The 72,089-nt window shown below is 43.5% G+C and overlaps 2 non-coding genes across 2 annotated transcripts; one reads left to right on the forward strand and one right to left on the reverse strand.

Annotated features, from left to right (window-relative positions):
- The first annotated feature begins 26,515 nt into the window (after nucleotides 1-26,515).
- trnas-cga (transfer RNA serine (anticodon CGA)) lies at nucleotides 26,516-26,597 on the forward strand. The gene has a single exon. It is a non-coding gene; the product is annotated as a tRNA-Ser (tRNA).
- A 21,580-nt stretch (nucleotides 26,598-48,177) lies between these two features.
- trnaf-aaa (transfer RNA phenylalanine (anticodon AAA)) lies at nucleotides 48,178-48,259 on the reverse strand. Its single transcript has one exon. It is a non-coding gene; the product is annotated as a tRNA-Phe (tRNA).
- Nucleotides 48,260-72,089: the final 23,830 nt, after the last annotated feature.

A 72,089-nucleotide genomic window follows, 5' to 3' on the forward strand; every position in this document is an offset into this window, starting at 1 on the left:
CCCATGTGAATAGGGTGATGTTAAATAAAGACCATTAAATTTTAGATCTTTACAGATCTTAAAGATTTTTTCCCCACAGTCAGGGGAAAGCCCTCTTGTCAGTGTAAAGCCACTGGTGTGACATGAATTTGGATGACAAAATAAATCTGTTCACACAGAAAGTCTGTGTCAGTGAGTCTCCAGTAGGTCTGTGAATTTTCAATCCTTCTCACGATCCAGATATTTCCATGGTGCTGATCTCCTCGCACATCTCCAAGTTGGAAGATCTGGCGTATCCTTTCCCATAAACACAACATATTTATGGCTTCTCTGTCTGTGAATGTTTTTAGATTGTTAACTGGATAATGTTAAATAATTTCTCCAGTCAGTTCACTGGAACACTCACATTCTTAGATGTGTGTGTGTGTGTGTGTGTGTGTGTGTGTGTGTGTGTGTGTGTGTGTGTGTGTGTGTGTGTGTGTGTGTGTGTGTGTGTGTCTGTCTGTCTGTCTGTCTGTGTTGGGGCTTGACCACACACAATGTTGTTTGAAACTTTTGCTCACTGACAAACAAGATAATCACGTTCCCTTTATGTCCAAATGAATTTGGTGACTCTGTTGGATCTTTATATCATGTTTGATTTGTCTCACTTCTTGCGAGAGGTGCAAGTGGAGTTCAATGCAGCTAAATGTGAGATGAGGCACTTTGGGAACAATAACAGAATATTGGGTTTTGGTGGTCGAGTGGATGTCCAGAGGGATCTTGGAGTCCATGTACATAATCCCTGAAAGTTGTCACCCAGATGGATAGTCCTGTTAAGGCGGCATCCGGTGTGTTAGGTTTCATTGGTAGAGAGATGGAGTTCTGGAAGCGCAATATCATGCTGTAACCATACAAAATGCTGGTGTGGTCACAATTGGAATATTGTGTTCAGTTCTGGTCGCCCCATTACAAAAAGGATGTGGAAGCATTGGAAAAGGTGCCAAGGAGATTTATCAGCATGGTGCCTGGTCTGGAGGGAAGGTCTTATGAGGAAAGGCTGAGAGAGTTGGATCTGTTATCATTGGAAAGAAGGCGGCTAAGGGGGGATTTGATAGAGACATATAAGATAAGCAGAGGATTAGATAGGGTCGACAGTGAAAGTCTTTTTCCTAGGATGATGACGTCAGCATGTACGAGAGGGCACAACTACAAATTGAGGGGTGATAGATTTAAGACAGATATCAGAGGCAAATGCTTTACACAGAGAGAGTGGTAAGTGTGTGGAATGCCCTCCCTGCTAAGGTAGTCAACTCAGCCACATTCGGGAGATTTAAATAATCCTTAGATAAGCTCATGGATGATTTTGGGATAGCGTAGGGGGACGAGTTGAGAAAATTCCACAGGTCAGCGCAACATTGAGGGCCGAAGGGCCTCTTCTCCACTTTATTGTTCTACGTTCTATGTTCTATCATCTGAATCTTTTTCCAAGGTAGAAATGACAAATTCTAGAGGCCACGGATTTCAGTGGACAGGGGGAAATTTAAAGAAAATAAAAACCGAAATAACAGAAGATGTGGTAAATCAGAAACAAAAACAGAAGTTTCTGGAAATGCTCAACAAGTCTGGAAGCATCTGTGAAGAGAAATCAGAGTTCATGTTTCTGAGGAAGGACCCGAAACATGAAGGGATTTTTACTTTCTCAGATGCTGCAAGACCTGCTGAGCATTTCCAACAATATGTGAAAGTTTAAAGGTAGTTATGTCAGGCAAGTTTCTAATGCAAAAGGTGGTAGATGACTAGAATGTACTCTCCTGGGAGGTGGTAAAAGCAGAAACAATCATGATGCTTAAGAGGCATTTGGGCAGACTCATGAGCCGACAGGGGTTGGCAGGGATATGGATCATGTCCAGACAGGTGGAATTAGTTTGGAATGGCATGATGGTCTGCACAGACATGGTGGACCGATTATTCCGGTGCTGTACTGTTCTGTTTTCCCGGGGGTACAGTGTGTAGCGCGAGAGATAATATTTTTTGGAACACACAGTAGTTGATACATTTTGAGACAGGAAATATATATTTGCATGGCACAGACACAAAGAGTAGAGAGTGAGGGAAGTGCGGGGGGGTGGGACAATGTGTACAATTCTTTAAAGGAGATAGGACATAATCAAAGTGTTTTGATCAAAACATATGGGAGCCTGGGTTTCATTAAACAATTTCATTGACGGGTTCGGTCACAGTCAATCATTGTATCCAATTCAGGTCAACAGATTCCTGCTCAGGAAGGATCTGAGTGATCTTCAGGGTGTGGAGTACAGACTTACTGGAGTGGTGTACTGATGAAGAAAATGCAGTCACTGGATGGATTTGGAAAAAAATGCTATTTTCTTTGAAGAAATCAAGTTGAATATATCTTGATAGAATAAAATGGATAAGATTATAACACATCCAGATAGACCAGACAATAAAATAAATCGCACTTGATAGGTGATGGTTCAAAATTTAAGCTAAGATATAACTTTTCAGAAAGTGGGAGATGAGCAAATGTTCCCGTTGACTGTACTGACTGGAAATATGCAGAACATGCTGCCTATTATGGTGGTGCAAGTAGAGATGGTCAATGATTAACAAATACGATTATATCAGATCTGAGAGAAATAAACGTTCTGGGTTTTGGGGGCAGTTGGAGAATGAGAATAAGGGATTCTGCTACAGAGAGCCAGCTTGGCTTTGATGAGCCCCGTTCTATGCCATAACACATTTTTTTGTACTTGCTTAAGTTGTTCTGGTTATTTGTCTTCAGGGGTTGTATTATCATTAAGGTGAATCTACTCTGTGTTCATGCTCAGACCAACACAGGTTGTCCTTCCACAGCAGGAGATAATGTTCATTGCTTTATACATGGATGTGGGGGAGTCCCAGGTAGAATACACAGAACTGAAAATCTGCTCTAGGGTGTTTTCACCAGGATTGTGAATATCTTGGAACATCTAGTGCCCCACCAATACTTGAAATGCTTTCCGACTGACTGACTAAATGAAAAATGTTCCTTCCACAGCATGCTGCTGGCTGGAGTTCTGTGTTCAGTGTTGTTTCACAAGGATCCGAAATGCAATAGCTATTGTCTGTAACATATATCAATGATTAGCATGGAAATGTAAACGATTTAATTAGCAAGTTTCTAGATGGTACAAATTGATGAAGTTGTGAATGTTGTCAAAGGATACAGCAAGAAAGAGATCAGTTGGAAAACCCATACAAAAACAGATTTTAATCTGGACAAGTGTGAGGTGATGTATTTTGGGAGACTCATTGCAAGAGGAATGTATTCACTAAACCGAAGGGCTCTCAGCAGCATGGATATACAGAGGGATCTTCAAGGGCAAGTTCACAGCTCCCTGAAAGTGGTGAAGGAGGTGGATGGCAGGCATGCCTTCTTCTGTCAGGGGAGTGAATATAAAACTGTCATTAGGCCACCTTTGGAGAATTGTGTGGTTTTGATCAATACATAAAAAGGAGGATGTGCAGGCTTTGGATAGCGTGAGAAAAGGTTTACCAGGATGTTGCCTGGATTGGGAGAGGTTGGAAAGACTTGGATTTTTGTCTTGGGGAAGTCAGTGGCTGCGGGTGATCCGAAAGGCTCAGACAAAGTGAAAAATCTCAATCTTTTTCCAAGTTGAAATGGCAAATTCTACAGGTCATAGATTTAAGGGGAGTGGGGGCAAGTTTAAAGGAAACGAAAACTGAAACAACTGCAGATGCTGTAAAACACAAGCAGAAACATTTTCGGGAAAAGTTCAGCAGGTCTAGCAGCTTCTATGAAGATAAATTAAAGTTAACGTTTCTGAGGAAAGGTGACCAGACCCGAAACATGAACTGATTTTTCTTCACAGATGCTGCATGATCTGCTGAGCATTTCCAACAACATGTGCAAGTTTAAAGGCAGTTGTGTCAGACAAGTTTCTTATGCAGAAGGCGGTAAGTGACAAGAATTACTTTCCTGAGAGATAGGAAAAGCAGGAAAAAAATCACAACTTTTAAGAGGCATTTGGGTGGGCACATAATCAGGCATGGGCTGGCAGTGATATGGACCATGTACAGGCAGGGGGAATTAGTTTGGAATGGCCTCATGATCCGCACACTCATGTTGGGCCAATTATTCCGGTGCTGTACTGTTCTGTTTTCCAGCAGATAGAATGTGTGGAGCGAGAGATAATATTTTGAGTGGAATATGGCTCTTCTTTAGAACACACAGTAAGTTGATGCATTTTGAGAGAAGCAATGTCAAAAGGGAATATATATTTGAATGACACAGAAACAGAGAGCACGACAGCAGCAATGGGAGACAATGTGTACCAATCATTAAAGGAGAGAAAACATAAACTGGTTTGAGTAAAACAAATGGATGCTTGGCTTCATTAATGGGGGAATGATAATAAACTCACAGAAAAGATGCTGACCCTTGACAAGACTCTAGTTTGGTCGCAGTCAGTCATTACATTCAATTCTGGTCAACAGATTCCTGATCAGAATGAGGAAGTTAAAATACCACAGAGGGGCCAGTTCCATAACTTTTGCTTCTCTTTCCGGACACTTTGCGGTTCCAATGGTTAAACATTCCTTGCCAAAGGCCTTATTTCATCAACTGAAGGCCTATACTCTTAGAATACAGACAGAACACCTCAGAAAGGGGGAGGCTGACTGTATCTCAAAATAGAACCTCTTGCAGCCACACATGTGGATTGCCTGACAGCATTTCCTGCCCATCCCTGATTGCCCAGAGGGCAGGTAAGAGGGTCTGCAGTCACAATGCAGGCCAGAACAAGTAAGGATGGCAACTTCCTTCCTGAAAGGGTAGATGGGTTTTTCCCTGACAATCTATTAATGGTCACCATGAGACTGTAAATTCACAAGTTTTTTTTTATTGAATTGAAATATCCCCAAACGGCTGCAGCAGGCTTTGAACCCAGGTCTCCAGAACACACTCTTGCGTTTTAGATTAACTGTCTCACGACAATACCACTCGGCCAATCCTTCCCCACATCGCTGTCCATCTGCACAGAGTGAACAGTGATTTTCTGGTTCATCAGAACTGGTTCATCACATGTAAGTTTGCACAATGATTGCAGGAGTTGGATGTTGATTGGCAATTGACATCCATCTCCGCACCATGTATTCTGGGGTTTGTTTCTGGTGATGATTGGAAGCACCATCAGTCTTCTTATCTTTTGGTGATAAAAAGAGTTTCAATTAGCTTTCTGTTAAATGCATGACAATCAATTCATTTTCACAACGCTCAGGAAGATTACTTTCTTTTGAAGGGCTCTCCATCTCCCCAACCTCGTCCATCCTTACCCCCAAGAGTGCAATAATCTCATAGAGTCTCTTTATGACAATGAATGAGACAATCTGATCAGCTGCTTCTTTCCCTACTCCTATGTCGGGTTGGATCTTAAACTCCCCTTGCTGCAGTTGTGATCCTGCATCATTGTACAGTGTTGCTCGTATTTCATGTCTTGGCCTATCAGTGTTCATGATACTGCATGTAGTATATGGGACCAACAGTGTAAGAGTTTAGCTCTTTCCTTCCAACAACAGCAGTAGAATTGTACTCCAACAAAACTTACAGAATCATGGCCCAGCATATACCCCAATTTACCTCTTACCATCGAATCAGAGGATCAATTCTCGTTCAAATGAGAGAATTCAGGAGGGCATGCCAGTAACAGCAGCATGAATACCTAAAAATGAGGTATTAACCTGATGAGGTTACCAAAGAGGACTACTTGTGTTCCAAACAGCATAAGTGGCAAGTGATAGATAGAGCGAAGCAATCCGGGAAACAACAGATCTAAGATCTGCAGTCCAACCACATCCAGCTGTGAATGAAATCAGAGCACAGCTGGAGTTCTGAGGACAGTTCTCTTCAAGATATTAACCAAAAGGAACATCAGACTGGATTAATTATCTTAAAACTCAAGTCCGTTTGATATTCATATATTTACAATCAATGTTCAATTCACCAATGTAGCTGAAGGTAAAGACAATCTTCAAGTGATTGTAACAGTGGAGACATCTGAAAGCTTGATCAGCAAATTAAAGCCTGTTGTGTTTAGATAATAAAAATTTTAAGGAAATTTTAAAAAAGTAAGGTGACTTGAGTATAATGGAAGAAATTGATTGGTGGGTAGCTGATAATCTTGTCTTAATCTGAAATTAATTTAGGATTATTCAACAAATAAACACTTTGTGGGAATCCCAGCCCCATGGAGTGCACATCCAGTTCCATGTGGGAAAACCAGGACACTTCTTGTCTGAGCGTCAACCACAAGAACACGGAGGTGACACTGGAAATGTCAGGAACACTCGTTAAAGTACTGAACACAATTCTGATCCCCAAATTCCAGGGTTGGTGTGATCACGCCAGACAGGGTACAGAGGAGACTGATCAGAATGTTTCTACAACTGGAAAATTTGTGCTATGAGGAAAAGTTGGATAGGCTGGGGATGATTTCCGAGGAGGATGAGCTGTGATTTAATTGAAGTGATAAAATGCTGAGGAATCCAGATCGAGTGGATAGGAAGGAGCTATTCATTAACAGAGAGGTCAGAAACTGGAGGATTTAGATTGAAACTAATTCTGAGAAAGAAGGGGAGGGGAGAATTCATTTCACTCGGAGATCGTTGGGAACAGGAACTCACTGATGGGGTGGCAGAGGCAGTAACCAGCATCACATTAGAATAAAAGGACATGGATGTAACTGAGATGCTGGAGCACACAGGGCTGTGGACTAAAGTTTGCAGAATGGGATCATTGTGATTTATTTAACATTTCTCCAGAATATTAAACTCGAGTCCAATTTGAGAATTTATGAACATCATCCGACCTGAATTCCAAATGTCAGAATAAATTTATCAGGAAGTTACAGCACAGATCGAGGCCACTTGGCCTATCCTGCATGTCATGGCTGTAATAGAATGACCCAGGCTTTACAGCGTTCTGTACTCACCAATGAGAGCAACAATTTCAGATTGCGGACTCTGCCCTCTATGTTGTTATAATCTGTTTTTTCAATGTATTTCCTTGACAGCTGCTCACTTTATTTCCTTTCTTTCCCCGCCCTAACTCCATTCCTCATGACCTTGAGGGACGACCATTTCTGCTGTTTAATCTCTCCTGCCTTCCCCCCGTGTGACAGACTCTCTTTTTGTCCTTGTCTCACTCCCACCATGCTCACAACTTGTTAAATTTCTGATGGTTCTCTGACCTCCGTGACTTCACTGTGCCCCTGGGTCAATGGCACGAGTTTTGAATTCTCTTCCTCATGAGATAATCGGAAATCTTTCCGGTTGCAGTTTCCCCCAGATTTTATTTTGAAAACAAAGAGGATTTGTGTCAGAGTTAAGTATTTGTGAGCCTTCATTCACAATCCTGAGCACTTAGACATCATCTGTCACCCTCCCACAGATGTGCAGGTTTGCTGGATTGGCCGTGCTAACATGGCCTGTAGTGTAAAGGTTAGGTGGGTTGGGTTAGCCATGGTACATGTTGGGTTATGGAGGTAGGGTGGGACAGCAGGTCATTGCAGACTCGATGGAGCGAATAGTCTCTTTGTGTGGCTCAGGGATTCTGTGATTCTAACTAGTTGTGATTGTTGTCACATTTTCCTAAGGCCAGGTTCATTCAGCTCAAGTACACATGCTGCCTTCTGTGTTTCTGTGGGTGCTCACTCAATCCTTTACTTCTGTTTTACATCAATTTCGCACTGTCTGTGAGGGTGGGAATGAACGTGTAAATATAAATACTCCAACTGAAACCACTCACAAGTTAGGAACTGTTTCTGGTACTAGCATCACTTACAAGGAACAGAAAAACAAAGGTTCAGTCACAAATCTGACAGAAACAGAGGTTATAATCACCAGGAAAGGCTTAACAGCTTAAAACTCTTTTCTTAAGAAAAGAGGAGGCTCAGAGACAACCTGGTACAAGTAGGAAGTGTTGTGCCTATATTTTCAGAGATTTGAAGTTGAAATATTTGGGTTGGAAGCATGCTTCATTGCCCCAGATCAACAAAGGTGCTATCTAAATGTCCATGTTTCTTTCTATCTGTCTGAGTCGAAAATCAGATGGATATGTCATTGTCCGAGTGTTTTACCGAATTCCTGATTGAATCTGCCTCCCCCCACAATCTCAGGTGCCAGCTGCCTCGAGTCCACCCACATGGGCATGTTGAAGAGCATGACGGGGGAATGGATTGAAACCGAGAGTTCAATAGCCAAAATGAAATAGGAAGAAGGAAATAAACACGATTTTTCTATCCCAGGGGATGCAGACTCCAGAATGAATCCTTTGTGGGCATTCCCGCAGTTAAGCGTGACAGCATTACATGATGAGAGTTAAACCCGGATGGCAGGAGAGAGAGCCACTGAACATTAGCAGGTTTACTTCAAACCCGGGAGGTTTGTTCAGTCAGAAACAGTGTGTTAGACATGGATGTGAAGTGAGCAGTGAGGGGAAATGTTACCACAAGCTGCAGATGAATAACTTTCATTGGAACAGGAGGTGACCATTCAGCCCTTCAATCCTACTCTGCCATTCAATAGATCATGGCTGATTTGTGGCCTGAGTTGCAATGTTCAAAACTCTCAAAACTCATCAGTAAACTCCTCTCCAACAGACAAGATCAATATTCAAAAACAAAACATCTGCAAATGCTGGGAAATCAGGATCAAAAACAGTAATTGCTGGAAAAGTCACAGATCTGGCAGCATCTGTGGAGAGTGAACCGTTGGGTCCAGTGACCGGTCAGGTGACCAGCTGCAGCTGACCATTCTGCTGTTTCTGTAACACTCTCTGGAACAGGTTCTGGTGCAGGGGATTGAGGCTGTCAATAGCAACTGAGAGAAACTGGAGGACGTACTGAATCAGAATAAAACGCATTTTTGTCTTGCACGTTTAATCAAAGACAAACATTATTCATTATCATTTCAGAAATAAGTTAGTAGACCAGAAGTCAACTCTTCATGTCATTGGGACTGGGAAACTGTGTTAATTCTGACCTGATCCAGCCGACATGTGAATCCAGACCCTGAATAATGGGTGTTGACTCTGAACCATCTCCTGGGCAGTTAGAATGGATGACAACTGCTGCCCTAGCAAGTAATGCCGTGATCCCAGGAACAAACAAAATAAATCCGATCGCTGTGGTTAGTTGTGAACTCGCCTGTGTTATTGGAAGAGGACGAATGGGAAGGTTTATGGGGTAAAGGGAGAAGAATGGCATTCAGTGAGGTGATCCTTTGGAGAGCTGATCAGCCAATCAGCCTCCTTTTGTGCAGTAACAATTCTGTGAATAATTAATTCTGAGCCCATTAAGGAAATATCAGAGCAGGGTTTGCAAAGAGGTCAGATTGAATGAGCATCTCGGTGAACGCAAGTGAGACACAGGCACAGAGAGGTTTTGGGATGGATTAAATTAAATCTTATACATTTGCAGTCATAAACATTACAGCAGTGAAAAATGGGAGTGATCGAGAGAGTGGAATTACAGCAGCAAATAAATCTTCAACATTGATGCAGCTAAAGGGGATGCTGGGTAAAGATACCATAGTTACTGTTTATTTTATTCCAGGCACACCAGCCTAGGAGCACATCCATCCTTACTGGATCTGTCCTATCGAGCTCTTGAAGATTTTTGTTCATTGTCCTAGCCTATTCCACCTCGCCCAACGGTCCAAGCATTAACGACATCCTTGTCATTATTTTGTCATCAATTTCTCGTGTCTTTTTTTAAAGTTTTCAAAATGTCAATTACGCTGGACAACAACGAGCTGTTGGAAACTGAACGATAAAACGAAGAATGGCTTCAACTTTCAGTGCTGGACACCACTGAGCCGCTGGACGGGCGGCCGCGGCTTGTTTCTGTGGTGTCGTGATCATCACGTTCGCCTCACCCACGAAAGGTCCCCAGTTCGAAACTGGGCAGAGACTGCTTTACTCTTCATTTGTAGCCTTTTACACGGACAAGAACGGAGCTTTCTTTCTTGCTTTCCCATCTGCAAACCTGCCTTCGAAAATGCTCGAACAAATCTGCTCTCTTTGTGAAATGTGATGCAATTCCATTAAATCAGTTTGCAAAGCATTGTAAAGTTTTTCTCCAACCCGGGTCTGATCATATGACATTCTGATTCAGAGTGTAGTTACCGCGTTCTGAATCTTCCACCAAAAGCAGTACCGCGTTTGCATTCCTTGCGCAGGCGGGCCGGTTCAAAGACAGGGAACAAGCTGACGCGCTGGTGTCACAGTACACCACGGATTCCTGAACTAGTCTGTCTGTCAAATGTAGCCCAAAGTCGTATCTGAAAGACCTCATTTGGAAGCTGTCTGTCGTTATTCAAAGTGCGAGAATTGGCAGCAGAGGTGCTGAATCATGGTTTGGATCAGTTCGCTCGTTAGTTTCTCATTCAATCAGCACCAGCAATGAAAGAAATTACACTCTCAGAGGAACATTTGGACTTGTGTTTTCATAACGTCGCTAGTATTAAGGTGCGTCCCGAGATCTAAGCCGTGTTGGAACTGAAACGGAGGAATCGACAGAGAGGCTACAGAATGACATCGCATCCTTTTGGTTTTCTTTAAATCACTGACGAGCAGGAAAATGTAAACGGGGAGAGCGAGTGGGAAAGTGAGGCAGTTGCAGCTCTGGTGAAATTCCTTCTTTGTGAGTCACTCAGCAACAAGAGACGTGAAGGTGATTCATGCGTGAGAGCTCTTCACATCGAGAACAAAAAGCACTCAAGGGCAGTTAGCACGTCTGTCGGAGTTGGGGTGGGGTGAGCAGTAACTTCTATTACTATGTTCAGAAACTGCCTTTTCGAGTGACTTGGACAGAAACTGCATTTCTAATAAGCACCATGGAGTTTAGCAAAATTTATTGATTCGCTTCTTGTCGATTCCCACACAGGTTTCCAACTCAGTTGATATCCATGTGGCTCATGTCCAGGTGTGAACATCTCTGCAGTAAATTGCACGGTTAAGGTAAAAGGCAAGGAAAGTGGCATCTCGAACAGACACAGTGACTGAAACGATGCTGCACGGTATGATGTGGAACACGGCCTGCTCAGCTTTGTGCATTTTCCCTGTAGTCCGGTGTGTTTGGTGTTCCGTGTAAACGTGAACGTTGTCCTGTTTCGAGCAATGGGTGAAATCATTCATCAAAGCAAGAATCGAAATTGAAGTAATGTCAAGCAGCTCATGGTGATTTGACCAAATCATAACCGAACATATATTCTCACGCAGTCACAGATATATTTGTCGCTGACAAGAGTCTGAGAAGATAGTCTCAGTTTACTATTGTTTTTTTTCCGTATTGATGGGCTTTCATTATCTGCTGCGAAATTAACATTGTAGCCGGGCACATCCCAGCAGCTGTGCGAGTCGGAGAGGGACCATGGATGATCCTCAACTGAGGATCTGGGAAAATTTGACGAAGTATGATCAGTCGGATCAAAAGTAAGGAAGTCGTTCGTTTCTGCAGTGTTTCACAATACTACCTTTCCCGTGAGCAGTCGAACAGACTAAATGATTGTGCCACAGACTGCGACGGCAAGCTCCACTGAAAAGTAATCCTTTAAAACCGGTGTAAGCAACACAAGGTTATTGGGATACACCGCGTGAAAACAGATACTTCGGTGTATCTCATCCATGCTCACCACATAACCAAAATTAAACAAGTCCCGTTCTACAGCATTTGGCCTCAATCCCTCTAAACCCATCATATCCAGAAACTCATCCGATTACCATTGCAATTTTGTGAGTGCAATAGCCTCCTCCACTCCCTCTGCTAGCTCATTCCATACACCCATAACCTTGTGTGTGGGAAATGTGCCTCGGGGTCCTTCGTCAATTTCAGACCTCTCAACTTAAACCCATGCTCTCGAGTTTACAACTCACCCTAGCTTGGGTAAAACACGTAAATACTCAGTTGAAATCCATTCCATAAAATCATGTCGCAGCTGTTATGCTGCCGGGAAAGTTGTCCCAGCCTAATCCACTTCACTCTACAGTCCAAACATTGACGACATCCTTGTCTATATTTTGTCACTGATTTCACTTCTATTTTTTTTACTTACTCAAGATGTCAATTACCCTGGATAAAAACGAGCTATTGGAAAAAGAAAGGTGAAACGTAGAATGGCTTCAACTTTCAGTGCTGGATGCCACAGAGCCGCAAAGGGCCCGGCTGGGGCCAGTTTCTGTAGTGTAGTGGTCATCACGTTCGCCTCACGCGCGAAAAGTCCGCAGTTCGAAACTGGGCAAAAACTGCTTTACTCTTCATTTGTAGCCTTTTACACGGACAAGAACGGAGCTTTCTTGCTCACTCTCCCATCTGCAAACCTGCCTTCGAAAATGCTCGAACAAATCTGCTCTCTTTGTGAAATGTGATGCAATTCCATTAAATTAGTTTGCAAAGCATTGTAAAGTTTTTCTCCAGCCCGGGTCTGATCATATGGCATTCTGCTTCAGAGTGTAGTTACCGTGTTCTGAATCTTTCACCAAAAGCAGTACCACGTTTGCATTCCTTGTGCAGGCGGGCCGGTTCAAAGACAAGGAAGAAGCTGACGCGCTGGTGTCACAGTACACCACAGATTCCTGAACTAGTCTGTCTGTCAAATGTAGCCCAAAGTCGTATCTGAAAGACCTCATTTGGAAGCTGTCTGTCGTTATTGAACGTGCGAGAATTGGCAGCAGAGGTGCTGAATTATGGTTAAGTTCAGTTCGCTCGTTAGTGACTCATTCAGTCAGGAACAGCAATGAAAGAAATTGCACTCTCAGAGGAACATTTGGACTTGTGCTTTCATAACGTCGCTAGTATTAAGGTGAGCCCCGAGATGTAAGCCGTGTTGGTACTGAAACGGAGGAATCGGCAGAGAGGCTACAGAATGACATCCCATCCTTTTGGTTTTCATTAAATCACTGACGAGCAGGAAAATGTTAACGGGGAGAGCGAGTGGGAAAGTGAGGCAGTTGCAGCTCTGGTGAAACTCCTTCTTTGTGAGTCACTCAGCGACAAGAGACGTGAAGGTGACTCAGGCGTGAGAGCTCATCACATCGAGAACAAAAAGCACTCAAGGGCAGTTATCACCTCTTCCGGAGTGGGGGTGGGGTGAGCAGTAACTTCTGTTACGATCTTCAGAAACTGCCTTTTCGATTGACTTGGACAGAAACTGCATTTCTGATAAGCACCATGGAGTTTAGCAAGATTTATTGAGTCGCTCCTTGTCGATTCCCACACAGGTTTCCAACTCAGTTGATATCCATGTGGCACATGTCCAGGTGTGAACATCTCTGCAGCAAATTGCACGGTTAAGGTAAAAGGCAAGGAAAGTGGCATCTCGAACAGACACAGTGACTGAAACGATGCTGCACGGTATGATGTGGAACACGGCCTGCTCAGCTTTGTGCATTTTCCCTGTAGTCCGGTGTGTTTCGTGTTCCGTGTCAACGTGAAAGTTGTCCTGTTTCGAGCAATGGGTGAAATCATTTAGCAAAGCAAGAATCGAAATTGAAGTAATGTCAAGCAGCTCATGGTGATTTGACCAAATCATAACCGAACATATGTTCTCACGCAGTCACAGATACATTTGTGGGTGTAAAGAGTCTGAGAAGATAGACTCAGCACACTATTGATTTTTGTCCTGATTGATTGGCTTTCATTACCTACTGCGAAATTGACATTGCAGCCGTGCACATCCCAGCAGCTGTGCGAGTCGGAGTGGGACCATGGAGGATCCTCAACTGAGGATCTGGGAAAATTTCACGACGTATGGTCAGTCGGAGCAAAAGTAAGGAAGTCATGCGTTTCTGCAGTGTTTTCAAGATGTCAATTACCCTGGATGACAACGAGCTGTTGGAAAATGAAAGGTGAAACGGAGAATGTCTTCACATTTCAGTGCTGGGTGCCACAGAGCCGCAGCGCGGCTGGCGGAGGCTGGTTTCTGTAGTGTAGTGGTCATCACGTTCGCCTTACTCGCGAAAGGTTCCCCAGTTCGAAACTGGGCAGAAAGTGCTTTGTTCGTCAATTGCAGCCATATCTGTTGGCTCTATGATACTTCAGGTACAATGATAAAAAAGATGAATAATATAATGAAGTGAAGTTGTTAAATTCCAACAACTTCAGAAAATTTTGTGTTCAATTATTTTAATTACCTTTATTATTTGTGTTTGTTCACTGTTTTGTCACATATTTTGTCACATAGCACTGGCTTCAGCCTTGGTCATTCGCAGCTCTTAATCTCCGTTTAATCTCTCCGTGCTCTGTCATTATCACCTTTGCATCTGGAGACCTGACTCACCTTCTCTCAGCGTGGTGTAAATAGCTCCCTATTTCTCCCCATTCGTTTTTTATTTATCTTTAACAAAGGGTCAGTTATACTCGAAACGTTAGCTCTTTTCTCTCCTTGCAGATGGTGCCAGATCTGCTAAGATTTTCCAGCATTTTCTGTTTTGGTTTCAGATTCCAGCATCTGCAGCAATTTGCTTCTATTAATGGCTCTATGATATTGCTGGGGACATGATAACTCCAGTGTCGATGCATAAGTGATGAACAAGCGAATGGATTCCATCTGGAAGTCGCGTGAAAAGTAGTAACAGAGATCCAGGAAAATAAGAAGAACGAATCTTTGATTTGAATTGAAGCCTGAACTCTGGTTCTCCACCGAGACCGTGACAGGTCGACTGAATACTGCATATATTTCATGTTTTGCATTTCTTTGTGAAAACAATTGAGACTGATTGATTGGCTGCAGAAAACATCCAAGAGACATCAAGGGTACGGCGATCGACTTGTGCGTCTATCCCTGTCAAATGTTTAATTGCGCTGGCGAGGCTTTCTGCTTGGTGATTTCGTGGTTCACTTCTTTTGGAAATACAGCAACGCAGCTGAGATCCGGCATGGGACCAACGAGTTGCCAAGACAGCGGCAGTCAGCTTTCGAATGAACACACATCGGAATCGATCATGTGACAAGTTCTTGCAGGCGGTGAAATTAGAAGCCACGACTGACCTTGGCGCCCCGTAGCTAACGACGCGAGCGCTTCAAATGGCCAGTGTGGGGATTGAACCCACAGCTTTGACGTTATTAGTACCACGCTGTAACCGGCTGAGCTAACCGACCAACCCAGCTGCACTGCCAAAGCAAATGGCAACATTGCCCGTGCTCACAATCACGGCGGCTATTCATTTTCTGATTTGATATCGATCGCACGCTCGTCTGAGGTATTTCCTTTCTTTGCAAAACTTTTCAACAAAAAAAAGCATTGACTTTTCCGAACGCGCACACTCGAGCTATCCACTTGCTCTAATATCCAAAATTAAGCGCAATGTCCGGACGCATGCAATTTCAATCGCAATGCCACCAGCTCAGCTGCACTTTGTCATGTTGCCAAACATCGTCTGGAGAAACGTACCTTCAACGATCGCTCACTGTGCTTCTGTAAACTCACAGACCTTTGGAGTTAGGTTATACGCTGCTGATAAACTGCTGAGAACCTTATGCCAAGTGCATTTGAATTGTAATCTAGCAGTGGTATTCTTTCTGCTCCCGAAGGACGCAGTTGCTTTAGAGTCAGCAACAGCGCAGAACTCAATTGCACGTTTTCCTCAATGACTCATGTTGATTATGCAACCTTCGTTTGACAGCATATTTAGCAAGTTATCACGCCTTCCTGCACCGTTTGTCAGCGACAGATCAGCTGCTAAGATGACTGCTTCAGACAGCATGCTACATCCTACATTTGAAAATGGAAAAGGTGCAAACGTTTACAGGCTGAACGCTGTCTCACTATTTTGCCTGGCGCGTCAAAGGCTGGGAGCTGATCTTATGGAGGTTTTTCAATCATGAAGGACATGAATCAGGTAAGTAGATAAGTTCCTTTCCCTCAGTTGGGGCAGTGCAGAACGAGAGGGTATACATCTGTTGTGGGCGAGTGAGAATTCGAAAGTCAATGAGGAGCAACGGCTTCATGCAGAGGATGGTGCGTGTCTGCAATAAGTTGCCAGACAAGCTGGTGATGACTGGTACAATTCCAATACTTTTAAGGAATTTTGACATGTATTTGAATAGGAAGGCTTTAGAGAGACATGGGTCAAGTGCATGCAATCGCGGCTGGATCAGTTGAGGATATATGTTCGGACTGGACGAGTTCGATCAAAAACTGTGTTTTCAGTGCTGTCCATATCTCCTGGCTCTATGATATTGCAGGTAAAATGATAAAAAAGATGAATAAAATAATGAAGTAAAATTGTCGAAGTTGTTAAATTCCAACAACTTCAGATAATTTTATTTTCAATTATTTTAATTAAATTTTTTATTTGTGTTTTTCCACTGTTCTGTACCTCTTCTTTCTTGATTGTCTCTCTTTCTGTCGCTTCCCACTCTTTCAATACGTTTCTCCTCTCCTCTTCCCGCTTTGCTACGCATCTCCCCTGTTTTCCATTTAGTCTGCTTCACACATCCCCCACATATTTTGTCACATAGCACTGGCTTCAGCCTTGGTCATTCGCAGCTCCTCATCTCCCTTAAATCTCTCCGTGCTCTGTCATTATCACCTTTGCATCTGGAGACCTGACTCACCTTCTCTCAGCATGGTGCAAATAGCTCCCTAATTCTCCCCATTCCTTTTTTCATTTATCTTTAACAAAGGGTCAGTTATACTCGAAACGTTAGCTCTTTTCTCTCCTTGCAGATGGTGCCAGATCTGCTTAGATTTTCCAGCATTTTCTCTTTTGGTTTCAGATTCCAGCATCTGCAGTAATTTGCTTTTATTAATGGCTCTATGATATTGCTGGGCACATGATAACTCCAGTGTCGACGCATAAGAGGTGAACAAGCGAAAGAATTCCCCCTGGAAGTTGCGTGAAAAGTAGTAACAGAGATCCAGGAAAATAAGAATAACCGGCTGAGATAACCGACCAACGCAGCTACCTCGCGAAAGCAAATGCCTACATTGCCCGTTCTCACAATCACGGCGGCTATTCATTTTCTGATTTGATATCAATCACACGCTCGTCCGAGGTATTTCTTTTCGTTGCAAAACTTTTCAACAAAAAACGCATTGACTTTTGCGAACGCGCACACTCGAGCTAACCATTTGCTCTGATATCCAAAATTAAGCGCAATGTCCGGACGCATGCAATTTCAATCGCAATGCCACCAGCTCAGCTGCACTTTGTCATGTTGCCAAACATCGTCTGAAGAAACGTACCTTCAATGATCGCTCACTGTGCTTCTGCAAACTCACAGACCTTTGGAGTTAGGGTTATATGCTGCTGATAAACTGCTGAGAACCTTATGCCAAGTGCATTTGAATTGTAATCTAGCAGTGGGATTCTTTCTGCTCCCGAAGAACGCAGTTGTTTAAAGTTTGATTGAAGATTTGTAGCTCGGGTATCCGTTGTTGTGGTTCTGTTCGCCGAGCTGAAAGTTTTTGCTGCAAACGTTTCGTTCCCTGGCTAGGGAAACACCTAGTCAGCGGATCCAAACACTCCATACAATCAACACTGGAATTCTTGGACATCATCAGGAATACACACACAGACAAAGAAGAAACTATGGTATCATTCGACGTGACGGCACTGTTCACTTCAATTGACAAAACCCTAGTCAGAGAAACAATAGCCAACCTACTGGACATACATAACAGAACACAGGAGGCCGAACCTCTCAACAAGGACGGCATACTTAAACTACTGGACCTGTGCCTCACCACACACTTTACATTCGACAATCAGATATACGAACAAATCAACGGAACACCCATGGGATCACCAATCTCGGGACTCATAGCAGAGGCAGTTACGCATAGGTTAGAGCATACAGCCCTACCACAAATCCAACCCAAACTCTGGATCAGATATGTTGATGACACCTTTGTAATCATCAAAAACACAGATATAGAAAAAACACACAGAATCATCAACGCCACACTCACGGGAATCCGATTCACACGAGAAGAGGAAAAGGATAGCTAACTCCCATTCCTAGACGTGTTAATAGAGAGAACACCCAACGGAGAATTCACCACAAGGGTGCACAGGAAACCAACACACACAGCCCAAGTCTTAAACTATGAAAGTAACCACCTCAACACACACAAACGAAGCTGCATCAGGACACTATTCAAAAGAGCCACAACACACTGCAGTACACCAGAACTGCGAAAAGAGGAAGAGGAACATCTATACTAGGTATTCGCCAAAACCGGATACCCACGAAACTTTATCACCAGATGCCTAAGAGATAGACCACGGAACGAGGACATGCCACAACCAAGAGGACTAGCCACTCCGCCATACGTCAGGAGCGTCTCAGAACTGACAGCCAGACTACTGCGACCCTTAGGACTCATAACAGCACACAAGCCAACATCCACGCTCAGACAACAACTCACTAGAACAAAGGACCCAATACCCAGCATGAGCCAAACTAACGTAGTTTACAAAATACCATGCAAGGACTGCACGAAACACTATATAGGACAAACAGGAAGACAGCTAACAATCCGCATCCATGAACATCAGCTAGCCACAAAACGACACGACCAGCTATCCCTAAAGCCATACACTCAGACAACCAGGGACATGAATTTGACTGGGAAAACACCACTATCATAGGATAAGCCAGACAGAGAACAGCCAGAGAATTCGTAGAAGCATGGCATTCATCCCCTAACTCCATCAACAGACACATGGACCTGGACCCCATATACAAACCACTACAGCTGAAACTGACAACCGGAAGCAGCAAGAACATCCATCAACAGACACATCGACCGGGACCCCATATACAAATCACTGCAGCTGAAACTGACATCCGGAAGCGGCAAGAACAAAACAATATAAATACCGGAAGAAACATCAAAGCAGCGCTTCACACGAGGCTCCAACAGGTCTGATGATGTTCCCGAGCCAGGGAACGAAACGTTTGCAGCAAAAACTTTCAGTTCGGCGAACAGAACCAGAAGAACGCAGTTGCTTTCGAGTCAGCAACAGAGCAGAACTCAATTGCACGTTTTCCTCAATGACTCATGTTGCTTATGCAACCTTCGTTTGACAGCATATTTAGCAAGTTATCACGCCTTCCTGCACCGTTTGTCAGCGACAGATCAGCTGCTAAGATGACTGCTTCAGACAGCATGCTACATCCTACATTTGAAAATGGAAAAGGTGCAAACGTTTACAGGCTGAACGCTGTCTCACTATTTTGCCTGGCGCGTCAGAGGCTGGGAGCAGATCTTATGGAGGTTTTTCAATCATGAGGGACATGAATCAGGTAAGTAGATAAGTTCCTTTCCCTCAGTTGGGGCAGTGCAGAACGAGAGGGTATACATCTGTTGTGGGCGAGTGAGAATTCGAAAGGCAATGAGGAGCAACGGCTTCACGCATAGGATGGTGTGTGTCTGCAATAAGTTGCCAGACAAGCTGGTGATGACTGGTACAATTCCAATAGTTTTAACGAATTTGGACGTGTATTTGAATAGTAAAGCTTTAGAGAGACATGGGTCAGTGCATGCAATCGCGGCTGGATCAGGTGAGGATATCTGTTCGGAATGGACGAATTCGATGAAAAACTGTGTTTTCAGTGTTGTCCATATTTGTTGGGTCTATAATATTGCTGGTAAAATGATAAAAAATGAATAAAATAATGAAGTAAAATTGCCGAAATTGTTAAATTCCAACAACATCAGATAATTTTATTTTCAATTATATTAATTACCTTTTTCGTTTGTGTTTTTTCACTGTTCTGTACCTCTTCTTTCTTGATTGTCTCTCTTTCTGTCGCTTCCCACTCTTTCAATACGTTTTCCCTCTCCTCTTCCCGCTTTGTTACGCTTCTCCCCTGTTTTCCATTTAGTCTGCTTCACACATCCCCCACATATTTTGTCACATAGCACTGGCTTCAGCCTTGGTCATTCGCAGCTCCTAATCTCCCTTAAATCTCTCCGTGCTCTGTCATTATCACCTTTGCATCTGGAGACCTGACTCACCTTCTCTCAGCATGGTGTAAATAGCTCCCTAATCCTCCCCATTTTTTAAAAAAATCTTTAACAAAGGGTCAGTTATACTCGAAACAATAGCTCTTTTCTCTCCTTGCAGATGGTGCCAGATCTGCTTAGATTTTCCAGCATTTTCTCTTTTGGTTTCAGATTCCAGCATCTGCAGTAATTTGCTTCTATTAATGGCTCTATGATATTGCTGGGCACATGATAACTCCAGTGTCGATGCATAAGAGGTGAACAAGCGAATGAATTCCCTCTGGAAGTCGCGTGAAAAGTAGTAACAGAGATCCAGGAAAATAAGATGAACGTATCTTTGATTTGAATTGAAGCCTGAACTCTGGTTCTCCTCCGAGATTGTGCCAGGTCGACTGAATACTGCATATATTTCATGTTTTGCATTTCGTTGTGAAATCAATTGAGATTGATTGATTTGCTGCAGACATCATCCAAGAGTCATCAAGGGTAAGGCGATCGAGTTGTGCGTCTATCCCTGACAAATGTTTTATTGCGCTGGCGAGGCTTTCGGCTTGGTGATTTCGTGGTTCACTTTGTTTAGAAATACAGCAACGCAGCTGAGATCCGGCATGGGACCAACGAGTTGCCGTTCTAAGACAGCGATGATCGGCTTTCGAACGAATACACATCTGAATCGATCATGTGACAGGTTCTTGCCAGGGTTGAAATCAAAAACCGGGACGAACCTGGGCACAGGGTAGATAACCACACGAGCGCTTCCCATGGCCACTGGGGGGATTGAACGCACGATCTTGGTGTCATTAACACCACGCTCTAACCGGCTGAGCTAACTGATCAACAGAGCTGCCAATTCACGGCAAATTCCTACATTGCCCTTTCTCAGAATCATGGTGGCTATTCATTTTCTGATTTGATATCGATCGCACGCTCTTCTGAGGTATTTCCTTTCGTTGCAAAACTTTTCAACAAAAAAAAGCATTGACTTTTCCGAACGCGCACACTCGAGCTAACCATTTGCTCTAATATCCAAAATTAAGCGCAATGTCCGGACGCATGCAAGTTCAATCACAATGCCACCAGCTCAGCTGCACTTTGTCATGTTGCCAAATATCGTCTGGAGAAACGTACCTTCAACGATCGCTCACTGTGCTTCTGGAAACTCACAGACCTTTGGAGTCAGGGTTATGTGCTGCTGATAAACTGCTGAGAACCTTACGCCAAATGCATTTGAATTGTAATCTAGCAGTGGGATTCTTTCTGCTCTCGAAGGACGCACTTGCTTTAGAGTCAGCAACAGCACAGAACTCAACTGCACGTTTTCCTCAATGACTCATGTTGCTTATGCAATCCTCGTTTGACAGCATATGTAGCAAGTTATCACGCCTTCCTGCAGTGTTTGTCAGCGACAGATCAGCTGCTAAGATGACTTCTTCAGAAAGCATGCTACATCCTACATTTGAAAATGGAAAAGGTGCAAACGTTTACAGGCTGAACTCTCTCTCACTATTTTGCCTGGCCACATTGGATTTGTTACTGTGTAATTGGCCTGGTGTTAGATGTGAAGGTAGGTGAGCAATTGAGTCATCGTGAACACAGTTCGGTATGTTAACTTAACCAATAGAAAGGGATAGTTATGTACTGCAGGGAAAGAGTTATATCCGAGGGAAAGGCAATTAGGATGACATTTGTCAAGATTTAGTTTGCACTAGATGTGAAAGGAAACGGTTGGTATGAGCCCAATTGAAATGTGGAGCTTGTTAAAGGAACAGATATCGCATGTACTTGATGAGTATGTACCTGTCAGTTATGAAGGAAGTTGTCGAGCGAAGCAGCCGTGGTTTTCTAAAGAACTTAAAGCTCATGTCAAGAGAAAGTAGGAGGCTTATGTTAGGATTTGACTTGAAGGCTCAGTGAGGGCGATTGAGAGTTACAAGTTAGTTAGGAACAACCTGTACAGAGAGTCCAGAAGAGACAGGAGAGGACATGAGAAGTCGCTTGCGGATAGAATCTTAGAAAACCCTACGGAATTCTATGTGTATATCAGGAACCAAAGAACGACGAGAGGAAGATGAGGACTAGTCAAAAATAGGAGTGATGAATTGTGTGTGGAGTCAGAGGAGGTAGGAAGGCGCTAACGAATATTTATCGTTAGTATTCATATTGGTTTAAGACAACGGTGTCGAGGAGAATCTGAGATACAGACTACTAGACTGGATGGTTTACAATGCGGTTTACGAGGAGGACTTGTTAACAATTCTGGAAGGGGCGAAAATAAGTAAGTCCCCTGGGTGAACTGGGATCTATCCAAGGATTTCCTGGGAAGCCGGGGGGAGATTGCAGAGCCTTTGCCTTTGATCTTTATTTTCGATATTGTCTACAGCACTCGAAGATTGGAGAATAGCAAAAGTAGTTGCCTTGTTGAAGAAGGGTAATACAGATGACCAAAGTAATCTTGAACCAGTGAGCCTTACCTTTCTTGTAGGAAAGAATATGGAACTGAGTATAAGAGACAGGATGTATAATCATTCAGCCAGCAACAACTTGATTTCAGAGGGTCCACATGGTTTCGTGAGATTTTCGAGAAGGTGACCAAGCATCTGGATGAGGGTAGGGCACTTGACGTGGTGTACGTGACGTCTGTAAAACCTTTGATAAGAAGCCACATGTTAGGCTGTTGGAGAAAATGCAGAGGCATGGTATTGACGATGATTTCGCTGTTTAGATTAGAAACTGGCTTTCTGTGAGAAGGCAGCAAGTGGTGGCTAATGAAAATATTCACCCTGGAATCCGGTAAGGAGTGGTGTGGCACAACGATCTGCTTTGGGATCACTGTTGTTTGTCATTTTCGTAAATGACTAAGAAGCAGGCATAGGGTGAATGAGTTAGTAAGCTTGCAGATAACACTAAAGGTGCTGGAGTAGTGGGCAGCGTGGAAAACTGTTGCAGGTTGCAGGGGAGCTGGAATAATTTGCAAAATTGGTCTTAGAGGTGGCAAATAAAGTTCAATGCAGCTAAATGTGAAGTGATTCACTTTGGGAACAATAACAGGAAGGCAGAATACTGAGTTAATGGAAAGATTTTTGGTAATGTGGATGGGAAGAGTGACCTTGGAGTCCATGTACATAGTTTCAAGCCAGTTTGATTATTTTTTTGGATTACTTACCGTGTGCAAACAGACCTTGCGGCCCAACAAGTATAAACCGACCCTCCAAGGCGAGACTCAGACAGACCCATTTTCCTTCACTTACCCCTTTACCGAACCTGCACATTTTTTGGATTGTGAGGGGAAAACAGAGTACCGGGGGAAAACCCACACAGATAGCCGCTTGACGGAGGAACTGAATTCGCGTCGCTGGTGTTGCGATGCAGCAGTACTAACCAGTGTGCTCCTGCGAAAGAGTACGACGTCGTCGGTTTTATTGGTGGAGGATTGAGTTCCTGAGCATAATGTCATGCTGCAACGAAACAAAACACTTGTGTGGCTCCACTTGGAATATTTAGAAAACTGCCTGGTCGCCCATTCCTGGAAGAATGTGTAAACATTGGAAAAGTTGGAGACGAAATAGAACAAGATATTGCCTGTCCTGAAGGAATAGTCTTATCAGGAAAATCTGAGAGACTTGGGTCTGTTCTCATCGGAAAGAAGTCTGAGAGCAGATATGATACAGAGTTACAAGATTTTTGCAAGGTTTGTGAAGATGTGCAGCTCAGGTTAAGATTGAGGGTGCAGGTCTGCTCGCTGAGCTGTTGGTTTGAATCAAATCTACAGCTCTGCAATCAAAACTACTCCCGGGAGTTACAAGATGATAAGAGGATTAGATAAGGTAGACGGTGGAACTATTTTTCTTAGGAAGATGATGTCAGCTTGTACGAGTGGTCATAACTGCAAATTGAGGGTTTACAGTTTTAAGCCAGATGTCAGAGCCAGGTTCTTTGCTCAGAGAGAAGTAAAGGTGTGGAATGCCCTGCCTGTAAATGTCGTTAACTCAGCTAAATTATGGAGATGTAAACAATCCTTGGATAAACACATGGATGATGATGGGATAATATAGGGGGATGAGTTTAGATTAGTACACTGGTCGGCGCAACATCAAAAGCCAAAGGGCTTGTGCTGCGCCGTATTGTTTCATTGTTCTACGTTCTAAAGCTAAATCTCCACATCGGAGACCTCCAACCCCATGGCATCAATTAAGATTTCATCAGTTTCCACATTTCCCTTCCCTCCACCTGACCTCACTTCAAAACTTCCAGCCTAGCACCATCCTTATGACCTGTCCCATCTGTCCCATTTCCTTCCCACCCATGTGCATCACCCTCCCCTCCAAACTATCAACTCTGCAACCTCCTCCGTGCACCTGTTGCATTCCCACACACTCAACTTGTCACTAACCATTTCCAGATTCCACTGTCCTCATCGCAAAATGTCCTCCCATCTGTTGTGTATCGTCAGTAAAACTGCGGACATTTCACTCTGCCAATTCCATCAAGTAATTAAGGCAGATATAAATCATGGAAGTCTATGACTCACCATTCCAGCACTGTACTAATTACCTTTTTACAACTTGAAAAATACGCAATAATCCAGATTCCGTTTCTTCAATTAAACAACGGACAATCCTGGACTTTTTCTTAACTTTTCATCGTGAACTCCAACCTTGTTCAATGGCTTTTCCTACGGTCTCTTATGGAATGCCTACAAACATTTGATCAACTCTGCTTGGAATATGATCAAAGGACTCTGACAAAGTTGTCAAGTGTGTTTTTCCATTCAACAAATGATGTTGACTCAGTTTGATTTTAATCATCTTTTCTCAACGTCCTGCAATTTCTTTCTTCACGATTGTCTCTCGCAGTTTCCAATTGACCGATAAGATATTGGAACAGATGGAAGCCATTCGTCCCATTAGGTCAGCTCCAAGTTTTAATGAGGTCACGTCTGATTTGGTTAATTCCTAATGACACTTTTCCGCCTTATCCCCATTCTTCTTGATTCCCAAACTGACTAATTGTGCGGCCGTCTCAACCTTGATTATACTCAGCCTTGACAACCCTTCAGTGTAAAGAATTCTGCAGATTTGCTACTCTCTCAAAGACAGAATGTCCTCCTCATCCGTGTCTTAAATAATTAACGGTTCCCCTGAGATTAGGCTCTATATATTCTTCGCAAATTTCGTTTTTCGTTAAATGTCTTTAGTCCCAGTCTTCTGGAAACTGTCACTGATCGTTGGCAACATTTCCTCCACAACATCAACCCACCCATCCGCACTGCGCCCTCCCCTATCATTATAAACAGACCATAAAAATCTCCAGTTAACCTTCTTTGTTCCAAAGAGAAGAATCCCAACCTCAGTAATTTCTCGACAAAAGGGCTTTGCTCATCGCTGGACATCATGCAAGGTGGAGAATTGCGAAGCTGTTTGGGGAAAATATTGCCACTGGGAAGGTTAAAACAAAACAAGGGAAAATAACAGTGAACGCATGTCTCCAACTTTGGAAAACTTTAGAATCTCTTTGGGAAGCGAAACCACAGGTGAATGAAGGGTGGATTGTCCCACTTAACACAGCCAGTCTTTAAGAGGCCGCGACGGTTGATTCTGTTGTTCTCTCGACATGAACCAATCTGAGACATTGAAAGGATTTTCATTTTTGCGCGTCAGGAATTCAAACCTCGCCACAGCTACAAGACCACGTGAAGACTCGGGTACAAACAAGTTACGGGAAAGCCTCGAAGAGAGCAGGAATCCTGTTGTAGAAAAGTTGGTTGCTGTGACGTGGATGTGTTTCCAGCGGGTACAGGATTGTTGCCATTTCACTGCAGTGAATGTCCCAGGATTTATTTTGCAAAAGAAAAACGGATACAGGACATCAATCACTTCGTGAAAGGGCAGGCTGAAGTTTGAATTCGTGAAAAGCCTGTTTTTGGATCGGACAATGAGTCAGTTCACCCCGTCTCTGTTGCGTAATTGGTCAACACGTTCATCCATTAACCAAACGGTTGGTGGTTTGGGACGTTCCAGGGTCGGATCTCTCACTGGTCATACTTCATTGGCTTTTTTTCCTGCACAGCTCCGGGTTTTTAATGTGGTCACGAAAATGTGCCCCAAACAGGAATCTTATCCAAAGGAATTTCTATATCGTTTCAATGGCTAATGCAAAGGACTGTGGATGTTGGGAATCTGAAAAAAAATAGAACATTCTGGGGAATGTCAACAGGTTTGTCAGTACTACTGGGAGAAAACGGAGTTCTGATAACGTTCTGAAGAAGTTTTGAAACGTTGAATCGCCTTTTCCCAGCCCAGATCCTGTTCGACCCGCTGAGTAATTTTCTGTATTTTCCACCGTCGTTTATTTTGAATATAGATCCCACCTATCGAGGTGAATCACCCAGACCCACTTTGTCCCGATATTTCATCGATTTGAAAGCTGTGGGTTTTGAATTCAAATAAACCAAACAATGATTCACTTCTGCTAATCTCCCCAGGGACAGAGACCTGGAAATGAGGAACTCATGTGTCCATTTGTAGTTGTGGCCGAGTGGTTAAGGCGATGGATTCGAAATCCATTGGGTCATTCCCACGCAGGTTCAAATCCTGTCAACTACGGAGAATTTGAGTAGCCTTTCGGTTTTGGAGATTCAGATCACGGCGGGGAGAATCACTTCATCCAGGTCATGAATGGTGCAAATCTCCAGTTCACTCAATGAACTGCACAGAGGCACACTGGTTTTGCCAAATTTGTTTAGACTCGTTATGACACAGCATAAACCCTCCAGCTTACGATAAAACCAGTAACACAGAAACGATTTATGCTGTACAGGAATCTGAAACAATTCGATTGGCCAAGAACTACACCAAGTAAACATTCAGCACTTCATTTCTAAAGTAAGAGAGAGATTAATTAAAAAACCCACGTATTTCTATTACCCATTTTGATGTTCCATTCGATAATGCTATTCAGATAAAACTCCGAGCTAAGGTTTACAAAACAGCACTTCTTTATCAAAACCAGGCAGCTGTAGGTTCTTGTCTTCGGATCTTCCTGTCTCTTCTTTGTCCCTGTTGGGAGATTCTGTGTCAAAGATCACGGATCGAAAAGTTATTTTCCACATATATATTTTTTCAAGAAGATTGTTACATGCAAGGTCTTGGCAGTCCTCCTCTCAACTGTTCAAAGTCCCCCATCTCATACTCCAGAGCATCTGATTGGGTCCTTGTTTATTTTTAAAGACTTTCAAGAGACGCAATTAAAATTTGAATTGAAATTTATATATTTTCCTGATTAAAATTTAAACTGAGTGGCCAAACTCGAACTATTTATGTCTCCAGGCAATGAACGAATTGAATTGTTCGACCCAGGATTGCGTCGTTGTCTTACTGAGAACACTTGTTTCTGTGTCTGGTTGTTCTGCTGCTTGTAAATCTCTTAAATGTGCACTAATATGTTTAAAACACATCGCCTCTCCAGGAAACAATGAACCATCATAATGAAGATATGTTTTCATTTTTATTTTTAAATACTTTACCCTAACATATCGATAAATTTCATACAATTTCGGCTTAGCTTTTTTCTATATAAACATATAAAACATGAAATAAAGACAATCTCATCTGAACACCATCAGTTGAATCTGCGATAACGTATCTGTGATTTCATTCTACTGACCCACAACATGCATGATTTTTAAAGTGAACGTCTCTTCCATAAGAAGCCAACGAAATAGTCTCATACTATTACATATATACAACGTTTTAGCGGATTGCGGTCTGTGTACATAACCTCTCCGATCCATTATTCGTGGCACATACATTACATTTGTAACGCCAGTACCAAACTCAACAGCTTTTCTTTCGATTGGGGAGCATTTCTTCTGATAGATGTTGATTTTCTATGAAAAGTTATCAACTGGCAGTTCTTCCCCATGCTCATTTTTCCAGTTGGAGTACACCTCCAACTCTAACGACCATCGATGGCTACTTTAAAAGTTTTTTTAGATGTTTGGTGCAGGTAATGCTGGTTTGCTGGTTAATATCGGCTTCAAATGGTCAATTGCCACGTGACATGTTGCTGTACACCGAAAAGTAGTGTTTTTCTTCAGCAAATCGGTTAACGATGCCAGTATACTAGTACAGTTTGGAACAAACTTCTGATAGAGTCCGCTAAGTCTGAAGAATTAAAGAAACTCTTTCTTTGAGGTTGAGCATGGCAATTCCTCAGAAGCCTTCGTCCTCACGTTCCAGAGGGTGCTCAACCTGCCATGACCGATGTTACATCCCAAGAACATCACCTCTGCTTCCTTGAATTCTGTTTTTTATATGTTTGTCATCAGTTTCGCTTCTCGTGGTCGTTCAAAGAGCTCTGCCAACAGACCCTTGTGATCATTCCTTGAATTGCTAAGGATCACTACATCGTCCAAATAGATTACACAATTTGTCAACCCGGCCACAACTCTGTACAAGTGTCTTTGGGTGTGCCGGGCTTGTTCTTCATTCAAAAGTGCATCACTTTAAACTGATATAGCCTATATGGAGTTACAAGCGCAGAGATTTGTTCACCAACTTTGACAATGGTACCTTCCAGTAGCCACGCATTATGCCCGACTCGGTGATGTAACTGGCTTGTCCGACTTTCTGGATGTAGTCCTCCAATCTAGAAGTTGGATATGAGTTCGATTTTGTAACGGCGTTGGCCGTTCCATAATCCACACGAAATTCAACACAAATCATGTGGTTTGGTAACTAAGACAATCAGCGAACTCCACGCGCTCTGGCTTGGTTTAATGATGTTCTCGTCAAGCATGGTGTTCACCTGCATCTAGTCCTGTTAGCCTTTGAGACGATTAAGTCGAGAGGGATACTGCTTTATCGCAGCAGAATTCCCTACATCTACTTCGTGTTCAATTGCTTTCGTCCTCTCCATGTGATTCTTGCATGTACCCTGACTCTGTCGGAACAAAAAAATCTTTCAACACTTTTCTATGCTCCTGAGACAGACAGCTTTCTAATCCATCCCACTCCTCAAGGAGTTCATCATTTTAGAATCTGTTTTGAGGTACATCAAAATTCAAAGCAACTGAATTCGATTCCTCACTCTGCTGGGCAGTAACGAACAACTCTTCCTCCAGTTCTTCCTTTGTTGTGTAATACGTTTTCAACATGTTCACATGACATACCCAATACAGTTTTATTTTATATCTGACATCTTTGCTAAATAGTTCAACTGACTCAACTTTTTCACAGGGACCAGTAAACCTAACTTTAAAGGGATCACCTATGATTGGTATCAGTACTGACAAGTTATCCCCGTGGGAAAACTTCTGAGTCCCAGATTTTTATCTGCCACCTGCGTAATTCTACGCTGTGCCATCTTTGGGTGCAGTTTTGCTGAATCACCGACCAAATTTAGTCTCTCCCTCACTTTCGATACATGATTTAATTATGCGATCTTCGACTTTGACCCTGTCATTTGTTTCCTTAATTAATTCCAAAGGGCAATCACTTCATGTGCGAATATGAACTAAAAAGAAATTGACTAAATGGATACGTTTGGAACATTCCTAATGGCAAACAATACGAATGGGATATCTTTTTCCCAATCATTCGGGTAATCTTGACAGTACGCTCTCTTCAAGTTCTTCAAGGCCTTAAGACATCTTTCTAAAGCTCCCAAGGATTCAGGAAGATATGCACTAGATTTAAAGTGTTGTATCTCAGCTATCAATAACCTCCTTAAACAGTCGAGCAGTAAAATTTGACCCTTAGTCCGACTGAATCTGCCTAGTTAGGTCATAGTGTGTGAAGAAAGTTACTAACTCCTCTACCAGAATTGTGGCCTTGATACTCCTGGAAGGAATTGCCATTGGAAATATGGATAGCACATCCATTGTAGTCAACAAGCACTCGTTCCGACATTTAGTTCTCGGGAGGGGATGCACGCAATCAATTATATTCCACCTGAAAGATTCTCCAACTGTGGCAATTGGCAACAAAGGCGCGTTTTTATTGCCGCCTGAGGCTTACCTGCCATTTGACATGTATGACACTGTCAGAAAAATCCAACCACATCCCGTGTGCATTCCAGGCCAATAGAAATGTTTAGTATTTAGCTTGCATGTTTCGTATCCCTCGGTGACCCCCTATAGGCAGTTCATGTGCTACCCATAACACTTCCTCTCCGTGTGGTATTGGCATCACAATCTTGTGTACTTCGGCCCACTACAGAAATCACATCAAGTAGTGTATCAGCTGATCTAAATTCAACTTCTTCATCTTTCTTTTTACTTGTCACTTGGTGCTGTGACTATTGAGAGTGGAATCTGTTTAACACACAGTCTGGGAAAATAGAAAGATATTTCTGTTTTAACTCCTCAGTTTCTTCGTCTTCCTTGGGCTTCTCCACAATAAGGGGAGTCACTTCCAAATTGGATCTTGCCAAATCATTTCCAAGCACAAGCTGAATTCATGAAACTGACACTCTGTCTATCATGCCCAGCGTAAATTTCCCCGGCTTAAATTGGTGCTCCAACCTGATCTTACATAAGGGAACGCTAAATTTCTACTCATATATCCCACAAATTACGACACTCATGGGAAACAGATATGAAAGGGTACATATTCGCCCATCCCTTACTACCAGCGACTGGTTAGATCCTGTCACTCTCAAAATTATAGCTTCTTGTCTTCTCCCCCGTTCTTTCTGAGTAAACGTTACCACAGCGGCAGATCCTTTGTAGAGATCAGGTAATAACTCCATAACCAGCCCCTGCCGAGGCTGCACATCCGTCTGCAGCTCCTCAGCTCTTCTTGCAGTCTCCTGTATTACCTTCATTAATGCCACCAGTTTAGCTTCTTTAAACACTTTTATTTTCCACAACGCCTTTAATTAACAACAAGTACTGTGTCTTTATGTATTCAACTTTGCCAGAATGGAAACAGCTGAGGCCTTTCACCTCCGTTTCACTCTCTTGGACTTCTTTTTTTCCTGCTCTAATATCTTGCAAGTGCGCCCAGTTCTTTGTTTAGTAATGAAGAATCTCCCCTTCTGCCAATTTCGATCCTCCACAGGACGAATATCTGTTCAAAAGCTTGTCTTATGCACCACCACGTACTCATCTACTAATTCTGCTCCCCTTCTGACTTTCCGAAATCTTTTCTCCTCCACGTCAATTCTTGCAATCTCTGAAAGTGTGTTTTTGAACTCCTCCAGCAGAATTATCTCTCTAATTGCCTGAAATATCCTCTCTTTATCCAAATAAGAATCCATCCATCAAAAGTATTGTGTTTATTTCTTTTTAACTCAACATAAGTCTGATCTGTGTTTCAGAAACGCTCTCGCTTTACTTCTGGTACCGGTTCAGAAACACCGAAAGTAGCCTATTTTACTCATTCATAATCTTTTCACACCTCATGTAATATCATACCAAATCCCTTACTCGCTCTGACTTCGAGTTTAGTCTGAACTCGCATTACCCATAAATCTTCGGACCATTTCATCTGCCTAGCCATGTTTTTCCTTGAAATGAAGAAGGCTTCAACATCATCCTCATTAAAATGTTGTGGAGTTGTGACACATTTACATATATCACTAATTTCTCTTTTAATTTCCATCCTGTTAACTTGACTTTGCTGACAAAATCGCAACGTCTCAAGTTCAAGTTTTCTCTCTCCTTCTCTCTCTTCTCTGTTCCTTTCTTATCTCCCTTTGCTCATCCAAGGAACTTCTCTCTCTTTTTCCTCCCTCTCTATCTCCTTTCTCTCTGTTTCTCTGTCTCTCTCTCCTTCTCTTCTCTCACTTTTCTCATTCTTCTCCCCCTTTCTTTCTCTCTCCCTCTCGCTTTCCTCTCTCTCACTTTGTTTATCTTCTCACTCCATTTTCCTCGAGACTAATTTAATTTTTTCTACCTCAACTGCACTAAGTTGTTTTTCCGTCGCAGCTTAGTGTTTGTGTAACTCCTTCAACCATATATTTTGTCCTTGGTTAATCCCAAATCTAACTTATTTGCTAATACTAAAAGTATGGCATTTTCTTTCATTCTAAACTTTCTTGGCAAATTTGAGAATCATCTTCAAATCTCAGAACGTCTGTTACAATGTTAAGACATTTCTCTCTCTTATATTTAATCAACCACAAGTCTCCAAAAATGATCACTTTGTCTCACTTGCGTTTTATTTAAAGATCTAGTATACTAACCTGGAAGTGTTTCAATTTGCTGGGAATTTTCGTTTCCCGAAATCTATTCAAAGTTGTCCAAACAGGTTCAAATCCAGGACGATCTCCAAGATTGTTAGGACACAAGGTAAACACTCCTGTGAAATTTTAAACCAGCAACACAGAAAATACCGGAAGAAACATCAAAGCAGCGCTTCACACGAGGCTCCAACAGCACTGATGATGTTCCCTCGCCAGGGAACGAAACGTTTGCAGCAAAAACTTCCAGCTCGGTGAGCAGAACCAAAACAACGGATACCCGAGCTACAAATCTTCAATCAGATTTTAAACACAGAAAATAATTGTCCCTTGCAGGAATCTACAATTTCGAATGGCTGAGGGCTACTAAAAGTAAAAATTCACAACGTCATGTCTGAAAATATAACAGAGAATATTTAACGAAACACTATTGACAATTTCTTTCTCTAAGCTATCTTTTAACTTCCCTTCGATAATACGAGTCCGATACATTCCCCACTAAGATTGACAAACAACACTTCTCATCTTAAAAAACTAGCAGCAGTCGGTGCTTGTCTTCAGAGCTTCCAATGTCTTCTTCTCTTTGTTTGTAATTTTTGCGTCACCAATTACTGAACCAAAAGTTACTTTTAAGAGATATTTCTCAGCAGTCTGCTAAATGCTGGATCTTAACAGTTCTCTTCTGAACTGTTCAATTTTTCCGGTCTTATATCCAAGAGCATCTGATTGTTTCATTGGCTTTTAACATTGTCAATAAAATCAAACAAAACTTGTTTGGAATTATTTTTTTTTCAGGGTATATTTTAAACTGGTTGGCCGAATGCAAATTTGTTTTTCATTTCCAGGCAATGATATAATTGAGTTCTTCAAACCAGTGTTACGTTGTGGCGTTTTGAGAACACTTCGTTCTGTGTCCGGTAGTTCTGCTACTATTAAGTCTCTGAAAGGTGCACCGATATCTTCATAAGACTAATGAGCCATGTGTTGGTAAATGAGTCGAGAACAGTGCGCAAATAGGCCTAAAGACATTCTCTGTGCTGGAGAAATCTGTGAACCTGCGGTGAGCTCCTATGCTGAAGTGCAAGGACAACGTCTGCAAAATATACCTGAGCCATGAAAGAGTGGATTCGACTCTCCCCTGATCTTTCTGTCAGACAGGATATCCTTTGGAACGTTCGGACTGGGTATACAGTGCACATTCCTTGAATTAGTCCCTTGGGGAATCAGGAAGATAAAATCCTGATCATAGACCAGCTGAGTGCAATTCCCTCGCTTCTCAATAACCAACGTGTTATATAACCCTGGTCCTTCCTTCACATACTCCCTGCGTTTTTGTAAAACAGATCTTTGTCCTCGCAGCCTGGCACTCAGAGGGAGATGCACGTGCGACGGGACAAAACTAGAAAGAGACGCGACATGGAAGTGTGTCATCTGTCAATTGTTTAGCCTGATGATTTGTTTTTGCCGGCTGCTGTCCTATCAAATTGGGTTTGGGTTTGTGGGTTTTTTGGAATTTGCAAGTTACACATGAGTACCGTGTGTGACTATTTAACTGCACTGTCCATGTTCACTTCAACAGTTCACATTGCCTGGAAAAGTGTCTGGAATTCCACCTAAAGCTGCCTTTTTCCGAGAAACTCACGGACGTGAAACACAAGGAACTGGTAGAACCTGAAGACATCTTCCCCGCAGGAAGTAGGTTTGCCTACTTCCAGAAACTCAACCGGTGCTACAAATCTTCTCAAACCTCAGCCCCTGTTGGGATTGTGCCTGTGTGACTCCCTCTGTGGGTGAAAAAGTGGATCGATTCATCAAGGGTATTTCAACACAGTGAGACCATGTCAAACCTCTCTCCATTTGTTGTGTCATTTAAGATCACAGGGATAATCCCATTTACACTTGACCTGGAGACATCAGAACACGCAAAATTATGGATCAAATGGAAACGGGGACTAGAATCCATGGATAAGTATGAACAAAGCAGCATACAGGGCTGAATGGACAATTGTCACGTTGTCACAAATAATGTAGGACAGGGAGAAACTGATCTGCAGCGAAAATGATCAGAACTGAAATGTCAAAAGCAGTGTAGGTTTGCTCACTGAGCTGAAAGTTTGAGATCCAGACGTATCATTACATGGCTAGGTAACATCATCAGTGGAACCTCTAAGTGCAGCGAAACTGTTGTCTCCTTGCTTTCTATTTATACATTTCTCCTGGATGGGGTTCGTGAGGTTTGTGGTGATGTCATTTCCTTTTCATTTTCTGAGAGGTTGATAGATGATATCTAGATATATGTATTTGTTTATGGCGTTGTGGATGGAGTGCCGGGAGGAAGAAACCGACAGCAACTGACGTCACAGTCGAAAGAATGTACAACGGAGAACTACAAACTTGTGGATACAGAAAAACGACAAACACTGACCAAATACTTAACTGCACCATCAACCATCCCAACACACACAAACGAAGCTTGTCATAACACTATTCCAACGAGCCACCATACACTGCAGCGCAGGCGAACTTCGGAAAACAGAGGAGAACCACCTATGCAACGTATTCAAGAAGAACAGACACTCAAAAAGTACAGTCCGCAGATTCCTCGAGAACAAACCACGGCAATCAGACCAAACACAGCCAGAAACACTAACCACCTTACCATCCATCAAAGAAGTTTCAGAAATGACAGCCAGACTTAAGACCCCTCGGAATCCTAGTAGCAAACAAACCCACCAACACTCTCAAATAAAAACGAACAAACTTAAAAGACCAAATACAACTCATGGATAAAACCAGCATCATCTACAAAATTCCATGCAAGGACTGCCACAAAGACAACGTAGGACAAACAGGAAGAAGGTTAGCCACCAGGATACACGAACACCAGCTATCCACAAAAAGACACAACCCTCTCTCCATCGTAGCCCTACAAACGGATGAAAGAAAAACATTTCGCCTGGGACAACACATCTATCCTGGTACAGGCTAAGCGAAGATATGCCAGAGAATTCCTAGAGGCCTGGTACTCCAAACACAAAGCCATAAACAAACACGTAGATCTAGATACCATCTGTCAACCACTCGGAAAACGAAAAGGAAATGACATCACTACAAAGCCCAGGAACTCCATCCAGCACAAACATATGAATAGAAAGCTGGAGACAACAGCTTCGCTTCACTGCGAGGTCGCCACTGATGATGTTACCTAGCCAGGTAATGAAACGTCTGGATCTCAAACCTACATCTCAGTGAACAAACCTACACTCGAAACCTCAATCTGAGCTACAAACCTTACAACAGCAGTGTAATTGATGAAAGGGACGACAGGGTCTGTTGTTTTCTGTGGTTCTCTACTGTTTCTGATTCAGTGCTCCCAGCGCTCCGGCTTGAGTTCGATTTCCAGTCACGGAGTGGGAGTTTTCCTGTGCTCGTTTGTCGTAGTGGCAGCATTCCTAAAGCAGGAAATGATGGATGTGGCTGAGCAGTGGTCATGTTTTGTCAAAAACACGATTCAGGTTAACATAAGACAAAGAGCTGCGGATGCTGGAAATGTGACACAAAAACATGGAATGCTGGAGAAACTCAGCGCCTGGCAGGATCCATGGAGCAAAGCAGAGCTAGTGTTTCACATCGACAGAAGCAGGTTCGTTCGGTATTTCAACATTGTAATGCAGGCAAATTTTCAGTATTATGTGTTGGATCATCATATTTATCAAAACTTCTCATTAGTTGGCAACCGTCACTTTTACAAATTTAAAAGGTTTTATTTGACGGTAATGCTGCTTCCGTTTCCATGAGCTGGTGACAAGCTATGCTTTAGTGGTTACCTTTTTCTTTTCCTTTCTGTCACTTAGCAGCCATGTCAAGTGGACAATTGACCCTTTCAGTGTCTTCCACAATGTGAGTTTCTATTTGTCTTTCTATGTCTGTTCATTGTCACCTTCTTTCACAGTCTCTGTCCAAATCCCTCATTTCCCATTTCTGTTCTTTGGAAACTCTGACTGCAGAAGACAGTGTGAAAGTGCAGCTGATGAGGCAATTTCTCCTCCCGCTGACTGGAGTGTGGAGAACTGGGCTCACATTCTCTAGATAATATATCTGTCACTTAGGCCTGAGGCCTTCGACATGTTTCCTTTTAAATTCCAAATACAATTCATAATATTTTGCTTTTGGTGTAAAATTAATGAACAGTTACAGCAGAGAATGATCAGCGTGGGATATCCGCACTGATTCCTGCCTCACCTCGTTCTTCCCAACAAACTGAGAATGAAGGACGGAGAATAAACGAGGAGGTGAAACAAAAGCACTTCTAGAACCGAGGTAAGAACCTCCAAATAGAATTAGCAGAACAAAGCAATGAGGTGTCAAAGAGGTCCTTACTCGACGTAATTGTTCGGTGTTCGAGATGGGAAAGTTATCCAGCCTGAGGCACCTTCATGTCTCTTGTTGCTGACTGAATCAGAAAGCAGAGGTTTCACGAGACCTACACTTGTCTCACTTTGCTGTCCCCACATCCTCCCCTGACCAGGTTTACATTTTCCTGCTCTTATATGAGGTAAATGATACAACGTCATTTCATGTCTATCACTTTCTCAGTTCCAGTTCCAACATGGCTTCGATTTCAGAGCACGTGTGAAGGTTTGACTGCAAATCCATTCATTCCTGTTGCAAAATGACTGAGTCGCTAACATGCGAACTGCACCAAAGCATGATTCAGGATTTCTGATGTTGGTTCATTCGCGTTGAAAAACAGCAGACAAAATCAAAATGAGGCCTTTCAGAGACTATCTTGGGATTCATTTGACAGAGAGGCGACATCAACAATCCGTGGTTCAATGTGACACCAGCAAATAAATGTTACTTTGTTTTCAAATCGGATTGCCTTCGCACTGAAAGCAAACGCGGTACTATTGTTACAGAAAGGGTGAGGGCACGGAAACTGCATTCCTTATCAGGATGATAATTGCTGCTGTACACACCGGCGCACGTTCAGGCCAAGGTATGAGAGCAGCTTAACAAAGTTTCAGACAGTAATTAATTGTAATTCCTTTCCATTTCACTTCTACAGCAGGTATGGATTGTTTGCATCCAATTAGAAGGAGTATGGTAGTAGATACACGGAGAAACTGCCACGGCAAATCCCGTGCAAATCATCTTGCTGTTTTTTCAGTGTTGTCGGGTCTAAATCCGAGCAATCCATCGTTAGCAGCAGCATGACGATTCGTCATGCTCATGAGTTGAAAGGTTCAAGAAACTAACTCATTCCCTCCTTCTCCGGGGTATCTTCGGATGATCAGTGAATCATATCTCATTGATAGAGTCATATTTCTAAAAATGTCAGGTTCTAAGCAGACACCTGCAATCGGTCGTGAACAAGTAAAGAAGCGGAGTGAGGAAGTCAAATAAAAGTGCATGGCAATGATGACTGGAACGCATGAGGCAGGAAGTTAAATTGGAGCTGGTGGTGTTAGGCTCAGTGTTGATGCCAATGGGTCTGCCTACACTGCCCAATGTTGATTCTGGCTCACACTCACTCCAGGTCAATTCATCACAATAACCCTCTTCCTCTTGGTGTGAGGATCCCTCTGGGTGTGTGAACGCCGTCAATGGACCAAGAAAGGATGGACACATTCTCTTTATTCTATCAGTTTAAACAAGTGAACAGTACAGTTTGAAACCAATGTAAGTGCACATTAACTTTCCCTGTACATTTTCAATGGAGAATGTTAAACTGTGAAATGTCTGTTCAAAAGCGGGCATTGATTGCAATTCTCAACAAAAAAGAAAAACATTTCCAAACTTTTGTGATGAAGTGGTTAAAGAACTACAAGTGTGGATGTGTAAACGCACTTCTAGTGGAGGCACTGTGACTCAGTTTGTTAAAGTGCTTCTCTAGTAAACAAGAGAACTTGGGATTCAAATGCCAGTTGTGGATGTCCAATCTTTCAAAGGCTCATTGTTTCATCTTCTTCAAATGTCATATTGCTGATCCCGCAGCTTTCTGATTTGAGCTCAGCCTTTTGTGATTTGATGCTCCTAGAGTTATTCCCTCCTTTTTTCTCCACCAATGAATGTTGTTTCTTGCTGACTGATAATACAAACTGGAACCTCTTTCCATTGTCCCACAAAAACTTCTTTTCTTCTCTTCTGTTGTGCTTGCTCTTTCACTCCCAGTTTTAGTGGGAATGACGAGTTGAGGCAGCAAACACTGCAGATTTGACGGGAAATGTTGTGGCCATAGCACAGACACCAAGAGCTGATCATCTCCATTCTCTGTAGTCACCGATCATTCATCTTTCACCAACAGTAAGTACATCATTGTCATCCTATATTTCGAATGAAACTGCTTTTATTTCCGGAGGAAAAGATGTTGTATTTAGAATTCGAAAGACTCATAACATGTTGAATAACATGTTGGAGGAAGTGCCCACCAACCCAACCTCCACTCCCAGCACCTTCCCCTGCAACCGCAGGAAATGCAAAACTTGCGCCCACACCACCTCCCTCACTTCCCTCCAAGGCCCCAAGGGACCCTTCCATATCCGCCACAAGTTCACCTGTACCTCCACACACATCATCTATTGCATCCGCTGCACCCGATGGGGCCTCCTCTATATTGGGGAGACGGGCCGCCTACTTGCGGAACGCTTCAGGGAACACCTCTGGGATGCCCGGACCAACCAACCCAACCGCCCCGTGGCTCAACACTTTAACTGTCCCTCCCACTCCACCGAGGACATGCAGGTCCTTGGACTCCTCCATCGGCAGAACATAACAACACGACTATTGGAGGAAGAGCGCCTCATCTTCCGCCTGGGAACCCTCCAACCACAAGGAATGAACTCAGATTTCTCCAGTTTCCTCATTTCCCCTCCCCCTACCTTGTCTCAGTCGGTTCCCTCAACTCAGCACCGCCCTCCTAACCTGCAATCTTCTTCCTGACCTCTCAGCCCCCACACCACTCCGGCCTATCACCCTCACCTTGACCTCCTTCCACCTATCACATCTCCATCGCCCCTCCCCCAAGTCCTTCCTCCCTACCTTTTATCTTAGCCTGCCTGGCACACTCTCCTCATTCCTGATGAAGGGCTCTGGCCCGAAACGTTGAACTTCCTGTTCCTTGGATGCTGCCTGACCTGCTGTGCTTTAACCAGCAACACATTTTCGGAGTTGAGGATTAAACAAATCAGCCAGGATCTCATTGAACGTTGACGCTGACGGGATGGCCCAAATGGCTTCCATCTGCACCAATGCCATTTCTATGAATTTGAAAATGCTGGAGACCATTATAACGGAAGTAAAGCAGATAGCTTAGAAAAGATGATCGTAAACTCAGTCAACATCTTTCATTGAAAGGAAAATCACACTTTGGCAATTTGCCAGAGATTTTTGCTGACATGACATGAAGATTTTTTCAAGGAAGCAGATAGATGAACTCTATTTCTATTTCTAGCAGAGAGTCAATATGGAGCCAAATAATAAAACGTCGTTGAACAAGTTAAGAGTTCATGGTGTTGTGTAATAAATGACCTTTGACTGTCCATTATTTACTGAACACAAGCCACCGAATCATGTGTAATTTTTAAAGTTGTAAAATGTAAATCGTGAAATGCAGTAATGTCAGGCATATGGCTTGAATGATGTTTCTCTGTATTAACGACCTGATGAAGTGGCAGAGTGAAATTTGTCCAGTTTTGCTGATGATGCACAATAGATTGCAGGACATCTTTTGATGAGGTTGGGGAATCTGCAATGCGATATACTGTATGTAGGTCGTCTGGGTAAGGAAAAAAAAAGACAGATGCAGTTTCCTGTCGTGTATGTGAGGCCATGAATTCGGTAGGAAGAGTCAAATTCCGAAAACTATTAAAATCGAGAGAAACTGCAATAAAATGTGGTGCAGAAGAATCTGGATGTTCTTACGCATGAAACAAAGATGAGCGATTGATTTATTATTTTCTGGCAAAAAGATCCATACCCTTCTCTAATTTTTGCAATGAGATGGTTTTCCAGGAAATCACTGGAACTAAGGAATCTGTAAATTAATCGAAGACCATGATAAGTTTCGTTTTGTTCGATGGGACATATTTGATGCATCGTTTAATGTTCTCTGAACTTCCTTTACAAAAGAGCCGAGACTGGGCGAGTAAAATTTACCACTCTGTTGGTAAATCTTCAGTGGGCTTCAGGCGAATCAGTGAACATGATTCCTGTTTTCTATTTATATGTTTGGGTTTCTTTGGGTTGGTGATGTTATTTCCTGTGGTGATGTCATTTCTTGTTATTTTCCTCAGGGGGTGGTAGATGGGGTATAACGCGATTTGTTTGTTGATAGTGTTCTGGCTGCAATTCCAAGCTTCTTGGAATTCTCGAATACGTCTGTTTGTCTTGTCCTAAGATGGATGTGTTGTTCCAGTCGATGTGGTATCCTTCCTCATCTGTAAGGATACTAGTGAGAAGGTCATATCGTTTTGTGGATAGTTGGTGTTCATGTATCGTCGGGCTAGTTTTGTGCCTGTTGTCCAATATATTGTTTGTTACAGTTCTTGCACGTTTTTTCGTAAATTGTATTAGTTTTGCTTGTGGTCTGTATGGGGTCTTCTAACTTCATTAGTTGCTGTTTTACTGTTTGGTTAATATGATTCTATTCTCGGTGGAGTTTGGAGAGATGAACAGGCATCGAACTGAAAAGTGCAGAATACTGAATGTCCTGGGCAGAATGGATGTTGGGAGATTGTTTCCATTAGTTGGAGATACTAGGACCTGCGGGCATAGACTTAGAGTTAAGCGAAGACCAAATAGAACAGAGATAAGGATAAAAGTTTTCATCAAATGAGTCGTGAGATTATGGAATTCATTGCCACAGAAGGCTGTGGAGGCCAGGCCGATGAGTATGTATAAGACTGAGATAGATAGATAGGTTCTTGAGAATCAAGGGATACGAGGAGAAGCGGGAGAATGAGGTGAGGAAACGTATCATGCAAGATTGAAATGTATAGACGACTTGATGGTCTGAATGGACTAATATCTGCTCCTATATGTTATGGTCTAATATGCTAACGAAGTGCCCAAACTGTGTGTTCTGCAATGTTTGTTGTGTCAAGTTGCATTTTGCCTCAGTTTAGATACACAGCTTGTTATCACCTGCAGATTTCATTTCGAGTTACTTGATCTTAAATCCACACCTTGATTACCTGAAAACGCTGGAAAATAATCAGAAACTCAGAGGACGAGGGGGGTAGGTGGAGGCAGAGGGGGTGCAGAGTGAGAGAGAGAGAGACGTCAAAATGGTTTCAATAGATCTGGGAATGCTAGACATTGAACAGGCTTTAACAAAACGTGGTTTGTATCAAGAAAAAAAGAAAGTTCTAAGTTAGGGTGGAACACAGGAGCAATGGAATATCAGAGCCATTAAGCCCGGAGAAGAGAAATAAAGTGTGTGCCGGGGCCAGCTTCCAACTGAAAGAAAATAAAGGACATAAACAATTGGAAACAAAACAGTGGAAAGTATGTAAATTCTGATTTGTTGCATATGGTTTTGAATCCAGGAAGCGAGGAAGTGTGGAGGAAGGAAGCTAGAGAACTCGTTAGTTTGTCACCTGGACCCACTCTCTATCCTGTTTCAAGCAACACATTATAAATTAGACCACGAGGCCCAAAGGTCGAGGTGCTCACTGGCTGTCAGTCTCTCTTCTCCGGTTGTGCCTGAACACTGGCAACCTTTGAGACAGAACGTTCTGGGGAATCTTATTCCCTGAGTTTGGCTTCTGCTCAATTAATCTGTTCTCCTCTAAGGTTCTCAGACTTTCTTTCGTGAATTTCTTTCCTGAGCTGACAATGTCACTTATATCTTCTTTCACAGGGGATTGAATAGAGACCTCAACGAAACAGCACATCAAAATTTTAAAGAGTGACCCTTCTGCAAGGACTGAAAATAACCAGCCATCAACTGTAAAAGGAAAAACTGTCAAGGGATAACCAGGTGTGACCTACAATGAATGAAACCTGAAAGCAACAACACCCCCAGATTTTATGGACTACATAAAGTGCACAAACCAGACATCCCACTCAGACCCAAAGTATCACTACCAGGGACACCATCACACAAACTGGCTAAAGAACTGCAACAGAAATAAAAACACCTGATCAGCGGATCCAGACACTCTATACAGTCAACGGTGGAATTCTTGGACATCATCAGAAATATCCATATAGACAAGGAAGAAAGTATGGTCTCATTCGATGTAACGGCATTGTTCACTTCTATCGACAAAACCCTAGCCAGAGAAACAATAGCCAACCTGCTGGACATACAGAACAGACAACAGGGCGTTGAATCTTTCAACACGGATGGCATAGTTAAACTACTAGGCCGGTGCCTCACAACACGCTTCATATTCAACAACCAAATATATGAACGGTACACCAATGGGCTCAACCATCTCTGGACTCATAGCAGAAGCGGTAATGCAAAGGTTAGAACAAACTGTCTAACCGCAAATTCAACTCTGGGTCAGATATGTGGATTGCACCTTGTAATCATTGAAAACACAGAAATAGAGAACACACACCCGATCATCAACGCCATCCTCACAGGAATCCGATTCACTAGAGAAGAAGAAAAGGACAATCAACTCCCATTCCTAGACGTGATGGTACAGAGAACACCGAACAGAGAATTCACCACAAAGGTATACAGGAAAGTCACTCACACAGACCAAGTCCTGAACTATGAAAGCAACCACCCCATCACACACTAAATAAGTTGCATCAAAACACACTTCAAAAGGGCAACAACACACTTCAGTACACCAGGACTGCAAAAACAGAAAGAATAACACCGATACAATGTTTTCCCCAAAAACGGATAACCCCGCAATTTCATCAACAGATGCCTAAGGGAAAGGCAACGGAACGAGGACATGCCACAACACAAATGACTAGCCACACTACCATACATCAAGAGTGTTTCAAAACTGACAACCAGATTACTGCGACCACGAGGACTCATAGCAGCACACAAACCCACAGCCACTCTCAGACAACGACTCACCAGAACGAAGACCCCGATACCCAGCATGAGCAAAATCAACACAGTGTACAAACTCCCCTGCAAGGACTGCACAAAACACTACATAGGACAAACAGGAAGACAAATAACGATCGGCATCTATGAACACCAATTAGCCACGAAACGACACGACCAGCTATCCTGAGTAGCTACACACGCAGATGACAAGCAACATGAGTTCGACTGGGACAACACTACTATTATAGGACAAGCCAAACAGAGATCATCCAGGGAATTCCTAGAGGCAATGCACTCATCCACAGATTCAATCAATAAGCACATCGACCTGGATCCAATATACCGACCACTGCAAAGGACAGCTGGAACTGACAACCGGAAGTGGCAGAGACAAACCACTATAAATTCCGGAGGAAACATCACAGGAGCGCTTCACCGGAGGCTCCCAAGCACTGAGGATGTCACATAGACAGGGGATGAAACGTCTGCAACAAAAATTCGCAGCCTGACCAACAGAACCACAACAACGAGCACCCGAGTTACAAATCTTCTCGCGAAGTTTTAACCCCAGTCCTGTTTCTCAAGGATGTGGAGGGGACCGGGTTTGAGAGTTGGGTTTGAGTTTCGCTGTCTTTGCTCTCGCTTCTGGTCTAACACATCCTCCGCCGTTTTCCTTCACTCACTCTCCATCTTGCACTCTCTCTCCCTACCAATCTCCATGTCTCTGAATTACCTGATGCTTGGTTTTGCTTCTGTCGTGAAGAGATCACAGGCAATTGTTCGTGGAAAACAGCAGGGATTAAGACACAAGTTGCTGTTAGGGCAACATATGGAGTGGTGTGTTCACAGATTGTTTCCAAGATAACAGATTGGGAATGGGGTTGCAGGTTCTTGATAGGGAACATAATGATTTAACAGGCCATCAGTCGTAGAACAGAGTGGGGAATGTTTCACAGGTAATTCCTGGGGAGGCAGAGTGGGGATTGAGTTACACATTGTTGCGATGTAAGCAAAATGGGGCTGGGACCAGATCATATTGCTACGAAAACAGTCACGAAACGGGATCACAGGCAAATGCCCGGATTACAGGTCGTTGATGGGAGAAAAACGTGGGGTTGGGTTCAGAAAATTGATAGGGAAGCAGGATGAGAATGGGTTCACAGACCGTGGCTCTGAGAACAATCGTGCATATGGATACACAGACCATGGACATCACAGTGCGGATGGGATCACACGTCGTTGGTGGTAGAAGAGAGTTGAAATGGATTTCCAAGCCGTTGCTGCGAGAAAAGAATGAGGATGGGTTCATTGGCCATTACGAGAGGAACAAAAAGGGAATGGGTTCACAGGCCGTTGCGAGGGGTAGAGTATGGGGAAGGCTGTTGCGATCGATATGCAGCGGGGATGCCGTCACAGGCAGTTGGGAGGAGAACAGAGTCGGGGTGAGGTTTCAGCCGTTACTAGGGAAATAGGGAGGACTGAGTCACAAGTCATTGCTAGGAGGACAGAACTCGGCCAGAGAACAGTCACGAGATGTGGCTACAGGTCTTTCATGTGAGAAAAGAGTGGGGAACGATGCACAGTTTGTTGTTAGGGGAGCAGAGTGGGAATGGGTTCGCAGACTCTCGCCAGGGAATGGATCAATTATGATTTCACACGCCGATGTCTCCAGGAAGGAAATGGGAGAAACTCAATAACATATTCATTGGAATGATTTTCCAATTCATCAGAGAGCCAAATAACGATGAATCGACTCACCGCAGGAGTTTGTTTCACAACAGCGATGAAATGACAGTCTCCATTCTTGTCCAGTAACAACTCAACTTGCCGGGGACGTAAAGCAACAGTCGAGCTGATTGTGGCTTTCTGCGCGGTGAGGTGAACACCGTCATGACAGCTGAGAAACTTTGCAAGACTCAGCACGTTTCTACACCACAGCTAATTCCCCTGGAAGCTAACCAATTTGATTTTGAACAAAGATGCAGCGGGGATCGAAGTGGCATTTAGCAAAGGGAGCAGCAGTGGAGTTGATCAGCTGAAATGACAGAGAGGGGGATTTGAAGACACCCACCTTTCAGGGTTAGAATGGGAAAACAGCGACTCAGACCGCTTGGCCACACTACCAGGCATGAGTCCTACCCATTTTCTTGTATTTCTAATTGTGCTCCTGCAATAACAACACATGTGAAGTCACATCAAAAGGGTTCCATGGTCCCTCTCCGACTCGCACAGCTGCGTGGATGTGCCCGGTTACAATGTCAATTTCGCAGCAGATAATGAAAGCCCATCAATTCAGACAAAAATCAATGGTAAGCTGAGTCTATCTTCTCAGACTCTTTTCAGCTAAAAATGTATCTGTGACTGCGTGAGAATACATGGTCGGTTATGATTTGGTCAAATAACCATGAACTGCTTGACATTACTGCAATTTCGATTCTTGCTTTGCTAAATGATTTCACCCATTGCTCGAAACAGGACAACTTTCACGTTTACACGGAACATGAAACACACCGGACTACAGGGAAAATGCACAAAGCTGAGCAGGCCGTGTTCCACATCATACCGTGCAGCATAGTTTCAGTCACTGTGTCTGTTTTGCAGGATAAGAGTCCCAAAGAATGTTCTCCAGCCTAAAACCGGAGGTAGCATTACAATCCGAGAACGACAGATCACATTGAGTGGATTCTCTGACCTCGGGGCCAGTTCGAGATGCCACTTTCCTTGCCTTTTACCTTAACCGTGCGATTGGCTGCAGGGAAGTTCACACCTGGTCATGAGCCACATCGACACCAACTGAGTTGGAAACCTGCGTGGGAATCGACGAGAAGCGACTCAAAAAATCTTGCTAAATTCCATGGTGCTTATTAGAAATGCAGTTTCTGTTCACCTCAATTTAAAAGGCAGTTTCTGAACAGAGGAACTGAAGTCAAAAGGTAATTATCTCACCCCACCCCCACTCCGGAAGTGGTGCTAACTGCACTTGATTGCTTTTTGTTCTCGATGTGAAGACCTCTCACGCCTGAGTCACCTTCACGCCTCTTGTTGCTGAGTGACTCACAAAGAAGGAGTTTCACCAGAGCTGCAACTGCCTCACTTTCCCACTCGCTCTCCCCGTTTACATTTTCCTGCTCAGCAGTGATTTGAAGAAAACCAAAAGGATGCGATGTTATTCTGCAGCCTCTTTGTCGATTCCTCCGTTTCAGTTCCAACATGGCTTAGATCTCGGGGCGCACCTTAATACTAGCGACGCTATGAAAGCACAGGTCCAGAGGTTCCTCTGAGAGTGCAATTTCTTTCATTGCTGTTGCTGATTGAATGAGCCACTAACGTGCGAACTGCTCCAAAACATGATTCAGGACCTCTGGTGCCAATTCTCGCACATTGTATAACGACAGACAGCTTCCAAATGAGGTCTTTCAGATACGACTTTGGGGGCACATTTGACAGACAGACTAATTGAGGAATCCGTGGTGCACTGTGACACCAGCGCATCAGCTTCTTCCCTGTCTTTGAACTGGGCCGCCTGAGCAAGGAATGCAAATGCGGTCTTGCTGTTCGGGGAAGGATCGGTAACTACACTCTGAAACTGAATGGCACATGGTCAGAAGCAGTTTGTAGAATATCTTTACAATGCTCTGCACAGTAATCAAATGGAAATGCATTGCATTTCACTACAGAGCAGATTTGTTCAAGCAAATTCGAAGCCAGGTTTGCAGATGGGAAAGCAAGCAAGAAAGCTCCGTTCTTGTCCATGTAAAAGGCTGCAGATGAAGAACAAAACAGTTTCGACCGCGGGAACCTATCTTGCGGAAGGTGAACGTGATGATCACTATGCTACAGAAACAAGCCCACAGCCGCCCCTGCTGCAGCTCAGTGATATCCGACACTGAAAGTTGAAGCCATTCTACCTTTCACCTTTCTGTTTCCAAATGCTCGTTGTTTCATGGGAGTTGTTTAATTTTGGCTGTGTGGTATGCATGGACGAGATACACCGAAGTATCTGTTTTCACGCGGTGTAGCCCAACAATGTTGTGTTGCTTACACCGGCTTTAAAAGGATAACTTTTTAGCCGAGCTGGCCGTCGCAGTCTGTGGCACAATCATTTAGTCTGTTCGATTGCTCACTGGAAAGGTAGTATTGTGAAACACTGCAGAAACGAAGGACTTCCTTACTTTTGCTCCGACTGACCATAATCTGTGAAATTTTCCCAGATTCTCAGTTGAGGAGTTTTTGCAGCTGGAAATTACCTCAGAAAGCCTGTTAATTCGTAATGTATTGAACGAATCGCAAAACAGAAAACATTTGACACGCAACACAAACGAAACTGGCAAACCAAATGCATTTTCAGATACAGTGAGCATGAATGCTAAATGTGAGACACTCCGAAGCCATGAGCCGTAAAGTCATCTCGCAACTAACAACAGGGCAATTCCAAATAACTTTTCAATGATACCTGAGCCTCAGTGCACCACCATATCCCAGACAATGCTGAAAAGAGAGAAAGAAAGAACATAATAAGAATGGGCCACAAAAAGTGAATTTCACCAATCACAGTCTCGATTAGATTACCTTTTCCTTCCGGTGTCTCCGGTACGGAAACGAAGGAAATTGGAGAAATTCAATAACATATGACATCAAAATTCACCGGAACGATTTTCCCATTCGCCAGAAAGCCAAGTAACGATGAATCGACTCACCGCAGGACTTTGTTTCACAACAGCGATGAAATAGTAGTCTCCATTCGGTTCCAGTAAAATCTCAACATGCTTGGAACATAAAGCAACAGTAGAGCTGTTTGCAATTTTCCACGCGGGAGGCAAACACGATCAAGACAGCATAGACAATTTGGCACTTTCCCACTACACAGTTAATTTCTCGGGAAGCAAATCAAATTTTTTTGTGAACAGAAGTACAGCTGGAATGGAAACAGCATTTTAACAAGCTGCGTCGTTGCAGCTCATCAGTACAAACGGCAGTGGTGGAATTCGAACCCACTCCCCTGTCGAGACTGGAGTTTTAATCCAGCGCCTTAGACCACTCGGCCACACTACCAGCTGCGCTGAAACCCCATTTTCTTGCATTTCCAATTGAGCTCCTGCATGACAACAGATGGAAAGTCACGTGAAATGGCTTCCATGATCCCTCTCCGACTCGCACTGCTGCTTGGATGTGCCGGCTACAATATCAATTTCGCAACAAATAATGATAGTCCATCAATCCGGATCAAAATCAATGGTAAGCTGAGGCTATCTTCTCAGACTCTTTTCAGCTACAAATGTATCTGTGAGTGCGTGAGCATGTTCGCTCATGATTTGGTCAAATAACCATGAACTGCTTGACATTACTGCAATTTCGATTCTTACTTTGCTAAATGATTTCACCCATTGCTCGAGACAGGACAACTTTCACGTTTACACGGAACATGAAACACACCAGACTACAGGGAAAATGCACAAAGCTGAGCAGGCCGTGTTCCACATCATACCGTGCAGCATAGTTTCAGTCACTGTGTCTGTTTTGCAGAATAAGAGTCCCAAAGAATGTTCTCCACCCTAAAACCCATAAAGGTAGCATTACAATCCGAGAACGACAGATCACGTTGTGAGGATGCTCTGACCTCGGGGCCAGTTCGAGATGCCACTTTCCTTGCCTTTTACCTTAACCGTGCGATTGGCTGCAGGGAAGTTCACACCTGGACATGAGCCACATCGACACCAACTGAGTTGGAAACCTGCGTGGGAATCGACGAGAAGCGACTCAAAAAATCTTGCTAAATTCATGGTGCTTGTTAGAAATGCAGTTTCTGTTCACCTCAATTTAAAAGGCAGTTTCTGAACAGAGGAACTGAAGTCAAAAGGTAATTATCTCACCCCACCCCCACTCCGGAAGTGGTGCTAACTGCACTTGATTGCTTTTTGTTCTCGATGTGAAGACCTTTCACGCCTGAGTCACCTTCACGCCTCTTGTTGCTGAGTGACTCACAAAGAAGGAGTTTCACCAGAGCTGCAACTGCCTCACTTGCCCACTCACTTATCTTTAACCTTTCTGTTTCCAACAGCTCATTGTTGTCCAGGGTAATTGACATCTTGAAAAAGTTAAAACAAATGACAGTTGAAATTGGTGACAAAATAGAGCCAAGGATGTCGTCAATGTTTGGTCTATAGGGTGAGGTGGAACAGGCTGCACATCTTTCCCGATAGCGTAACGGCTGCGACATGATTTTATGGAAGGGTTGTAAACTGAGTATTTTCGTGTTTTACCCAAGCTGGGGTGAGTTGAAAACTCGAGAGCATAGGTTTACGGTGAGTGGTCTGAAATTGACAAAGGACCTGAGGCACATTTCCCACACACAAGGTTGTGCGTGTATGAAATGAGCTACCAGAGGGAGTGGAGTAGGCTATTGCACTTAAAAAAATTGCAATGGTAATCGGATGAGTTTCTGGATAGGATGGGTTTAGAGGGATTGAGGCCAAATGCTAGGGAACGGGACTTGTTTAATTTTGGTTATATGGCGAGCATAGATGAGATACAGCGAAGTATCTGTTTCCACGCGGTGTACCCCAATAACATTGTGTTGCTTACACCGGTTTTAAAGAATTACCATCATAGCAGCAGGGATACTTGATAATGTTGGTTGGTTTTGTGATTGAAAGTCTTTGTCCAGCGGGTGTGCCACAGGGATCTGTGCATTATGGGCATTAATTGCTCGGATGTGAAAGCGGAAGGTATCATTATTAGTTTGCAAATGACAGGAAAGGTGAGGGTGTTGTCCACAGTGTGAGGATGGTCTCAGGCTACAGTCTGAAGGTTGAGTCTGAGACAGAATTTCAAGAGAGTAATTTCAATTAATAAGCAGGCAAGAGCACAGCAGGCATTAAGGGAAACTATCAATTAAACTGCATTACCTCAATGTAAAAGACTTGAAAAGTAAGGCAGATGAACACTCGGTTGGATGGGACCATGGGAATGGTAAATCACCGGAGTTACAGAAACACAGCTGAGTGAGGGCCTCGACAGGCAGCTCAAAGTTCCAGGGCACAGATGCTATAGGAAGGATAGAATGGGAAGCAAAAGAGGAGGCGGATTGGTGATTTTGATCAGTGAAAACATCACTGCAACACTTAGAGAGCATATTCCTCGAGAACGGCCAGCGAAGCTTTATTCATGGAACTGAGAAATATGGCTGGATGATCAGTTTGATATGATGGTAGTACAGGTCCGCAGTAGTCAGTGGGAAATTGAACAGCAAATACGTCGGAGATCTCAGATATCTGTAAGAATGATAGGGTGGTAATGGTCGGGGATTTTAACTTTCTCAACCTCGACTTCCGGCAGCAAGGTAGGGGTTGCGCACCTCGATATTTGCTGTGGGGGAAAAAGGGGAATCCAGGAGAAAACAGTACAAGGAGCGCACTGTCACAGAAATGCCCCACCCACCCCCTTCCTACGGTCACCTTCTGCCCCAAGTGTAACAGAGTCTGTGGAAGGCCCAATTGGTCTGTACACCCACCAACAGATTCCCCTGAGAATGGGAGAGAATCAGCCTTGTCTGTGACCCATTACCAATGAGATGGTGAGATAGGAAGATTGAATCCATTCACTATTATCCCAGTGCATTTGTTACAAATTCCAATAATTCCCTGTTAATGCAGTGTCTAAAACTGGAATGCTTATAAGGGGCCCTGAACACCTGTCCGTCCAGTCCTATGTTCTGATCCTTATTACCCAGAATTTGGTCTCCGACTGTTTGATAATCTGAAGCCACATATTGTCTTAGCCATCTATTGCAATCTCTAATGGTGAGAGTTCCCCGTTCTGCTTTCCATTCTACCTGATCTTCCACAATGTTGTGTCCTGTGAATATTAATACCTCACCTTTTTGTTCACCTTGTGACCGTGTCTCCGTGATGGTGATCAGATAGAAATCACAAGTCACACGAGCAAATCCCTTATTGCAAATGCTTCATGCACACAAATTAAGAAGCATTAATTTACTTTTAAAATCACAATTTCCTGTTACAAACTTATCTGTTGATGTACAATTTTACTTAAACTCAGTGTCTTCCTGTTTCTTTCTGTTTCTCCTCAGTCACATCCCCAAGTTTCAATATTTCAACATTTCTCTATGGAATTGGGAATTTCCTTTCAGCTGAGCCCTGTCCCTCCTTTTCTGTGTCAGTTTAAAGCACTCTACATAATCCCGGTCACATGATTGACCAGGTCCCAGCGCTGGACCATCACTGTAAAATAGCTGACTCCTCTCTGAGTACTGGTAGCAGTGCTCACTGCAGCAGAACCACTTCTTTTGACACCATGGTTTCATCCTGATACCTTCCTGCGCTCTAATGATATCACTCATTAACTCTCCATGTGGTATCCCTCACTGTGTGGGTCTAACTGCTGCCTCTGTCAATGCCTCTCGCTCTTCCAGCTGGTCTAAGATCCTGAGATAACAGAATTCTTCACTCCAGAGAGAGGAGGCAGCAGAAGTCTGGGACGGAGACTGGCTTTCTCCAGATCTCTGTTGGACTCAGTGCTCCTCTACATGAGTAATCCTCACTGCATCATTCTAATTACCCATTCTGTCTGTTTCTCTGTCTCCTGCAGATACTCAGGATATTCCAACTCCTGTCTCATCCATCACCACATTGAAGATGGTTGGTCAGCCAGAGAGAGATCGAGAGGCAGGTCTAAAGCCTTCAGTAAATTCTGCAACCAGTAAAGTCACTCACAGTAAACAGCACAGGGAGAAGTTAGTGGCCTCTAACTTTCGACCCGGAAGGCAAGACTCAGATATAATGCTGGTCACTACAAATCTTTCTACCTTTCACATCCTCTCCTTATGACTACAATAGTCATTTCCATTACCTTCATGTGCTGCCTTAATTCTGTCTGTGACTCTCACCATGTCCCACCCCTACAGCCCACCATTTTTCTGAATATCCTCCTTCAAACGCTCCCTATCTATGTCACCTGTTCCAGCCTCGACAATTCTCCTTATCATTGGAAAAAACCTTCCATTCAAAGCTGATCAAATATCCTCTAACTCTCCTGATCGATCTAACTACTTTTAGTTGTGAAACTCTCATTATCTCTGCAAAATACTATCCAACAGGATTTAGAGCCCTCCCTGCCGTTGCATGGTCCTCCCATCCATACAACAGTCCCTGTCTTTGTAACATTGTCCTGCATCTTTCAACCTCCTGTTTGCTGAATCCTCTTCAGGCACTGCACTTTCATATTTCTGTCACTTTCCCCATCTCTTCGAAACCGCCATCTATCTAATACCATGCAGTCTCTGCAGCCCTCCCTATTTCTAATCACCAACTGCCTCTACAACCCTCCCTACATCCTTTCCCACTTCCAGCCCCTTCAGCACCTTATATAAATGCAAGCACCCCATTTGCCAAGGCTACTCCAGGTTCGACAATATCTGTCAGAATCTGAAGTCCACACTCACTCTAACCTGCAATTCTCTCTCTATTCCATTAACATCTGCAGCCACCACTGCTGTGTGTACTTTTCTTCAGTCCTGCAGTCCTATTAATCTTCACAAGCTTGCATTAACTAAAGCCTGTGTATCTTAGTAATGTCCTAAAAACTTTCATGTCTCTGTAAACTGCTCCAAATTGTCCACTATCTCCATAAACATCTACAGTTCATAAAGCTGTCCCCTTCTGCATAACCTCTTCCAGTCCTGTCAACATCCCCAATCTATGGAGCCCCTTTAATGTTCCCTTGTTGTGTAATCACTTTAAGACCCTGACGAATTCCTGATCTTATCACCAACTGCAATCTTTGTCACTGTCCAGTTCCAACAAGACTCACTTTCAGTGCCAATTCATCCAGTCTCTACATCCATCTATAATCTCCTTATCCTTCTCCAATTCTTTGATCTTAATTAAATTAAATTTCACCATCTTTCCCTCCACCCTCCCGACCACAGGAAACTCTTTCAGCTTGTGCAACCCTCCCCATCTGTGTAACTGTCTCCAACCCAGCAACCTGGCATTCTCCATTGCCTTTCTATCTATGTAGTCTCCAGGACATAGAACATAGAACATAGAAGGATACAGCGCAGTACAGGCCCTTCGGCCCTCGATGTTGCGCCGACCGAATCCTACCTAACCTATACTAGCCCAATAACTTCCAAATGCCTATCCAATGCCCGCTTAAATGACCATAAAGAAGGAGAGTTCACCACTGATACGGGCAGGGCATTCCATGAACTCACAACCCGCTGTGTGAAGAATCTACCCCTAACATCTGTCCTATACCTACCACCCCTTAATTTAAAGCTATGTCCCCTAGTAACACCTGACTCCATTAGCGGTAAAAGGTTCTTAGTATCTACCCTATCTAAACCCCAATCATCTTATACACTTCTATCAGATCTCCCCTAAACCTTCTCTTCTCCAATGAGAACAGCCCCAAGTGCCTCAGCCTTTCCTCATAAGATTTTCCTACCATTCCAGGCAACATCCTGGTAAACCTCCTCTGCACTCGTTCTAAAGCTTCCACATCCTTCCTATAGTATGGCGACCAAAACTGCACACAATACTCCAGATGAGGCCTCACCAGAGTCCTATACAACTGCAACATGACCTCAGGACTCCGGAACTCAATTCCTCTGCCAATAAAGCCCAGTACACCATATGCCTTCCTCACAGCACTATTTACCTGGGTGGCAACTTTCAGAGATCTGTGTACATAGACACCAAGATCCCTCTGCTCATCCACACTACCAAGTAGCCTACCATTAGCCCAGTAATCCATCATCTTGTTATTCCTACCAAAGTGAACGACTTCGCACTTAGCTACATTGAATTCCATTTGCCACATTTCTGCCCAGCTCTGCAACTTATCTATATCCCGCTGTAACCTACCACTTCCTTCCTCACTATCCACAACTCCACCGACTTTTGTGTCATCCGCAAACTTGCTTACCCAGCTTTCAAGTCCTTCCTCTAGATCATTTATAAAGATAACAAAAAGCAATGGTCCCAAAACAGATCCTTGTGGTACACCGCTAGTAACTGCGCTCCAAGATGAACATAATCCATCAACTACTACCCTCTGTCTCCTTCCAGCCAGCCAATTCCTAATCCAAACCTCTAATGTATCCTCAATGCCATACCTCCGAAGTTTTAGCATTAGCCTACCATGGGGAACCTTATCGAACGCCTTACTAAAATCCATATACACAACATCTACTGCTTTACCCTCATCCACTTCCTTAGTCACCTTCTCAAAGAACTTCCCTTGTCATTGGAAAAAACCTTCCATTCAAAGCTGATCAAATATCCTCTAACTCTCCTGATCGATCTAACTACTTTTAGTTGTGAAACTCTCATTATCTCTGCAAAATACTATCCAACAGGATTTAGAGCCCTCCCTGCCATTGCATGGTCCTCCCATCCATACAACAGTCCCTGTCTTTGTAACATTGTCCTGCATCTTTCAACCTCCTGTTTGCTGAATCCTCTTCAGCCACTGCACTTTCTCTATTTCTGTCACTTTCCCCTCCTCTTCGAAACCGCCATCTGTCCAATACCAAGCAGTCTCTGCAGCCCTCCCTATTTCTAATCACCAACTGCCTCTACAACCCTCCCTACATCCTTTCCCACTTCCAGCCCCTTCAGCACCTTATATAAATGCAAGCACCCCATTTGCCAAGGCTACTCCAGGTCCGACAATATCTGTCAGAATCTGAAGTCCACACTCACTCTAACCTGCAATTCTCTCTCTATTCCTAGAGGCCCTCTTGTATCTGTAAGCATCTTCAGTCATTACAACCTTCCATATCTCTGTTAGTATACACGGTTCTCTTCTCCCTGAAACACCCCCTGTCTCTACCTCTGTCTGCCTGCCTCTCCCTACATCCGTACCTATCCCTATCTCTAGAATGTAATCCAACTCCCTCTATCACTGTAAATTCCTCCAATCACCAAACACCTTTGTCCCACTGACATTCTTGAACAGATGTAACTCTGTTTAACTCTAACATCCTCGAGCGCCTGTAAGCATCCCTAAATCTGTAACCTCTTCTCATCTGTTCAGCCCCTCACTACTGAGGAATGACTCTCTGCATTTGCCATAAGTCAGATGGAATGACAGTGAACAGACATAATGGAACCGTCATTCCGGAGATGTAGCTGCAGAATGACCTTCGCTGGGAAGGGAATATTGAAGGGTTTTTGGCATCTCGGCAGGCTAGGCAAAAAGCCAGCAAGTTGTGAAGAAAGGATGAGATTAATGCATTAATGAGACAGTCACGTGGATCTGAAGATCAACTGTTGGAATTTATTTGGGTGGAGCTGAGAATAAACAAGCAGCAGCAGCCCTTAGCAGGAATTCTTTTGTAGGCACCAGGCACTGATGGTAATGTCAATATGGTTACGGTCAGGAGACTGAATATACTTGTAGCAAGGGCAGTACAATAACTGTGTGTGACAGTGGTCTCCATCCCGACTAGATATCAGGGCTGTAACGGATAGAATCCTGGATTACATATGAGATGGTTTTCTGTAACATCATATCAAGGAGTCATCAACAAAATTGTCTATTGTAGATTAAATGCAGTGTAATTATAAATATCTCATAATCTTATTATAAAGGAGTTTTCTGAGCAGTGACCCACAATGCTATAATGTAGATATGGTGTTTGAGTTAAGAACATGAGATGTAGGTGTGTGGGCATTCCTTTAAGCAGAAATGTGCGTGAAGGTTTGAAGTTACTCAGAAACATGAACAGGCAGAGAATAGAGGGATATGGATCATGTGCAGGCAGGTGGTATATGTCGAGAATAGCACCATGGACAAGCACAACCACGATGGGCCGAAAGGTTTATTGCTGTGCTGTACTGTTCTATGTTCTAACTTCCCAGCATCTACCATGTCAACGCCGTTCAGAATCTTGGAAGTTACATTCCATTTCTCTCTCATTTTTCTAAACATCAGTGGGTTCAACCTCAATCTCCTCCACCTCTTTCCATTTGAAAATTCATCCATTCTCAGGATTAGCTGAGTTACCCTTCTGTGACCTGCCTCCGTTGCAAGAATATCTTTCCTTCGGGCACTCATGCTGTTCATAATATTGTAGGCGTGGTCTGACTCGAATCTTGTATACTTTTTGCAAGACATTCCTATTTTCTGACTCCATTCCCTTTGTAATAAGTGGCCGCATTGTATTTGCCTTTTCTAATACCTGCTGAGCCTGGGAGCTACCTTTTTCAGATTGACAAACAAGAACTCCCTCAACCCCTTCTGCTGTCAGTCTGAAACCAAATAGTGTTAGCCTGACAGCATGCTGATATACGTTAGAAAGGATATGTGAATAAACAATAATTGGACCCTTAGAAACACATGGTGTAAAATAAAATGTGTTTCTGAACCAGTTGGACTTTATTTGTTGGTGTAAATATAAATGGCAGAATAGATAAGGGTGTAGGTGGGGCGTGTTGTTATGGGGGATACGTTCTATGTGAATTTTCAGAAGCCTTTATGTAAGTTTCAGTAAAGGCTGAGGGGTGACTTGTTCGAGGATAGTGCCCATTAAATATAAATAAGGTCATCTATGTGTAGAAACAGAGGAGATGGTTGTGATATTAACCAAACAAAATCTTGTGTAGAAAGACATGGAAGCTCGGGAACTTTGGGAAATAATAGTGATGCCTTGGAAAGAATCCTCAATAGAGAATATAAAGTGCTGGAATCTTAAAACAAGTAAAGGTAGATCCATCCTCAGTAGCTCATTAGGTCGAACCTAGATTTTTTTGTGGGAAGCGACAGAAGAGATTGCAGTGTCCCTAACAGAGATATTTATATTTTCAGAAGACACAGTGAGGTGTTGGAAGACTTCAGGGTGGTTAATGCTATTCCATCACTTAACGATTGCAGGGAAAAGCCAGAAAATTACAGCCCCGTGAGCCTAGTGATGGGAAGTTGTTGGAGGAGATTCTGAGAGAAAGGAGCGATGCATATTTAGAAGACAAGGGTCGATTCAAGATGGTCAGAACGGCTTTGTGAGTGGGAAACCTTGTTTCACAAACCGGAGTGACTCTTTGAGGAGATGGCCAAAGATAGATGAAGGCAGAGCAGTGAACATTGTCCAAATGGTATTTAGTGAAACATTTAACAATGTTCGAAGGGATGTAGACCATCTAGTCAACAGGAACAAGAAAGCATATTTAAGGTTGAGGAAGCAAGGACAGACAGGGCTTTGTAGAATTACATGGTGTAAGATGATGGCTCATTGGACCAGGGACCCGATTTTGATTCCAGCCTCAGGTGACTGTCTGTATGGATTTTGCACATTCTCCCCATGTCTGTGTGGATTTACTCCAGGTGCTCCGGTGTCCACCCACAGTCCAAAGATGTGCAGGTTGGGTGACTCAGCCATGCTAAATTACCCATAGTGTTCACGAATGTGTAGGTTTGGTGCATTAGTCAGGGCAAAGGGGGAGGAATGGGGTGGGGGAATGGTTCTGAGTGAGATACGCTTCAGAGTAAGCGTATAGAATTGTTGGGCCAAATTGCCTGTTTCCACACTGTAGGGATTCTTTGAAGGTAGCTAGAAAGGAACTAAGAATTGACTTAGGACAGCTACAAGGAGGCATGACAAAACATTAAGCAAGGATTAAGGAAAACACTAAGGCATTCTCCACTTATGTGAGGAATAAGAGGATGGCCAGATTGAGTGTAGGGCGGGTCAGGGATAGCGGAGGGAACTTGTGTCTGGAGGCAGAGGAGATAGGGAAGATCCTTCATGAATACTATGCCTCAGTATTCACTACTGTGAGGGACCTTGTCGTTTGTGAGAACAGCGTGAAAAGAACTAATGTGTGTCAACAGGTTGATGTTAAGAACGCGTATTTGCTGAGAATTATGTAAAACATAAGGATAGATAAATACCCTGGGCCAGACGGGATGTTTCCAAAGTTACTGCAGGAAGTGAGGGAAGAGATTTTTATGCCGTTGGTGAGGACCACTACACTCACTGTCCACTGGTGTCGTACCAGAATATTGGAGGATGGCAAATGTTATTACCTTGTTCGAGACAGGCAATAGGATTAATCCTGGGAATTACAGACCATTTAGTCTTACGTGTGTGATGTGCAGATTATTGGAGATGACTCTGAGAGACAGGATTTATAATTCCTTGGAAAACCATAGTTTGATTAGAGATAGTCAGCATAGTTGTGTAAGGGGCAGGTCATGCCTTACAAATCTTATTGAATCCTTTGAGAACGTGACAAAACACGCTTATGGCTCATTCAGAAAGTACGGAAGCATGTGTTACAGGGAAACCTGCCAGCCTGGACACTGAATTCCTGGCCCATAGAAGACAGAGGGTGATGACAGTTGGAAATCACTCAGATGCAGGTCAGCAACCAGTGGTGTTGTGCAGGGATCGATTCCAGGACCTCTGCTTTTTGTGATTTTTTTTTAGAAAATGACTTGGAAGTGGGTGTGGAAGAGTGGGTTAGTAAGTTTGCCAATGTCAATGTGGTTGGTGGAGTGGTGCATAGTGTGGAAGGGTGTTGCAGGCTGCAACGGGACATTGACAGGATGCAGAGCTGGGCTGAGAAGTGGCAGATGGAGTTCAACCTCGAAAAATGTGAAGCGATTCATTTTGGAAGGTCGAAAACGAATGCAGAATACAGGGATAAAGGCAGAAAATTTGGCAATGTGGAGGAGGAGATAGACCTTGGGGTAAACATCCAGAGATCCCATAAAAGTTGCCACACAGGTTGATAGGATTGTTTAGAAGGAATATGTTGTGTTGGCTTTCATGAGCTTAGTTTTAAAGCCGTGAGGTTATGTTGCACCTCTGTGTAGCCCTGGTTAGACCCCACTTGGAATATTGTGTTCAGTGCTAGTGCCCTCATAACAGGAAGGGTGTGGAAACGTTATAGATGGTAAAGAGGAGATTTACCAGGATGCTACCTGGACTGGAGAGCACGTCTTATAAAGAAAGGTTGAGGGAACGAAGGCTTTTCTCCTTGGAGTGAAGAAGGGTGAGAGAGTCTTGGAGGAGATGAACAAGACGATGAGAGGTACAGATAGAGTGAGTAGTGAGATATTATTTTTCTCAGTGGCAGAAAATGGCTATCACAAGGGGGTAGAATTTTAAGCGATTTGAGGGTGGTTGAGGGGATATTCAGAGGTAGGTTCTTTGCACGGAGGGAATTGGATGGGTGGAATGCACTGCCAGTGGTGGTAGTAAAATCGAAAATTATATACATTCGGGACATTTAATAGACTCTTGGATAGGCACCTGGATGGTATTAAAACAGTAGTTTGCAGGTTAGTTTAATCTTACAGTCGGATTAAAGGTTGACACGACATCATGGCCGAAGTCTCTTGTGTTGTACTCTTCTGTGTTCTGCGTTCCGTACGGTAAACTGGGTAATAAGCTCAGATCAGTGTAAAAGGATATGACATTCAGGAGGAGGTAGTGAGCTGGATACAATATTGGCTTGATGGAAGGAGACAGAAGGTGGTGGGAAACATTGTTTTTCTGACTGGAAGCATGTGAATTGCAATGTCGTAGCTGCAGAGTTGTTTGTCATTTGGATACATGGTGTGGATAGGAGTATTGGTTCCTAGTAAGTAAGGTTTTTTGGGTGACACTGAAATTGGTGATACAGTGAAGGTTGTCTATGATACAACAGGATGAACAGGACTGCTGGGATAGTGGGCTGAAGAGTAGCAGATGGAATCTAATTAGGTAAATGTGATTTGTTCCATTTAGATGAAACAAACCAGGGTGGGACTTGTTCAGTTAATGTTCGGGCCTTGGGTAGTGTTGTCAATCAGAGACCCAGGCACACAGTTCTTTGAAAGTGGTGTCACAGGTAGACAGGCTGGTGAAGCAGGTGTTTGGGATAGTTACTTTCATTGGTCAGAGCATTGAGAATAGGAGTTGGGACGTCATGTTGTATCTGTACAAGACATTGGTGAAGCCACCATGAAAGCGTTGTTGATTAGTAGGAAGATCTCATCTGGTTCATTGACCTCTTTTTAATGTAGAACATCTGACATTCTCACCTGGTCTGGCCAACATGTGACTCCAGATCCACAGCAATATGGCTGACTCTGAGCTGCCCTCTGGATAATTGATAGTGAGGCAAAGATTGCTAGCCCAATCAGTGACATCCACATTCCATGAATGAATTAATGCAAGTACATAACTTCCCTCCCTACCTATGCAAACCCCTCCAGCTGCAGCAATCCGCACTGGCTTTGTAACACCATTCAGGCCGTAGCCACTCTCTGTAATACTCTCACCCCCTCCAGCACCTTCAGCTCTCCCTATTCCAATTGTAAGATTAAAACCTGACAATGAATTCCCTTCCAACTGTCCTCCTTCTGCTCGCTCACTCTTTGCAGTCCCTTTAACACTTACTCCTAAAATACTCTCTCACTTCAGGATTTTAATTACTTTTTGGGGATCTTCGCAGCCTCATAATCTAATATTGTTCATTTTGTCCTGAGTAAGGGACGGATAGGAATTTCTTGCTAAGGTTTGTCTGCTTCAATGGAATGTCCTTTTTGTTGAATGTTTTACACTGTTCCTTAAAATGTTTTCCACTGTTCATTTACAGATACATGTTTCAGTATGTTCAGTCTGTTTATCTTGGTCAGTTCTACTCTCAAACTCTTTTCATTGGCGAGATTTTGTTTCCAGTTGTAGCTTGTCCTTTTTGTGCATAACTCTAAAACTTTATGTTTCTTTAAACTACACATTATCAAAATTTCCAAGAGGATCTCTCCAAGTGACATTAGTCATTCCCTAAGGTTCATCACACAACGGTCAATCCGAGATAGTTACATCCCTAGCCAGTTGCACAATGTGTTATTCAAAGGAACACAGAAAAAAAATCTCCAAACTCCCCTTCCAACATCTCTTTTGTCAGTGTGATTGACCCAAATTATGCAAATATTGAAGTTTTCCAAAATTATCACAATGTGTTGAATTTTAAAATTTCCATGAGTTCCAGTTTAATGCAATGATGAGCAATGAAATGCTGTTCGGTGGTCTAAAACTGTTCTGTTGCTTGTGTCCTTGGCACGTAGTAGCCAGAATTTACATTCAGACTGACTCTACTTCGTGATCTGAGTCCAAAAGTTTTCTCTGTAAAGCCTTTGTTATCAATTATTGTTGACGTTGCACATTTTGCCTGGGTTTGCACAAGTTTCTGAACCATTGAATATTTTTGTTCACCCTGTGACCACATCTCTCTCGTGTCTAAATCTCTTTTATTTCTGTGTCAAAAATCCATCTATGGTATTGATGAGACTTAGTGAATTCCAAAAAAAATTACTTTTTCCAACAAGTTACTGTCACTAACCAATTCACTGTTGTGCCACTTTAGTTAAATTCTGTCCCTTCCTGTTCCTTCAGCCACACCCCCACGCTGCTCCAAAGCCTCACCTTTTCTCTTTGGATTTGGAAAGCACCTTTCACCGGAACCCTATCCCTGCATCCTCTCTCTGTTTAATCCCTGTCCATAAACATACCGACATGATTGGCCAGAACACTGGTCCCAGCACGGTTCCAGTGGTACCATCCTAATGGATTATTAATTTAAAATCATGTGTGGGATGTGGGTGTCTCCGGCTGACCAGTCGTTCTTACTAAGCCCTAGCTGCCCTTGAGCTGAGTAACTTGCTTGGCCATTTCAGAGGGTAGTTTAGCGGCAAACACTTTGCTGTGGGGATGTCGTGCAGACCACGTGAGTATAGGCAGATGCCCTTCTCGAGAACACAAGTTTTTGGTTGTTTTGTACATTAGCAATGGTTTCATACGTATTTATGGATTGTTAATTACCATTTTTTAAAATTATTGATTTCAAATTGCACCATTTCTGAAAGTGGGATTCAAACCTGCTTCCCCTGTACATTAGCTGAGGTTTGGGATACATGCTTTAGTAAGAGTAACACTAAGCCATCACTTCGCCTGCTCGCTGGTTGCTCATCCCTGACCACTGACACCATGCATCATGAAGCTAAACCTGTTCTTTCTACACACATGTTTGATCCTGAAATCAGCCTGAACTCTGGATGATATCATTCAGTATCTCTCCATGTGGTATCCCTCATTGTGTGGGTCTAATTGCTGCCTCTGTCCTTGTCCCTCACTCTTGCAGCTACTCCAAACTCAGAGCTAACAGACTTCTCCACTGCAGAGAAACGCAGCAGCACAGGCCAGGGATGGAGACTGGGATTTTCCAGATTTCTGTGGGACTCAGTGCCATTCTCCATTTGTAGCCCTCACTGTATCAGTCTAATTTCCCATTCTGTTTGTTTCTCTGTCTCCTGCAGGTACTCAGGAAGGTCCTGACTCAATAGACTTCCCAACTGCTGTGTGTCTCATCCATCACCACATTGAAGGTGGTCGGTCAGCCAGAGAGACAAAGGGCAGGGAGATCTGGAGCCTTCAATAATTCCTGCAGTGAGGTAAGATCACTCACAGTGCACAGAGCAGGGAGGGCTCCAAACATCGGCCAACAAGACATGACCCAGACAGTGCTGGAAGGCGGGCACACTACAGACACAACCAAAGGAACAATCACCACCTCTACTTTAGCTTACGTTGTACTGAGACAGCATCAGGAGTTCCCAGTTATCAATCCAGGCCTGTGCTGTCTTAGTGAGCATCAGTACAACAGAGGAGAAAGCAGGCCTCCCAGAGAGGGTGGGGATGCTGCCTGGGATTTTTCAGTTCCGTGTTCTCTCTCTCCAACATTGTATCTATGGCATGTCTCATGGACCAGTGTCTTCAAAAATGTGTAATTCCTATAACAGTTCCTGTCCCTGTAACCTCCTCCCTTCCCTATAGTCCCTCCTTTCCCTATATTTGAAATGTGCTGCATTCCAGATTACCATCCCTATCGCTTTAACTTGCTTCAGTGTTTACAATATGCCTTATCTCAGTTGTCTCTTCTTCTTCCACTGGAGACAGAGTTATGCAGCACAGAAACAGAACCTTCGGTCCTAGTAGTTCATGCTGACCACGTTTCCCAAACAGATTGAGTCGCTTTTGACTGTTATTGACCCATATCCCTTCAAACCTTCTCCTTTCCATGTCCCTGCCCAAATGTATTTTCCATGTTGTTCTTGTTCTTGTTTCTCCCATGTGACCCTGGCAGTTCATTCCGTCTTTCCGCCGTCCTCTGTGGACAATGATGCCCCTCAGCTCCCTCTTTAAATCCTTGCTCACTAAATTCACCTTTCTTAGGCCCTGCATGGTTTTTAAAACTTGATAAGGTCACCCTGTAGCATCTTCTGCTCAAATGAAATATTTAGGACACTGTTACAAATATCTCCAATTCATATCAAAGCTCTGGACAATGAATGAAAGTGTGCCAAATGACGCTTTCCCCACCCTGTACAACTGTGATACCATTTCCAAGGAACAATGTAATTGTACCCCTTGGTCTCTCTCTGTTCAGGGCCCTACCATTAACTGTGTTTGTCTTCCCTGGTGTGTCTTAACAAAACCCAACGCCATAATTCAACTCCATATTTCATTTCTTGTCCCACTGGCCCAGTTGGCCAAGAGCCCCTTTAATAACTGTATTCACTGCCCACTACACATTAATTTGATCACCAACAAACTTACTAACAATGACTCCTATATTCACAACCACATTGTTTATGTAGATGATGCACATCAGTGGACCCAGCCCTCATGCTGATGGCATGCCTCTGGTGATAGGCTTCTAGTCCGAACAACAAGCCTCTCCCACCACCCTCTGTCTCCTATTGTCAAACTAATTTTGTATCCAGTTGGTGAGCTCTCCCTGATCACGTGATCTAACCTTATGAGCCAGTATATCATGCTAAATCCTGTCAAAGGCCCTGCTGACATTAGTGTAGAAAATGTATAGTCAACACATCAGCAAAAGCAATCAAGTTAGTTAGACCTGACTTTGTACACACAAAGCCGTGCTGACTATCTTTCATCAATCCTTGCCATTTCAAATGAATGTAATTCCTGTCTGGCAGAATCACTTCCACAATTCACCCACCATTGACATGTACCCTTTCTGCATTCCAGATTTCCACCGCAGTGTATTCCTACAGCCCCAGTGATCCTCGTGGATTCCCTTGATCCAGCTAGCCATACCTGACATGTGCCCAATTTTCCTTGACCAGTCTCTAATAGACAGCCAGTGTTTCCGAATGCTGTCAGCATTGAGCTGGACAGTAACAGGAACATGCTGGCGCTGAACACTCAATTTATATCACCATATTCTCACTTGCCAGACTTCCCTTTCCCTGTAAATAGACTCCACAATCACCTTTCGAATGTTCCTGGCTAATACGATCAAGATTGGGACTGCCCTATTTCATAACTTGAACTTTTGGACCAGACCTGTCCTTTTCCATAGCCATTTTCAATCTAATAGAGCTGTACTCACTTTGGCAAAATGCTTTCCCACTAACGCCTCAGTCCCTTTCCCTACCTTGTTTGCCAAGAGGAGGTCAGGTTTTGCCCATTTCTCTTTGCAGGCCATTTACATATTGATTGGGAGTTTTCTGAAACGCAATTACCAAATTCCTCCCTTGCAAACGCTGAACACTGGCAGCCCCAGTCCACATTTGGAAAGTTTAAAAACCTTAACCGGAACAAACAAATTATTTTGATTGATATCTGAGATCTACCAACATATTTGTTTCTCAGTCTGCGATGGATTATTCGGGGTCAGTAGGACAATCATATCAAAGTTATGACCCATTCTTATTTCTCAGTTCCACTAACATGGCTTCACTGGGTGATCCCACAGGAATATCCTCTCTTAGTACTGCTGGAATGATTCATGCAATCAAAACACATCAACACATGTCCTCTCTTGCCTCCCCTCCGATGATTCCTGTAGCATCTCCACCTTGAAGCAATGACCTGCCAGTCCTGTCCCTCCCTCAGCTGTATTTCTGTAATAACTATAATCTCCCAGTCCCATCTTCCAACCATACCCTGAGTTCATTTTCCTTAGCTGTCAGGCCCCTTGTATTGAAATAAATGCAGTTTAATAACCAGTTTTCCCCCATTCACTGCAATGTTCTTGCCTGCTTTGTCTGTTGAAATTGCTCTCTTTAACTTCTGTACCAGGCTCAGTCTTTCTGGCGTTACGACTGTTTAAGATGCAACACCCTGCCAGACTGGTTTATATCCTCTCAAGCAGTCTCTAACAATTCGCCACACCAGGATATGCATTCCTCTCCTGCTCCCAGTTCAGGTGCCTTCCACACCCTGTCAACATGTGCTGACAACTTCAGGGATCTATTAAGTTGTCCACGAATGTCCCTGTGTTCCTCAGTACTCCACTAGGACCAACCTTTCATTATGTCTGTCCTTCGCTAATCATATCTCGCCCAAGTTATTACCTCCCATTGATCAGAAATAAACTCTGCTCAGATTATCATTTATTGACAACAGACTGTAGCCTGAGACCATCCCCCTCTCTGTGGACAACCCTCTCACCTTTCATGTCATCTGCAAACCTAATACTGATACCTTCTGCTTTCACATCCAACTCATTAATGTACATATTAACCAGCAATGGTTCCTGCACAGATCCCTGTGGTACACCCACTGGTGAAAGAATTTCAAACACGAAGAAGTCTATCCACTAATTGTGGATCCAATTTGCCAACTTGCCTTGAAACCCAATGGCTCATTCCTTTTGGACCAGCCTTCCATGAGGGACCTTGTCAAAGGCCTTATTCAAGTCCATGTAAACCATATCATCTGCCCTGTCCTCATCAACATTTTTATACACCATTCAAAAATTTCCACTGAATTCCTCAGACAGTATCTTCCTTTACCAAGTCCGTGATCACCCAGCTGGCTTGATCCTTGTCTGTGCAAGTGTTGATCCATCCTCACGATAATTCCGAATAATTTCCCTCCCCCTGCTGTCAAGCTATCTGCTCTGAAATTACCTGGCCTATTCCTGCTGCCCTCGTTGAAAAAATGAACCACATTTGCTATCCTCCAGTCATTCAGCACTTCATCTGTGGCCAGTAAAATATTAAATATATCCACCAGGGTCCCAGAAATCTGCTCCGTTCCCTCCCATTGCATTGGATACATTTCATTGGGCACTGGGGATTTATCCACCTTTATGCACGTGAAAAACAGTTAATACCTCCATCTCTTTAATCTTACCATGTTCCAGAACCTCACCATCCCGACTGAAATCCCTGGCTACAATGCCTTTCTCCTGTGTGAATACAGATGGGAAGTATTCATTGAAAACCTCACCTACTTGCACTGGCTCCATGCACAGATTGTCCCTTTGGTTTCTGACAGGCTCCAGTGTTTAGCAGGGAATCCTCTTCATCTAACTATACTGATAAAATACCTTGCGAACTTTCGTTAATAGTATCTGTCAAGGATATTTCATGCCAGTTCTTTGCCCCTCATTTTTAACGAATCCCTTGCACTCTCTGTACGTTTGTAGGGTTTCTTCTGTTTTCATTGCAATGTACTTCCTTGATCCAGCTCACGATATCACTTGACCAGTATTCGCTGGAGTTACTGCCTTTGTCATTCACTCATTGGGGAGCACACTAACCCTGAATTCTTCATCTATCACTTTAACATACTTCCTCTTTCCGAATATGAACCCAACTGCAAATAGTTCCTCCCAGTCTATGTTTGCCGGACGCTGTCTCGTGATAGTGATAATGCCCAGTGACAGCGATATTCTAACGATTAGGGGGCTTCTCCAAATTTGGCTTCTTCACTATCCTTTTTCTAAAATAACTTTGGAACCTCGTGTTATGACCACTATCGCCAAATTGCTACAAAAATCCTTCTGCCTGTCATCGTGTCGAGCACCTGCAGCCCACCCTGTGGGCAGCCCTTGCCGATCTGCCCATCTGTGTACCTTCCTCCAGCCTCTCCAGCACATAATGTCACTGCAACTTTCTCCAGTGCCAACAGCACTCCTCCATCCTGTCCTACAGCTCCTCATTATCTCTGACCTTCCACCATCCATTTCACCTCCCTCTCTGCTTAGAGTCCTCCAGTTACTACAATGTTTCCTGCCATCCCTCGCTTTCTGTAACGTTCTGAAGCCACTTGAACCCTCCCGAGATCTGTAACGTTGCCCTCTCTCGACAATCTTCGATGTCCCTGTGACTTACTCCCATCACTACATTGTTCCTTATCCCTGACCACCTCCAGTCAGTACTAAAATTCATTGCTCTCGAACACCATGCAGCCAATAAAACCATCCATGTACCTAAACCGTCTTCTTAATAGTTGTAACAACTTTCATTCTCACAACTTCCTCTGTCTATAACGTCAGCCAGTCCATAAAATCCTTGCTAACTCGGTAACCTCACCCAGTGTGCACAACTCTGAGTGTGACTACCTTCTTCCAGTCTCCCCAACCGTCCCTACCTCTGTAATAGTCCAGAGAATCCACAGCTCTCCCTATTGCTGTAACCTCCTCAATCTCTCTCACGGACAACATCTATGTAACCTTCTCCCATTCCTGACTATATTCTCCTTCTGATCCAATAACTACTTGTGAACTTCGTGACCTGGTCCAAACTCTGCAGTGCTCTGTTTACGGGGTGGCAGGGTGGCTCAGTGCTAAGCACTGCAGCTTCACTGCGCCTGCGACCTGGGTTTGGTTCCTGCCTTGGCTGACTGACTGTGTGGACTTGACATCTTCTCCCCACGGATTGTGTGGGTTTCTTCCGGGTGCTTTGGTTTTCTTCCACAGTCCAAAATTTGCACGATCTGTAATATTCAGGAATGTGTGTTTTAGGTGAGTTAACCATGAGAAATGCAGGGTTTAGTGGATAGGCAGAGGGGTGGGTCTGGGTACGATACTGTTCAGAGGGTTGGTGTGGAGTTGTTGGGCCAAATGGTCTGTCTCCACACTGTGGAAATTCTAGTCAGATCTTCTTCCAGCCCTGTCAGCCACCCTTGCCTCATCCCTAATACTGTCCTTATCTCTGTAATCTCCGGCAATATCTAAAAGACTCCTTGCTTATGTAAGCTTCTCCAGTCGTCACAAAGATTGATATGACTGTCACCTCTTCCTGCTCTTTGAACTCTCCCTATAGCTATTGACATTCGTTACAGCATGCCTAATCACTGTTCCCTTCCGAAACTCCCATAAACGTTTACATTTCCGTAAACCCATCTAGATTGCCTCAATTCCCTTTGACAGTTATGTGCTTAGACCTGCTCTATATCAATGAAGTAATTAAGTCTTGGTAACACTCACTATTATCACCTCCCTCCAGCGTTGCAGCACCGAGGATCTGCAGAAGCTCTTTTCAACCCGACACCCAACTCTGTGTCTGTAACCTCCTCCACTCCCCATAATACATTTTCTCTGAGCTCATCTGCAGTCCATTAAATACTACCTAACACTTCCTGTATCCGTGTAACCCTCTCCAAAAACACAACTTTCCCTATCTGTGTAAATCCCTACACCATTCCCTAACCCTCTAAGCTCCGTCTAATAATACAACCCTCCATGTCTATGTGTTCACCTTCAATCCTTACATCCCTCCCTATCTGTGTCACCTTCTCCATGCAGTTTTGATTCAGTGTCTTCAATTATCCCTATCAGAGTAATCTCTTTCTGACCTGAAAATTCTCCCTCTCTTTAATTTACTCCGGTCACACAACCCTCACTATCTGTAACCTGTCCTGTGTGATAAACTTCCCTCTGTAAAATGCTCCAACTCTTTAACTCTCCATAAGCTCCTGTAGATCATACAGACCTCCCTATTGACATAATCTCTTTCAGTCCCTAAAACGCCTTCAGTCTGTGAAGACCCTACCACCATCCCTATCTGTGTAATCATCTCCGGTCCATGCAGCACTCCCAATTTGTAGAACCCTGTCCAATGCCTCAGACTCTCCCAATCCAGTTCCTACAAGACTCATCATCTGTGTAGCATTCCCCCGTCACTATCACTCACCTTGTTAATATAAGATCCTCCAGGCTCTCCATCCATCTACACATCTCCATAACCTTCTCCAGCTCTTACCCCCCAATCTGTGTAAACATCACCCTCCCCAACAACTTTCCTCACAGCAGGAACTTCCTCCTCTTTGTGCAATGTTCCCTTATCTTTGAAACAGTTTCCAACCAAAATTGCTATTCCTATCTCTGAAAAGAAAATCCAGATTCGACATGCTCCGTATCTAAGTAGCCCCCAGAACCGAAGCCTTCCTATATTTGTAAAGATCTTCAGTCACGACTACCTTCCATATCTCTGTTCGTTTTTCTAGTTGATATAAATATCATTATCTCTGTAATTTGCTTAGTCCCGGAAAGACTCATTGTCTGTATAACCATCCCTGTCCTACAAACATCCTTATCCCTAAACATTGCTCCTTATAAAGCCCCCAACTTCCTCATATCATCTCTATGAACACCTTAGGCCCTACAGCTCTCCACATTTATGTAACCTCCTGTGGCTCTCTATGGTCCTCCCTCCCTGTGAAACCACCTCCAGTCCTCAGCCCCCCCTCGCCCCCACCAATCTGGGTTGTCTGTTCCAGATCAAACCATCACTATCTCTGTAAATACCTCCACTCCTGACAACGCTTCCCATTTGTATGACCTTGTTCAGACCCCATACTCGCCAACTTCCGGAATGCTCTTCCTGCCATTTGAAACCCTCCATGTTTATTTAAAATCCTCCAGTAATTAACACCCCTCCCTCCCGCCAACTCCATAAGCTCTGGCAGTCCTAACAAAATACCCAAACCATGAAATCTCTCATGTCCCTACTATCCTCCCTCCCTCCTCCCCTCCTCAAATACCTTCATCTCTATGATCTCTCACAATTACAGAAACTTCCTTTTGGCACTGCAATCCTCATAATATCTGCAAATCCCTCCAGTCCTGATATCCCTCAACTATCTCTGTAACTCCCACCAGCGTCCAGAGCCCTTCTGGGGAACATTGTAGAGGAAGGAAGAGTTTTTGAGGCCAGGCCATGTTACGGAGGTAGGAAGGGCTGCAGAACCTGGAGGGTGGTACAAATGTAGGAAGGGTTGAGTATCCTTCAGGAGGCTAGAGGTTGCAGGATTCATAGAACCTGCAGGATGGGACCAAGAATGGGTTGTGGATCCTGAAGCATGTTACAATTTGAATCATGGATTTTTCTGATTAGACCATGGGTTTCTTTATTTCATTAAACCATAATATTGTTCAATCTTTAATTGATTTTGAAACTGATTTAGTGAAGCCTATGCGATGTGCAACTGAAATTCGGCCATTTGGCCCATCGTGTATGTTCCACCGTTCAGTGAGATCATGGCTGATCCAATTTTCCTCAACTCTACTTTTCCTCGTGACTGTTCTTTCCCTGATTGATTAAATTCTGTCCATCTCAGCTGTAAATACACTCGATGACCCAGCCTTGACAGCCCTCCAGTAAGGAATTGTAGAAGGAGGAGAATTACTGAATACTTGGAAGTGCATGGTAAAATAGGGCAGCATTATTTCAACAAGGGGAGCTCAGACCTGACAATTCTTTTCGAATTGTTTGAGAAGTTATTGGGCAGGTTAGACCAAGGAAAACAATGAGTGTTATCTACCTGAATTTCCAGAAGGCCTTTGACAAGGTGCCTCACAGGAAGCTGCTGAGTAAGATAAGGGCGCATGGTGTCAGAGGCCAGGTCCTAGCACGGATAGAAACTTGGCTGACAGGAGGCAGAGGGTAGAGATAAGAGTCCTTTTCAGGACGGAAGCTTTTGACCAGTGGTGGTTCGCAAGGGTCAGTGTTGGTACAACAGTGTTTCACCTTCGACATAAATGATCTAGATGAAGTAATATGCAACGTTTGCAAAGATAAGTGCAGGGGCAGGTCGTACTAAGGAGGCAGGAAGGCTGCAGAAAGATGAGACAGATTAGGAGAGTGTGCAAAGATGTAGCAGATGGAATACAACATGGGAATGTATGAGGTCATGCAGTTTGATCAAATAAATAGAGGCATGAGTTATTTTCTGAATGGGGATGAAATTCAGAAATCTGAAGTGCAAAGGGAGTCCAGTCCAGAATTCCCTAAAGACAAACTTGCAGATTGAATCTGTAATTCGGAAGGCCAATGCAATGTTCTCCTTCATCTCGAGAAGACTCGAATCTTATGGCAAGGATGTATTTCTGAGACTTTAAACAGAAGTGTGAGGACTCTGCGTCTATACACGATGGAGTTTAGAAGGATGAGGAGGGATGTACTTGAATCTTGGAGAATACTGCACGGCCTGGATACAGGGAATGGAATTGAATGGAATGGAATGTCATGTTTACCGAGGCACAGTGTCTTGTGAGCAACACAAGCAGGTCACAGAGTTAAGTAACATAGAAAAGTAAACAATAGGTAAACAGTGGCAAAAACAAAAACACAGGTACAGGCATATGTTCAGCGTTTGTGAGTCCATTCGGTATCCTAACATCAAAAAGGTAGAAACTGTTGTGAAACCAGCTGGTGCGTGTGTTCAGGCTTCTGTACCTTCTCCCCAATGGTAGAGGTTGTAGTAAAACATTGCCAGGGTGGGATGGATCTTTGAGAATACTGGCGGCCTTTCCTTGACAGCGTTACGGTAGATGGATTATATAGCTGGGAGGTTGACCTTTGTTATTGTCCGGTCCTTTGTGATTGAAGGGTCTTGTCCTGATCTGCATTCTACGTTCCTTGTGGTAGACTGGGTAATAACAGCAGGTCAATGTAAAAGGATACGGTATCCATTAGGTGTAGAATTGTCTTGATAGTAGGAGTGTGAGTGTGGTAGGAGACGTTTTGATTTTCTAACTGGAGGCATTAGACCAGCAGTGCAGTGAGTTACCTATTCATGTTCATGTGGATAAATGGTTTGGATGAG

Source organism: Hemiscyllium ocellatum, unplaced genomic scaffold (genome assembly GCF_020745735.1).
Source record: "Hemiscyllium ocellatum isolate sHemOce1 unplaced genomic scaffold, sHemOce1.pat.X.cur. scaffold_212_pat_ctg1, whole genome shotgun sequence".
Classification (NCBI taxonomy): domain Eukaryota; kingdom Metazoa; phylum Chordata; class Chondrichthyes; order Orectolobiformes; family Hemiscylliidae; genus Hemiscyllium; species Hemiscyllium ocellatum.